Consider the following 72,089-nt stretch of genomic DNA (forward strand, 5'->3'; position numbering starts at 1 on the left):
TGGGGACTCATCTGACGAGGCCACGGTTTTCCAGTCGCCTATGGTCCAACCGACATGGTCACGAGCCCAGGAGAGGCGCTGCAGGCGATGACGTGCTGTTAGCAGAGGCACTCATGTCGGTTGTCTGCTGGCATAGCCCACTAACACCATATTTCGCCACGTTTGTCATGCGTCCTATGTTGATTTTTGCGCTTATTTCACGCAGTGTTGCTTGTCTGTCAGCACTGACACCGCAAACGCCGCTGTTTTATGTCGTTACGTGAAGGCCGCAGCCGCTGCATTATCTATGGTGAGAGATAATGCCCGAAATTTGGTATTCTCGGCATACTCTTGACACTGTATCGCTAAATATTAATCAGTGCGGACTTCTTTTCAAATTGTTTATAATAAGACAAATGCTTGTTTGATTGTCACACTGACTCAGGATATTTTGTAATTGGACTCAGTAGACGCTGAAAGACAGAGAGAGAGAGAGGGGGGGGGGGGGGGAGGAGATGCATGAAGAAAGGAAGCGCCTTCTAAGTTGCCAGACTTTATCAAAGCGTTGGTGAGAACGATAATGGATGAAGAGTATCGCCGCTGAAGGATGGCGACTTCACGGTTTTGAGGCGAAGTCGCGGTGCTGCGCTGCTCACTGAAGTGCGACCGGAGGCAGACGTACTCTGCTGGCTGCCCTGTGATTGGCGGCTCTGGGTGCGGTAGGCCAGCTAAAAATTAGGCCACTTTCTGACGTGACGTGCAGTATATCCTCATTCGTGCGAAACTTCGTGCAGCACGCCACACCCATTTGTCTTCTTTTACGGTGAGGGTGCTACGACGCTTTTCGCCATTTCTTGTCGTCTTCCAAGACTTTATAGCACACAATCACTGAGTTATTGTCCTCCTTCTTACGCTTCTAGTTTTACTTTCAACGAACTACCGCGTTGTATAATTTACTTCTGTTCTTATAGAGCGCAAGATACGTTAGAAGATGTAATAGAGAGTACATGGTGTACATTAACCAATCTCTGTCCCATCCACTGATGTTGTGCAGGTTGAACAAGAGGCGGTAAGATTCTGTAATGATTCACATTCAATTCAAGATTGAAATCAAGTGAACAGCTTACATAGTTTTCGTAATCAAATACTTGCAAAACAACAAGTCTCATAACGTTTTAGTCCCTATAAAGTACACGTCTTTCAGCCAAAATGGCTGCATACTGAATATTTACCGTTGTGTAGGAAGATTTTTCGGCAAATACATCGGTGATATCCATGTTTCAACAATTTTGAAACTGTACTAGTAAATCTGTTATACGTAAATGCCCTGTTCGATTGTCATTGAGCAAACGTAGAACCGACGGATTTTTTATTTTATTTTCATGAACAGTCATCAAACCGAAACAGCATGTTCCTTACTTCATGCGCAAATGAATTTTCTTATTGCAATATTTCGCAGTGTTTATGTTACATGAGCTGCAATAATATATTTAAAAAAAATGTTTAAATATCATATATTCTATTTGAGAATTTTATGAGAACCACTCAGGGGACTGCGAGAACGTCCGACATTTTACAGAACCATTATACCGTGTACAATGCCTTGTTGCTGATGAGGATGCATGGACTGCGAAATGTACCACAACGGTAATGCGATCGTAATAAACTGCACTATGACAGATTCGTGGAAGCCACAGAGTCTGCTGAGCGAAGGCACGAGTTCAAGAGCAGTTATAACGCTGACGCTGAGGCGGAGCTTCATTTACTATGAAAGCTTACAGAAAGCACACTGCCACTGGATGTCCACCCGCTTGGATGGCCGCCCACTTTAGAACGCCGCTTCCGGGATGCGGGGACCCGCACCGGCCCTTGATAGAATCCGCTCAGCGTATTAACGACGAGAGGCGGCCTACCCGCCGGATGGATGTGCTTTGTTTTAGGCGGTTGTCCACATCTGGCTAAGTGAATACTGGGCTGGTAGTCACGACCCGCCTCACTTACAAAATTGGTTCAAATGACTCTGAGCACTATGGGACTTAACATTTCAGGTCATCAGTCCCCTAGTCTCAGAACTACTTAAACCTAACTAACCTAAGGACATCACACACATCCATGTCCGAGGCAGGATTCGAATCTGTGACCGTAGCAGCAGCGCGGTTCTGGACTGATGCGCCTAGAACTGTTCGGCGACAACAGCGGGCTCCTCAGTTACACGATTCGCAAACATTTCAAAACGTTCTCACACTTTCACAAGGATGTTAGACGCAAACAGATGGATTAGTAGGGGTGTTGGTTATCGCTGAAACAACCCTTTTTCTGTATACCAGTTTTTGTCTCCAGTTTAACCTGATTGTTAAAAATGCTCAAAATAACCGGTTTCTGAAGTAACCGATCTTCGGTTTTTTATAGCTACTGTTTCCAAGTAAACGTAGACTCCGAAAAAAGGATTGAAACATTCTAAAGTGAAGCAGTATGAAATCTCGATCTATTTGGGGTTGAGACTATGCCAGAAATCCATCTCATTGTCTCCAGAAAAGATGGCGAAGGTGGAGCTGACGGAAAAGTGCGAAAGATCCCAAGCTGTAGCCTTCCCTGCATCGTTACATTGGGATCTATCAATTTTTCGGCCTGAAGCAACCACAAAATTAAGGGTTTAGTTGTTATCGCAAGTTTACAACGTGTCAATAGAACTACAGTTGTGCCAATCAAATTTACCTTGTCTTTCAATAAACATTATAAATCTCTCCTCCTTATATGACGCTGCAAGTGTGTTGTGCCTCTACTCGATTTTAATTTTTTAAAGCAAATAGAGAATTGCACTTCAGTATTACTGCACTTCATAAAATCCTTCCTTGCTAGGTATGGTGCCATACTGCAGTATAATCGATGTCTGAGGCCGACAACGAGAAACTACTGTACAGACTAGATGGGGCCAAGTCTTGCACACTGCAAGTACACACCTACCGTCTAGTAGGCCACCCAGTATAACAACAGGTTCGGTATTCTCTCTGCAACGTTATACTGATTCTTAAGTCATGACTTTGTTGCTAGTTCCTAACTACCGGCATTGTTATTACAGTATCACTAGTCACTTTTGCAATGTTTCAAAGTAATGGAAATTTTACGAATAAATACTACTCGTTTTAGGAAACAATTGTTATTTTAAAGCCAAAAATGTTATCACTGGTGCTATGGAAAATTGACACGTCGGTTTTATTTACCCATTTATTACTTAAAAAATAAAAAAAAAGATCTGTTGTAACCGAGACCAAACAAATACCGAAAAGTACCGATAATTCAGAAATAAAATATCGCTACCTGTTTTAATCGGTGGATTTTTCCCATTCCTATGCATTACGCAGCTTCCGTCTCGATGTGGCGAGGCGATGGGGTGGTGAGGGTAGGTTAGTTCAAACGGCTCTGAGCACTATGGGACTTAACATCTGAGGCCATCAGTCCCCTGGAACTTACAACTATTTAAACCTAACTAACCTAAGGACATCACACACAGCCATGCCCGAGGCAGGTGAGGGCTGGGGGGAGGGGGGGCAGGTGGAGGGAGGTGGGGGGGGGGAATGGCAGGCGACAGGAAGGGCATCCGGCTACGTCTACAACATCGTCAAATCGATATATTAATATGCTAAGCCGATCCTTTGAAGATATGGCATTAGGTCAGGTAAGAAACTGCTATCAACTATTATCAACGAGAATTTTCGTGGCAGATTAAAACTGTATCTAGTTGTGTGACTACAAGCTGGAAATCTGATTTTCATGGGCAATTATCTAACTAGATACGGCTCACGTTCCTCCTTCACATACCCACATCTGCCATTAAATCTCTCCTACTTTACGCCTACTACTCGCTACAGATTGGGCCTAGACGGACGAGGACACATCAGCTGGAAGAGGAACTTCTTTGTGCAGTTGACGGCAACTCCAGAATCAGAGTAAGACAATTATCTGCGACATGTAATGTTGACCACAAGTCTGTCTGGAGAGTGCTACATGAGAATCTGCTGTGTCCATATAATGAACAACGTGTGTAGGCATTATCAGTTAACGGAAAGCATTTTGAACATATTTACTGTTGCCACATGAGTGCTATGGTCGCACTGCTAACAGGTGGTCGAGTGTGAGTGAGGGTTCAGTTTAAAACTGGAGGAGTCAGTGAGACAGCGACATTTGTAATAACATTTGTTTATCGAGTAAAGTGTACAGAATTGAAAGTGTCTTCAGAGATGCTTAAGTTCAAGTGCCATGAAGGAGTGTTGATACCTTGTCAGCGAGTCGTGAAATCGCCGGGACGGATCAGTGCCAGTGCAGCGTGCTGTGCTAGCGATGGCGGCGGTTTGAGGAAGGTGCTGCCCTGTCAGTCGCTCTGCGGTGACCCAGTACGGCTTCCACCTCAGGGCTCTCGAAGACAGACTGTCGTGAGCTCAGGTGGCGACTGCCGGTTGTGGTGCAGGATCTCGGTTGTCGTGAAGACTAGGTCCTCGTCACCCACCATGGATCGGCGAAGACAGCAGCAGATGCTCACGAGTCGGCAGAATGCTGCGTGGATGCACCACACCTGGTTGATGTGAAGCTGGCAGCTTGTAGATCAACTGACTTCGCATATGATACTGTAGGAGGGCTACCGAACACCAGTCCACCGATTCACGATGACCCACTAATCTGCAACGGCAGGTCACGGTTATGATATGCATCAGGTTGGCTGCATCTCTGTGTTGAAGGCAGCAAGCAGGTGGCAGTTTTCCAAGATCGATCAGCTTGTTGTGGTTTCACTGAAACGCAATAGACTATCGTTCTCTGTGGTTCTAGTGATACGGATGCAATGGCAGCATGACAGAACATGTTCTCGAGCTCTTAAGACCTCTGATTGTCTGAGCGCACTTGCCCTCATTTATCGGAACCGTCAGTGCTTCTTGCCTCATTGGGGCAGCTGAGATCAGTTCTCTCTGCCTTCATTTGATTTTGCAGTGGTACTTGGGTAGTGAAGGTACGTAGCATTACCTCACAGTATCTTGTGTAGCACAGCAATAATTACGTTTCCGCCTGATTCGCTCCGAGATCCGTACATAGTCGACACCATTCGGCACATCAGCTAGCGTTAGTCTAGTCTGTTCTGAGATCGCCTATTAGAACTTTTAAAAAAGTTAAAAATGCACACTGAAATTATTCTGCTGTTCATCAGTGCTGTGCTGATGCATTCTTTTCCTGTGTGTTTTCGATGGTTAATGAGTTGAATTGTTGTAGAAACTGAGACTGAACATGGAAATAAAGCGTTTCTTGACCTCTGTCCATGAATCAACAATTGACGGCAGAGTCGAATTCTCGCCCCAAGTAGCAGTCAGCTTCAGAGCATCTCTTGTGTTGCTGTGTCGCTGAGGGCGCTCATGCTTAGAGCGCTAACACCGAGGTGGAGTGCGGCCAAGTGCAACACCAGAGGGCAGTCTGTTGACCAAAACTGTTTCGAGAACAACTTGACCCGGTATTGGGGAGCCATGGGCAGCGGCGGGCAAGAGTTTGGTTTCGGTACTGTGCGTGGCATGGCGCGCCACATGAGCTTGTTTGTTACTGGCGTGGCTGACGCACGGGCTAGGAATTTGCGGTGACAGCACAGCTCCACGTAGTTGATGGACGGGCCAGCCGCTATCGTCATCAGTGAAGAGAGCCTCGGTGGGACTGAAGGAGTTTGGAAAGGTGTAAACGGTCTATCGATGTCGACCGTTCATACACCTTATTTCCTCTACCAAGTAATAAGGCTAGGGAGAAGCAAAGAAAAATGTAGCTGAAAAACATAATCAGGCTATAAGTGGCGGATTAACCCTGTGCTGGTTACTTCGGATCCTGTTGCACGAAGAAAAACATAGTGCCACACAATGGCCTGGAACGCTACGGAAAGAGGCACCTGTCCTCACCAGCATGTGCGACAATAGACTGGCCGCCAATGACCATCAGGACGACACTGCCGTTATTCAAGAAATGAAAAAAATGTTGTAACCGTCAGTTGTTGTATTGTCAAACTTGCTGACAGACGTAAAGCTCATATGCTGCACCAGGCCAGGCTATTTAAAGAAAACTGCAGTTAATATGAAATGAAGCATTTGAATGTGCGTAGGGAAATAATGATCCATTGTGTATTTCAAGTGCATTGTCCAGTATTTGGTGCTTCTTGTAGTATTTCATACACGAAATTGAATATAATTACTATTCCATAACACTGTAGTACTGATTACATAAGTTACTAATAATTTTTTTTCAAATACTACCATTAACATAACAGTGTAGGCTTCCGCGGCCAGTGTCAATATGATTAAAATTCTTCTGGATGTTGTAAAGCGTCACCATATAAAATATAAAATACTATTAAATCTATAAACTACAAGAAAACTAGCATTAATGGGTGTCACGGTGTGGTGGAAGTTACAGCTTGCGAAACAAATGTATGAACGACATATTCCACCACAGTGCGCCCACTATACGCACACTTCCTACTTTGTACCATACATCTACTCACATGAAAGTATAACTTATACGTGTACGTTACATATGCTTAAATATCTCACGAAAATGCTTATTTTAATTTCTACCAGAAACTGCTTCATTATTCGCTTCGCTACAGACAAACGAACAAACCGACAGCACAACAGCAACTATGTAATGGCTACTTCACTGCTGTAGACCTTATCTTGTATTCTTGTTCTTGTCCTTGTTTTTCTTCTTCTTCTTCTTCTTCTTCTTCTTATTATTATTATTATTGTCATTAGTGGCAGTGGTCAGGCACAAATCTATGACAGCCTGAAGTCTCCAAATTTCTGTCAGTTTAGAAGCAGGGGTTCCAGTAATCAAGCGAAGGAAAAACAATAACGGTATGTTGTACCTTGGGAACGCTCGATGCCGGTGAAGCAAACGTTGCTGGGGAGAGGAGTGGTGCACAGGAAATATGTTTCGTAACAAGACTCTAGAGTCAATGTAGATACACTACTGGCCATTAAAATTGCTACACCAAGAAGAAATGCAGATGATAAACGGGTATTCATTGGACAAATATATTACACTAGAACTGATATGTGATTACATTTTCACGCAGTTTCGGTGCTTAGATCCTGAGAAATCACTATCCAGAACAACCACTTCTGGCCGTAATAACGGCCTTCATACGCCTCGGCATTGAGTCAAACCGAGCTTGGATGGAGTGTAATGCCCATGTATCTTCAACACGATGCCAAAGTTCTTCAAGAGTAGTGACTGGCGTATTGTGACGAGCCAGTTGCTCGGCCACCATTGACCAGACGTTTTCAATTGGTGAGAGATCTGGAGAATGTGCTGGCCAGGGCAGCAGTCGAAAATTTTCTGTATCCAGAAAGACCCGTACAGGACCTGCAACATGCGGTTGTGCATTACCCTGCTGAAATGTAGGGTTTGCGCAGGGATCGAATGAAGGGTAGAGCCACGGGTCTCACATATCTGAAATGTAATGTCCACTGTTCAAAGTGCCGTCAGTGCGAACAATGGCACCCCATACCATCACGTCGGGTGATAAGCCAGTATGGAGATGACAAATACACGCTTCCAATGTGCATTCACCGCCATGTTGCCAAACACGGATGTCACCATCATGATGTTGTAAACAGAACCTGGATTCATCCGAAAAAATGACGTTTAGCCATTCGTGCACTCAGGTGCATCGTTGAGTACATCATCGCAGGCGCTCCTCTCAGTGTTGCACCGTCAAGGGTAACTGGAGCCATGGTCTCCGAGTTGACAGTCCATGCTGCTGCAAACTTCGTCGAACTGTTCGTGCAGATGGTTGCTGTCTTGCAAATGTCCCCATCTGTTGACTCAGGGATCGAGACGTGGCTGCACGATCCGTTACAGCCATGCGGATAAGGTGCCTGTCATTTCGACAGCTAGTGATACGAGGCCGTTGGGAGCCAGCGCGGCGTTCCGTGTTACCCTCCTGAACCCACCGATCCCATATTCTGCTAACAGTCATTGGATTTCGACCAACGCGAGCAGAAATGTCGCGATACGATAAACCACAATCGCGATAGGCTACAATCCGACCTCTATCAAAGTCGGAAACTTGATGGTACGCATTTCTCCTCCTTACAAGAGGCATCACAACAACGTTTCACCAGGCAGCGTCGGTCAACTGCTGTTTGTGTATGAGAAATCGGATGGAAACTTTCCTCATGTCAGCACGTTGTAGGTGTCGCCACCGGCGCCAACCTTGTGTGAATGCTCTGAAAAGCTAATAATTTGCATTTCACAGCATCTTCTTCCTGTCGGTTAAATTTCGCGTCTGTAGCACGTCATCTTCGTGGTGTAGCAATTTTAATGGGCAGAAGTGTAGTTACCTTTCTTTTCTGAGAAAGTCTCGTAGGTAGCACTCACAATCCACTTAGAATTGCTTCGTCTTCCATAAGAAAATGTTGCTAGAAATAAGCAGTGCCAGTTATTTCATTGACTCACTAGTTCTTGTTCTAATAAAACACATACAAAAGCTAAATAATTATTTATCTTTCATCTTTTTGGAAGAGAAGAGTTTAAGAAACAGTTATTTTTCATTCAGAAGTTTAGCAAGGAGCTTATTTTGATGTTGATGAGGCGAAGGAGGTGATGGGGAGCGGAGGGTACCAGCCAATATGTGATTACACTTTGGGGTAATCGTCTCAGAAGTGTTGGGAACCGCTGGTTTAATGTGACCTGTGTTACCCTGTAGTGCAGACGGCTGTGTCAGGACCCGCCTATTTCAGCCAGTAAGTTTGTGAAATACAGTGAAACCGCTGCTGGGTCTGACGTATTCAGTCGGAAAGGTTACGTTTCGTTCAACCGTGTTTAGTGAGAACTTTTATCTGCTACTGCTTCGCTTTCACTGTTTTACTGCCTTTATGCACTGTTTCCAACAGAGTGTACTTATGTTGGTGCTTGTCTAGTGTAAGGAAATTGATGGCTTTGTTTGTGTACATTTTAGGACTGGATTCTGGGGTACGATCCTTTGTTGAGCATGTTCGATTCCTCTTTTTGTGTGTAGTCCTGTTTATGTGTTTTAATTCATGCTCATAAGACGAAGGAAATGAATTTTTCTGTATGAGTCTGCGATTATTGTGATTATTTTATGATTGAGGCTGCCTAAATTGCTTAATAAATTTCTGTATTTGTTACTCCGTTTCGGCTACTGCCACCATCAAATGTCAAAACACGTAGAAATTGCAAAACAACTTTCAGCGTCACTATTAATACCTATTACCCAAATGAAAACAGCTGGAACGCTAGAGAGGCCCAGCTGCACGTCCAAAAACCACAAGCCCATAACTTAAGAGAATTCCTCTGCCAGGCTAGGTGGCCGAGCGGTTCTAGGTGCTACAGTCTGGAACTGAGCGACTGCTGCAGTCGCAGGTTCGAATCCTGTCTCGGGCATGGATGTGTGTGATGTCCTTAGGTTAGTTAGGTTTAAGTAGTTCTAAGTTCTAGGGGACTGATGACCACAGATGTTAAGTCCCATAGTTCTCAGAGCCATTTGAACCAAGCCATTAGAATTTCTCAGCCCGTATGTAAACATCTGGCGTCACATACCTCCATAGACTTAGCGACGACATGTCGAATCCATGCTGTACTGAGTTCCAAAGGCGGACCAACGAGATCTGAGCAGACGGTCATACTGTTTATACACGTCGGCGTATGTCCTTCCTTCAGGCAAAAAACGAGAAATCTAGGGGTTATTCGTTGAATGCTGGACAAACAAATGTAAAAAACAATTCGTCTTCAGTGTCTGAAATGATTTAAAAGTAATTCATATGACTTTATGCAGCAATTTTTTACTGTGAATGAACCCCACACCATGAAGGAGAAATCAAATTAATGTGTGGAAATCGACAGTCCTGCATCAAAGAAGACAAAGTCTGAAAGGTTACGGCATGTGTTTCCTACAGTTAAAAAAAAGCGAGTAGTGTACTTACTGATGCCCTTGAGAAGGGTAAGCTGGCCGGGGAGGCCGAGCGCTTGTGAGAGCAGTCGCAGGTTCGAATCCTCCCTCGGCCATGGAATGTGTGTGATGTCCTGAGGTTAGTTAGGTTTACGTAGGTCTAATTTCTAGGGGACTGATGACCTCAGAAGTTAAGTACCATAGGGCTCAGAGCCATTTGAACATTTTTTTTTAAATTTCTTTTTTTTTATAGAAGGGTTAACAAAGAGTTCTTGACTACCACCCAAGAGTCCACCTCCGTAGCTGATTGATCAGGGCGGTTGACTGCCGTGCCGACGACCCGGGTTCGAGTCCCCCGATACTGCCAGAGAGTTTTCCTTGGTGGCAGGACTGGTGCGGCGTGCACTCAGCCTCGTGAGGCGAATTCAGGCGCTACTCGATCGATTACTAGCGGTTCCAAGGTCACTAAACCCGACAGTGAGCGAGAGAGCTGCGTGCAGACCACGTGCCCCCTCCGTACCACATCAAATAATGCCATTGGCAGAGGATGACACGGCTGTTGTGATCGATGCGCTCGTCTAGGGCAGAACGGGGAGTTTTACCTTTTTTTTACTACGAAAGAACTTGCCTAAAAAAACGTGTGAAAGTAGGATGCATTTGGCAAATAAATGTCTACTCTCCAATGCACTTGGTCACAAAAACATTTTAGCATTCCTTAAGTATTTGAAGCGCGTACTTAAAAAATGGTTCAAATGGCTCTAAGCACAATGGGATGAGGTCATCAGTCCCCTAGAACTTAGAACTACTTACCTAAATAACATAAGGACATCACACACATCCATGCCCGAGGCAGAATTCGAAACTGCGACGTAGCGGTCGCGCGGTTCCAGACTGTAGCGCGTAGAATCGCTCGTCCACCCCGGCCGGCTGAAGCGCGTGCTCTAGGAACATCTACTCTATTCATCTTAATTGACACCCTTTGCTTTTCACGTTCTTCTGCGGCTAAAGAAACTGGTGAGTGGAAAACACATTGTAAATCTGTACTGTGTTTGAATTCCAGAATCGAACTCCCGGGATGAGATGTAATCAACGAAAAAAATGTTGACCGAAACTCTGTTGAACCATTTCTAGAGAAATGAGTAGCGAAGTATAGATACTCTCTACTTATCCTCGTAACTCACTGATATCTCGGTGGAGAAGCGTAAATCGTCCGATTAACAGGATTCTTTTTTTCTCTAATTACTGTCAGGACCTCAGAGCTCTACAACCAACTGAGTGGAATGTAGTTCAAAAATGGTTCAAATGGCTCTGAGCACTATGGGACTAAACTTCTAGGATCATCAGTCCCCTAGAACTTAGAGCTACTTAAACCTAACCAATCTAAGTACATCACACACATCCATGCCCGAGGCAGGATTCGAACGTGCGACCGTAGTAGTCGCGCGGTTCCAGACTGTAGCGCCTAGAACCGCTAGGGCACCCCGGCCGGCAATGGAATGTAGTGGTTTACAGATGCAGACTTAGAAACGCTCAAGAATATCATGCCTACTAGTCGAAGGACAAATGTCGAAACAACGCAAGATTTCGTACAGTGCCGCTTAATTAAATACGCTTAAGTGCAGCCACTTGAAATCTTGATTACGGAGACTTTGCATACGTACGTGACATTAAGATTTTCCGATGTACTTGAGGAGTATGAGAATAACAAATTGCTACGATAACGGCTGCCGTGGAAGATAAGAGAGATTTGCTATAAAGGACACTAGCGGCTGCCAAAGGGTAGGTTGAGATCATGTGGAGCCGGGGTCGTGACATCCAGCTGTGTGCCCTTGTGGTGGTGGCGCTGGCCACCCTCCAGCGAACAGAGGCGGCCGCATTACCGCCGACAGCAGGTACTATTTTCTAAGGTTTTAATCTTCAATTTGATCGTTAAACCAGAAGATTATCTCATCATCTTTGAGGTGTTTAAGATCCTGTACTTATTCATCGCGCTATGGTGTTATGTTTTCTGGTTTCAGTATTTTCCATTCTTACAATTTTGATCATGGCCGATAATGCAGCACCGTAGACGAAATTTATAATATTACTTGAAAATACAGCTCTTCTGTTGCACAGGTAAAAAATTTTTTAACTTTACCTAGGTTTCAACTGCTCTAAGGCAGCTTCATCAGAGGTAAAAAATTTTTACATTACATAGAGTAAGAGTAAATAGTTATGAAATGGTTTAGAGCAACAGTGCTCACGTTAAAGATGTTGCTCTAAACCATTTCATAACTATTTACTCCATGTAATGTAAATTTTTTATACTTCTGATGAAGGCTGCCTTAGAGCAGTTGAAACCTAGGTAAAGTTGAAAATTTTTTACCTGTGCAACCGAAGAGCTGTATTTTCAAGTAATATTATAAATTTTCCGTAGTTATTCATTTAAATATATCAGCCACACGTCGTCACTGTATTCACTGTGAGGTTCAAAAATGGTTCAAATGGCTCTGAGCACTATGGGACCCAACTCACTGTGAGGTGTTGTTCTTATTACCTATCCCGTATTCCGGTCGCATGAATTTTATCACCGTCATAAAGGCCTTCAAAAGTTTATTTTTTTTTTCTTAATGTACTTCCCGTTGACCTAAGTGTATGGAATTTCCCTTTCCACGAGGAACGGGTAGACGTACCAAGCTGAAATTCATGTCACTTACTTACATGAATGGCCCCTTGGCGGTGCAATGAATGTAAGCTAACTTCAAATGGTTCAAATGGCTCTGAGCACTATGGTACTTAACTTCTAAGGTCATCAGTCCCCTAGAACTTAGAACTACCTAAACCTAACTAACCTAAGGACATCACACACATCCATGCTCGAGGCAGGATTCGAACCTGCGACCGTAGCGGTCTCGCTGTTCCAGACTGTAGCGCGTAGAACCGCTCGGCCAACCCCGGCCGGCTGTTGTAAGCTAAGTCAATGCAATCAAAAGGTACGGCCATTTATGTGACGTATTTCGATCCTTGCAAATTCACTCATGAAAAACTGTAGGGTACTTTCCGTTGGCCTAGAGCCACGAAACTTAGCAAGAACCAAGGTTTCCCAGTACCAGTAAAGGAGACAAAATTCGAGAACAGTTAATCTGTAATTATATCGCAAGAAAAAAATATTTCTTTATCATTTGTTGTCCGACTCTCTGTCTGTCCATGTCTTGAGACCCCTTTTACCCAGGAACGGGTAAGCGTATCAAGTTTAAATTAATGCCCCTTGGCGGTATAAAAATTTAAGCTTCTGTGTCAACGCGATCGAAAAACAAAGCCATTTATGTGATATATTTTAATACTCGCATACTCACTCATCAAAACCTAGAGGGTAATTCTCGTTGACCTAAAGCCATGAAATTTAGCAAGAAGCTGGGTTTCACAGTGCAATAAAAAGAAAAAAAATGTTTCTTTTGTTGTTATTTATCCCACGTAAAACTTAAAACATTCTGGGAAGTCTAGGCATTCCCAGGACCGATACCCTGCCAGTATTAATGTCGATAACAACAAAAATTGTCGAGATTGTCGACTTCTGTGATGGACGTACTGTGTATATACATAACCCTCACAGTACACCGTCCTACTCTCTCCTCACCATTTTTTTTTTTTTTTTGGTTCAAAACATAAGAGGTGTAAAATAAACTTTCATGCCATTCGAAACTAATTTCCATCATCATCAGTGCGAGATGTGAACCGTCTCTACCCATCCTTTCTAGGCATGGATACACTCTTATGCACTGTGTTGTAGAAAGGTACGGCCAAACTTTCAGGAAACATTCCTCACACACAAATAAAGAAAAGATGTTATGTGGACATGTGTCCGGAAACGCTTAATTTCCATATTAGAGCTCATTTTAGTTTCGTCAGTATGTACTGCACTTCCTCGATTCACCTCCATGATTTCATACGGGATACTCTACCTGTGGTGCTAGAACATGTGCCTTTACAAGTACGACACAATATGTGGTTCATGCACAATGGAGCTCCTGCACATTTCAGTCGAAGTGTTCGTACGCTTCTCAACAACAGATTCGGTGACCGATGGATTGGTAGAAGCGGACCAATTCCATGGCCTCCACGCTCTCCTGACCTCAACCCTCTTGACTCTCATTTATGGGGGCATTTGAAAGCTCTTGTCTACGCAACTCCGGTACCAAATGTAGAGACTCTTCGTGCTCGTATTGTGGACGGCTGTGATACAATGCGCCATTCTCCAGAGCTGCATCAGCGCATCAGGGATTCCATGCGACGGAGGGTGGATGCATGTATCCTCGCTAACGGAGGACATTTTGAACATTTCCTGTAAGAAAGTGAAGTGACGCTGGTACGTTCTGTTACTGTGTGTTTCTATTCCATGATTAATGTGATTTTAAGAGAAATAATAAAATGAGCTCTAACATGAAAAGTAATCGTTTCCGGACACATATCCACATAACATATTTTATTTCTTTGCGTGTGGTGAATGTTTCCTGAAAGTTTGGCAGTACCTTTTTGTAACACCCTGTACACACTCAGTCTCCGAATGTGATCTTGACAAATTCCTTGCCATGCCTGATACATCTGTTATGTCAGTTAATCAAGACTGAGTAACATTCTGTGTTGTCAAGCAATCTTCCATCTGACTCTGGCTGTACACCACGAGGTGTCTGTTGTGTGCTGTATGGAATCAGCCATACACGACAGATGGTAACTGGAGATTTCAGACCAGCTCCCAGCAATCTGTTCCTGACGGTTAGTGGTGGGCACAGTGCCTGTAACCTCTGCCCTGATTCCAGCTGTTGTCATCCATCTATTCACCCAAACGAGTCGAACAGTTCTACGATCTCCTCGTGGTGTAGCTGTTCTGGAGGAACACATACGCTACCTACTCTCATCGCCTCAAAGTTCTCCTGAGGCCACCTCGTCACCAGTCGTTGTGCATTCGCTGCACTGAAGCAGACTCCCTGTGCGGTCTATCGGTATGGTGCACCCGTGTTCTTCACGCCAATGATTCGACGTTTCTGGAAGTCTGAACTGTGGCGATAAACTGCACGATCGCGTCCTATGAGCATGCTGTGTTGCGACGTCCACCTGCGCAGTTCCAGGGACGTTAAGTCACACCTGTCAGCCATCACGTACACTCACCATTCTTCATCTGTAACCATGGACTTTTTTCTATGCTGAAAATAAGCTAAGGACGAAAAAGTAATTAACATATTTCACAGAAATGGAAATTCTGGTGTAACAGTTTGGTAGTGTTAAGCGAGTGTATCCGTGGCGTAAGACTTTCCAGTTCCTTCAGTGTATTTCTGAATTGCTAGCAAATTTGGTTCTCTGATATTAATTCGATGCGGCCATTTCCTTTATCGTTATATTCGCTGAAACGTTTCATTTATAGATACAGTTTTACAATTTTTTTTTTTTTTTTTTTTTCTTACAAATCGCTCTACAAATCTCTTTATTGGAAAGTCCGTCTGCACTTGCATCCTCCCTTGCTTTCTTGCTTTCTTTTCCAGCTTTCAGAGTAGAATTCTATAAATATTTTTTAATTTATTGGCTACGTCACTGGCGTGCTTAAACGGTTTCGCCCTTGGACTTAAGCACAGTCTCTTACACAGGCGACATCCTGTAATGACACATTAAAGGTACATATCTACGCTTGAGTTCTGTGTTAAATGCTCATTCGCGAATAATCAACTTTTTTCAAAAAAAAGCTTATATTTATGCTTGCGTGACTTTCTTTCTTTATTTCTCGCAATCTTGCCTAATATGTACATTTATATTCTGGAAATATAGGAATCGCTATACAGTGTTTAACTTAACCAGCTCTAATCTCCACACACTGACCACTTCTCTGCCTCGTGTTGGCTGGGTGTTGTGTGATGTCCTTACGCTAGTTAGGTTTAAGTAGTTCTAAGTTCTAGGGGACTGATGACCATAGCTGTTTAGTCCCATAGTGCTCAGAGCCATTTGAACCATTTGACCACTTCTTTTCGACGATGCGGAAGAGCGACTAGCGATGCATCTTCATGTAAGTCCGACTCCTCTTTCTGCAGAAGTGGTCACCGAGAAAGAAGATTGTGGGAGGAGGTAACGCATTTCTTGGCTCATCTTGCTCTCGGAATTTTAATGCACAAAACATTTATAGCAACAGTTACCCATACAGCTGGCTGTTCATTCCTGTGAAGCTCTGGTGCTGACTGAAAAAATACCTGACGAAAACTCTGTTCCATCTATTCAACTTCTTAAGTAAAGCACTCGAAATGCGAGGTGGAATAAGTAAGTAATAGTAATGACTCTGGGCGATTTGTTCTACTTTTCATTTAATTTGTGAAGCTATAGGCTTAACCTAAAACTTGGTGATTGTAATTAAAACATCTTCACCTTCACAGTCTTGTGATCTATCCAGTATTGTCCGCCCCTAGTAGCTGAGTGGTGTGCGTGACAGAATGTCAATCCTAAGGGCCCGGGTTGGATTGCCGAGGGTCGGAGATTTTCTCCGCTCAGGGACAGGGTGTTGTGCTGTCCTAATCATCATCATTTCGTCCCCATCGACGTGCAAGAGTCGCCGCAGTGGCGGCACATCGAAAGACCTGCACCCGGCGAACGGTCTGTCCGACGGGAGGCCCTAGTCACACGACATTTATTTATGTATTTATCAAGTATTATGTGATATTCTTACAGAGCTTTCGGCCTCAAGACTATTACTCGGCGATAGATATACTTGCTCCGCGCCTTTATATGTGCATGTAGATAGGCTTCATTATCTCTGCTATGGCAGGGCATTACAGTGAGACACAAAAGTCATTAATATCGAAAGATAAGATTGTTCACTACGTGGCTGACTTTGTAAGTTTCTATAATTTACTGTTACTGGCGACTTCGGCCAGTAAATCTTCTTGAAACACCTAAAATAAAAATAATTATTTACAAACTTTAAAAATCTACGAAGTTTGTAAACAATAGTGTGGGAGTTGATATTACGTGAATTGTTACAAACAAGTTCCATCTTGGCAAGGCGTTGTGGAAAGCACACAAGGTCATATATAGAACCCTAAAATGGGCGAAAGTTTCATAATAATGGCAGTGGATGAAGTACTGTGTTGCTTCCAAGGCTATTTGGTATATTTTATATATACCGATTGCATTATTGATTATTGCTTATTATTCTTCAAAATGTTATCAAAAGTTAAGCATATCATGCTCATGTGCACTACCATCCACTCACTTGATTATATAACTTTTATCCGTTTTGCCGGCCGGGGTAGCAGTTTCGAATCGTGCCTAGGGGCTTGAGTGTGTGTGATGTCTTTATGTTAGTTAGGTTTATGTAGTTCTAAGTTCAATGAGACTGATGACCTCAGATGTTAAGTATCATAGTGCTCAGAGCCATTTGAACCATTTTTTATCCGTTTTAGGGTTGTTACCTTTCCAAACTCTCTGTCCTGTAAACCTCTACCTTACAGTCTACAAACGTCGAATTTACCTAATTAAAACAATGAAATAGCTTGAATTAATACTCCACCCAAAGGTTACTGAGAATCCCCACCTTCCAAAAGAAAACCGACTGTAGACTAAAACTACTATCCAGCCAGATGTAGGAACTATCGCACCTACAATGAGCTCATCCATCGTGTCTGCGCTATGCAGGTGTTGCATTTGTGTATATCACTCTTAAGCTTTTCCCATCTGCTCCAAACCCTTGAGCGCCCTGCAATGTCCCCTGCTTTCCGCTCCCCACCTCTATCCTGTGTCAGGCAAGTGGAATACCTTCATCAGTAGTCCTATTTTTTTTTACGAAAAATCGAAACCCAACGTACTACTGTATGCTACCTCCTTGAGAACCATGTCTTGCTGGTACGCCTGTGTCACCACGTCCTTCCTTACTCCAGGGTAATTTCAACATAAATTCCCACTGAGATCATTCTTGACATCTACGCCAGCTGTTATTTAATAATCTACCCTACTTCTTTCTTTCTCCGTATCAAGAATCCTATCCACCCTTTCCCTGAATTATACACCTCTTACCACCTCCGTTGCTTCTCTTCAATCGCATCTTTATACAGGTCTGCAGTCCATTTCTTGATCCGTCCTAAGAATTATCCCACAATATTTCTCATATCATCATCAAATTTAAGATACGTTTCAAGTATTTTAACTCTAACTCATACGCTTATTCAACAATAATAGGAAAATGTTGTTAAAAAGAAAATTATTTATATGTTTTATCTTTAGTTATTTACATAAGGGCAGTTTTTCCATTGTTATTGTTATCGTGGTGTGCAGTCCGAAGACTGGTTTGATGCTACTCTATCCTGTGCAAGCCTCTTTATCCCCGAACAGCTACTGCAACCTACATCTTTTTGAACTTCATTATTCATCTCTTGGTCTCCCTCTATAATTTTTACCTTCCACACTCCGCCCCCCCCTCCCCCAACTACAAAAGTGGTGATTCATTGATGTATCAGAGAGTGTCTTATCAACTGATCCATTCTGTACTCCAGTTGTGCCATAAATTTCTTTTCTCCATAATTCTGTTCAATACTCCTCACTATTTACATGCTCTACCCATCTCATCTTCACCGTGTTTCTGTAGCACAACATTTCAAAAGCTCCCGGTCCCTTCTTGTTTAAAATGTTTATCAATCACGTTTCACTTCCATATAACTGCAGACAATTATCTTCAGAAAATACTTCCTAACACTTAAATCTGCACTCGATGTTAACAAATTTCTCTTCTTAAGAAATGACTTTGTTGTCATTGCAAGTATATATTTTATATCCTCTCTGCTTCGGCCATCATCAGTTATTTTGCTACTCAAATAACAAAACTCATCTACTACTTTTAGCATTTCGTTTCCTAGGCTGATTCCCTGTGTATCCCCTGAGTTAATTCAACTATATTCCAAAACCTTTATTCTGATTTTTTTGATTTTCGTGTTATGTCCTCCTTTCAAGACAGTGTCCATTCTGTTCACGTGCTCTTCAAGTCCTGAATTTTAATTCCCTTCTCCAAATTTTCCTTGTTTTCCTTTGCTCCTTAATCAATATACAGATTAAATAACGTCGGAGATGCGCTGCAATCCTGTCTCATTCACTGCTTTCCTTTCAAGCCTCTCGACCCTTATAACTACCAACTGGTTTCTGTACAAGTTGTAAATATCCTTTGCTATCTGTATCTTACCTCTAGTATCTTCAGAATTTCAAAGAGATTATTCAAGTCAACACTGTAAGGTAAGGCTTTTCCAAGTCTACAAATGCTAAAACGCTAACCTATCTTCTAAAATAAGTCGTAGGATCAGTACTGCATCGCGTGTTCTTAGATGCTTCTGGAATCCAAACTGATCTTCCCCGAGATCAGCGTGTACCGGTTTCTGCATTCTTCTGTATAGAATTCGTGTTGTTATTTTGCAACCATGAATTTTTAAACTGATAGTTCGATAATATTCACATCTATCAGCACTTGCTTTGTTTGGCATTGGCATTCTTACTTTCTCCTTGAAGTATGAGAGTATTTCGCTTGTCTCATTCATTTTGCACCGCACATATTGCACCGCATTCGTAATTTAAATATAAATTTCATAAACCAGTCTGTGGAAAAAATCGACCTATGCACACAGTTCAAAGAAATATTGTAGCTGCAATAAAGTCTTCACAGCTTCGCTGCCGCACAAAACCTTGGTGTGAGCGCTCACACTGCGATGTTAGGCGGCAACAAACCCATGAAGATTTTATTGCATTGCCACGCTTCAAAAACTGCTATAGACACGAAACATGTAGCTGTTGGGCAGATGTCTTCTGCTACTAAAGTGACTATACCGCTGATGACCAGAGCATGCATCCACTACGTGCAAATGCTTCTGAAGACCGCAGCGCCATATTCCTTACAAGTCTCAAGACCAATCACATCACCATGTCCTTGCGACATTTTTGTGTATTTGATTATTTTAATAGAAGGCTAAAGACGCTAATTGTGTTAATATCGAAGTGTTATTGTATAGGCCGGCCGGAGTGGTCAACCGGTTCTAGGCGCTACAGTCTTGAACCGAGCGACCGCTACGGTCGCAGGTTCGAATCCTGCCTCGGGCATGGATGTGTGTGATGCCCTTAGGTAGGTTTAATTAGTTCTAAGTTCTGGGCGACTGATGACCTCAGAAGTTAAGTAGCATAGTGTTCAGAGCCATTAGAACCATTTGTTATTGTATAGATCTTATATGACAACATTGGGCTTAGAACTTGCAATAGACGGTGCCTGCTTCAGTGTGGAGAATAAAGATAAGTAATCTTCCTGATTGCTGGCGCCTTACTTTGAGACTAATCTTTTCTCGGCCATCAGATCTTGCGTCACAACCCGGTCACGTCCTGCTAGGAATTCCAACTTATGTTTGCCACTCCAGGCAGACATAAAAGAAATAACATACAAAATTTAGGTTATACATAGGTTTTTACCTGTTTTGACAAAGTTTTGTCATAATGCAACTTGTTTACTCGTAACTTACGTATGTGATAAAAATTTCCACACTATGCTATTGTTTTCTAACTCTGAATATTCTTTAAAAAAGATTTAAAGTTTATATTTGTTTCCTGGTATGTGTTTTGGGTGTTCGATGATGACTTAAACGACGAAAATGTCAGCAAATAAAATGGCTTTATAAAATTAGAAATGTGCAACAATGTATTGGTTGAGTGAGAGTGAAGATTCTCAACTCCTCCAAAAAAAAAATATATATATATATATATATATACACAAATATATATATATATATATATATATATATATATATATATATATATATATATATATAATAAAAATAAAGAAAGAAATTTGTGTGTACCTACAACTTAACACGTAGTCCGAACCGCCTGTTGTTTCCGGTGACTCCTCACAACGTTTAGAGGTGAAGGCTAGATTAAAGCGAATACGAAAAGTCTGTGGTACGATCGAGATTCTATCACGAGACTTCTCGGTATAATCACACACCGGGCCGCACATACATATAGATAGTATAAGTGACAAATATGTCTATATCCTGTTATTCTCTTGACAAAATGGTTCAAAATGCTCTGAGCACTACGACACTTCACTGTTACAGTCGCAGGTTCGAATCCTGCCTCAGGCATGGATGTGTGTGCTGTCCTTAGATTAGTTAGGTTTAAGTAGTTCTAAGTCTAGGGGATTGATGACCACAGATGTTAAGTCCCATAGTGCTCAGAGCCATTTTTTTTTTGTATCCTTTTCTGGGAAAGAGGGAACAGCTGCACAGATAGACAGACAGCAGACAAATGGACAAACAACAAATTAATCTTACTAGGGTGCCGTTTTACCGACTGGAGTACAGAAACCTAAAAAGTAGGATCAATTTCTTTTTGATTTTTGATTTTTTGCCTTTTCCTTTCAATGACGCGCCCCGCCGATGCCCCAGGACGAGCTGGAGGCTGCTCGGTGGACATCAACGACGAGTCGGCGTTCCCGGATCCGCAGCCGTTGTTCCTGTTGCCGGGCGGCAGTGCCGACGCGAAGGGTTTCTGGGAGCCGGAAGTGTCCAGCGAGCTGCTGACGTTGCAGGAGGGCGACCAGCTGAACCTCGCCTGCACGGGCTCCGGCAACGTCCTCACTGTGCTGGGGGTCGCAGAGGTGAGGCGGCGAGCGCGTAGCGACCCAGTTACACCGCGTGCACACCCGCTACATCACGTGCCCGGTTTAAGCATCGAGGGTTCCGGCAACTAACTGTAGAGTCCACACAGGATACGGTGATCGAGGCGCAGTGAACAATTTTCATCCGAAGCGCTGGTCGTGTTCATTCGTTTGTTCAGAAGGGGAAGCCGACATTGTTTGTCCGCTTTCGGCCGATCGACGACGGCAGAATCGAGGCACCCACCCTGCAATCTTCCTCTGTCGATTTTACGGAAATTACTCAGTAAGAAAGTTACATTTTTGGGTCACTTACAGTTTTACATGTCAGCCTCACGAAGCCGTGCCCGTTAGTTCGTTAACTGCCATAGTTATTGTAATATTTCAACGTAAGTAAGACACTGCCCGAAATTCGAAAAGTTTGCAATGAAAAATAGGGGTCTCTGTGGTCTTGCGTTTGATGTGTATTACACAATACTCTACTGGCCATTAATATTGCTACACCAAGAAGAAATGCAGATGATAAACGGGTATTCATTGGACAAATATTTTATACTGGAACTGACATGTGATTACTTTTTCACGCAGTTTGGGTGCATAGATCCTGAGAAATCAGTACCTAGAACAACCACCTTTGGCCGTAATAACGGCTTTGATACGCCTGGGCATTGAGTCAAACAGAGCTTGGCTGGCGTGTACAGGCACAGCTGCCCACGAAGCTTCAACACGATACCACAGTTCATCAAGAGTAGTGACTGGCGTATTGTGACGAGCCAGTTGCTCGGCAACCATTGACCAGACGTTTTTAATTGGTGAGAGATCTGGAGAATGTGCTGGCTAGGGCAGCATTCGAACCTTTTCTGTATCCAGAAAGGCCGCCCGTACAAGACCTGCAACATGCGGTCGCGCATTATCCTGCTGAAACGTAGGGTTTCGCAGAGATCGAATGAAGCGTAGAGCCACGGGTTGTAACACATCTGAAATGCAACGTCCACTGTTCTAAGTGCTGTCAGTGCGAACAAGAGGTTACTGTGACGTGGAACCAATGGCACCCCATACCATCACGCCGGTTGATACGCCAGTACGGTGATGACGAATACACCCTTCCAATGTGCATTCACCGCGATGTCGCCAAACAGTCACGCGACCATCATGATGCTGTAAAGAGAACCTGGATTCATCCGAAAAAATGACGTTTTGCCATTCGTGCACCCAGGTTCGCCGTTGAGTACACCATCGCGGGCGCTCCTGTCTTTGATGCAGCGTCAAGGAGAACCGCAGCCATGGTCTCCTAGCTGATAGTGCATGCTGCAGCAAACGTCTTCTAAGTGTTCGTGCAGATAGTTCTGGTCTTGCAAACGTCCCCATCTGTTGACTCAGGTATCGAGACGTGGTTGCACGATCCGTTACAGCCATGCGGATAAAATGCCTGTCATCTCGACTGCTAGTGATACGAGTCTGTTGGGATGCAGCACGGCGTTCCGTATTACCCCCCTGAACCCACCGATTCCATATTTTGCTAACAGTCATTGGATCTTGACCAACGCGAGCAGCAATGTAGCGATACGATAAACCGCAATCGCGATAGGCTACAATCCGACCTTTATCAATGTCGGAGACGTGATGGTAAGCATTTCTCCCCCTTACACGAGGCATCACAACAACGTTTCACCAGGCAACGCCGGTCAACTACTGTTTGTGTATGAGAAATCGGTTGGAAACTTACCTCATGCCAGCATGTTGTAGGTCCGGCGCCAACTTTGTGTGAATGCCCTGAAAAACTAATAATTTGCATATCACAGCATCTTCTTCCTGTCGGTGAAATTTCGCGTCTGTTGCACGTTATCTTCGTGGTGTGGCAATTTTAATGGCCAGTAGTGTACGTTGCTGCACATGGAATTTAGCTGACGTATTGAGTTTTATTATACAGAACTTCATTAACTACTGTGTCATTCCACCAACGACAGACTTTTTCTATGAAAGAATGTAATTTATAAAGACCATTAATAAGTGGTGAAATGAGAAATGCTGTGGATTTTGGAACAAAGTAAGTGATGATATTACACATTTAGTTTGGTGACGAGGATGTACTTAATCATATGCTATTGATGTTACTTCTCCTCAGTTCCTCACTTAATAAACCACGGTTTCAGAATTCTCTGCGTCTGCACAACACGCAGTGGGGTGACATTCTGTAAACTCCGCTTTGTTTTGGCAAAAGAAGCAGACTTAAACATGGCAACAAGAGAAACGTAGGTTACAATTCGCCACTCATGACGCTTCTCTGAAAGTTAAAAATGGTTAACAAGCTGGGCCACAATAAATCCTTGCTTTTGTTGCATTTCCGGCGAAATTCTTCTTAGATTCCAACCAAAGCAGAGGTGGTAGTAGATCTTTTTTATGCGGTCAGTACACGATTAAGGGCATGCAGGGGCTCCACTTAATATTTACAAAGTATGTCAGTGTAGGCTTCAGTTTAGAGCGGCACCTTCCCCCTAGTGCTCGGCATTTCGCCTCCTGCGCCTGTCCACAAGCCCCACAACCACCATTCACCCAACGTGTGACGTGCTGACTGTATATCTACTGGCTACGTTATTCTGTGTGCAGTGTACGACACGAAGCGAGTGTTTTTCAGCATCATTAATACTCTACAACAACAAGCGATAGTTTTTCAGCGTCATTAATAGTCTGGCAAGAGTTTGAAACACCTATTGTTGTATTATGGAATAATTCCTTTTATTAACGACAATATAGGGTCTTGAAAAGAGAAGCAGAGTACTCTAATATTTACAAACATTTGGGATACATTTCAGCACAAGTGATTACCTTTATTTTTTCTGTCCTAAGTGTACAAGACAAGTTTCGCTTTTATTAGAAAATCATGCTGAAAGGTTCTGAGCATTTGTTGTTTCTTTTTACTTTCTGCGGTAAAGATTTTTATTTTCGTTGTCACTGGAGGTAGGAGTAAAATATGCTCTGTGCTTTCACTGATGATTTATTCTCAGCTTTTAGATGTCCACCTTTCTTACGTTATTGATATCCCTTACTTGCTTTGAAAAATTGTCCTAGATGTACGCTATAAAATTCTACTGTCGAAAAACACGAATAGCCACAGTGAAATATCTTAGTTTTGTTTAGAGCTAGTCTTCGACGACGATTTCAGTATCTTCTATAGAATCCGCTAGGCATTCCAGTGCTCTTACGTCAAGATCATCACAGAGGCGTCACGTCTCATGTAGGAGATACCCTTGCAAATTACTTGCATATGTTGTTTCTTCTGGTCAGTGAATTTTCACGATATTGCAAACCAGATCAGACGCAGTCCCATCAGATCAGATATCTCTACACTAGGGAACAGGTCTGATGATCACTCTGGATGTGGAAGCTTATAATTATCTTAGAAACGCGTTGGATAAGGGGAAAAGTGTACATTTGGAAATTACATTGTGGAAAGGACATTTCTTTGGCATTTCAATCAAGTGAATGAAATGAGCCGAATGATTTTCTGAATGTAACCTCCATTGTTGAGTGTTATATCAACAATGAGTTAGCACTATGGCTCCCCTACCCCATTGTGTCCTTTCCGCAAACGTTTCAGCGATTGCCATTTTTCTCGTTTATGCTGCATACTCATATGCGCGTTGTTGTCACTATAAGAATATCTGCTCTCGTTAATAAACACAATTTCACGCCATTCACACCTCAATTAGCATCTTTCACGAGGCACGCTTCTTGGGGTTGAGTTGTGAGAGGAAACCCGACGGTTGATACTCTCGCTGTCCGCCCGGCTTCCTGGGTGATGACCTTAAATGAGGCAGTGCAAACATCAGTATTAATATGGCTCGTGGCCAGTAGAGTTAAACTGATTCACTGCATCCACCTGAGTAGCTGAGTAGTATTCGCGGTTGACTACCATGCAGGGGGTCCGGGTGCGACTGCCGGACAGGTAGGATATTCTACCAGTTTTGGGATGGATATCGTATTGTCCTAAACATCAATTTATCATCGTCAGCGCACAAGTCGCCGAAGTGTTTTAATAGTTTACATGCAGCTAATAAACATCACACATTATGTGATGGATTAGCTAACCTATCATTGACATCATTATCGTGTAGAAGATTTATTCAAAAAGAAGTGGATCTTGGAACTATATATAATGTTAAGATCTACGCATGATAAGAAATACCACGATAAATAAGGAGTACAGTGATAGAACAAAGGCATCTGCAGCGTAGTACGGCAGACAATGGTTTGAGATTGTACCCTCGAAATTCGGGATAAAATACGTGTTTTAAGTACCCTGGTTACTTCTTCATATATTTTCTCGTGTTTTGTCAGATATATGCACTTTGATAACAACTGAGCCGATAATAACATTTCGTACAACGTAGGTGTAGCGGCGTGTAAGCATGCCAAATATGCACTACCAACAGAATCACAAGCGCAGTTGAAACATATGCAGCGCAACATAGAACACAATATCCCCATTAGCATGGCAAAGAGTTTGCAAAATCGTCTTATGTGGAACCTATGTTTCAGGTGCCGACTCAATACCATTTCGATGGAATTTGAAACTGAATCGGAGCAATGTAGTTTTTAGCATCTGGTACACTCGCCGCACGTAAACCCATTACCTTCGCCTTTCTTCGATTTACCCTCAATCCATACTCTGTACTCATTAGGCTGTTTATTCCATTCAGCAGATCATGTAATTCTTCTTCACTTTCACTCAAGATAGCAATGTCATCAGCGAATCGTATCATTTGTACCCTTTCACCTAGGCCGGCCGCGGTGGTCTCGCGGTTCTAGGCGCTGCAGTCTGGAACCGCGAGACCGCTACGGTCGCAGGTTCGAATCCTGCCTCGGGCATGGATGTGTGTGATGTCCTTAGGTTAGTTAGGTTTAAGTAGTTCTAAGTTCTAGGGGACTAATGACCACAGCAGTTGAGTCCCATAGTGCTCAGAGCCAGCCTTTCACCTTGAATTTTAATTTCACTCCTGAACCTCTCTTTTATTTCCATTATTTATTCCTCGATGTACAGACTGAACAGCAAGGGCGAAAGGCTACATCCTTGTCTTATACCGTTTTTAATACGAGCACTTTTTACTTTGTCGTCCACTCTTATTATTCCCTATTGGCTGTTGTACATATTGCATATGACCCGTCTCTCCCTATAGCTTACCCCTACTTTTCTCAGAATTTCGAACATCTTGCACCATTTTACATTGTCGAAGGCTTTTTCCAGGTCGACAAATCCTATGAACGTGTCTTGATTTTTCTTTAGTCTTGCTTCCATTATTAGCCGTAACGTCAGAATTGCCTCCCTCCTGCCTTTACTTTTCCTAAAGCAAAACTGGTCGTCATCTTGTGCATCCTCAATTTTCTTTTCCATTCTTCTGTATATTGATCTTAACAGCAACTTGGATGCATGAGCTGTTAAGTTGATTGTGCGATAATTCTCGCACTTGTCAGCTCTTGCCGTCTTCGGAATTATGTGGATGATGCTTTTTCGAAAGTCAGATGGTATGTCGTTAGAGTCATACGTTCTACACACCAACTTGAATAGTTGTTTTGTTGCCACTTCCCCCAATGATTTTAGGAATTCTGATGGAATGTTATCTATCCCCACTGCTTTATTTGATCTTAAGTCTTCCAAAGCTCTGTTTCATTCTAGTACTGGATCCTCTATCTCTTCTAAATGGAATACTGTTCATTCTTCTATCACATTCAGACAAATCTTCCTCCTCATAGTGGCTTTCAATGTATTCCTTCCACCTATCTGCTCTCTCCTCTGCATTTAACAGTGGAATTCCCGTTCCACTCTTAATGTTATCACCCTTTCTTTCAATATCACCGAAGGTTGTTTTGGATTTCCTATATGCTGCGTCCGTCCTTCCGACAATCATTTCTTTTTCAATTTCTTCACATTTTTCCTGCAGCCACTTCATCTTAGCTTCTCTGCACTTCCTATTTATTTCATTCCTCAGCGACTTGTATTTCTTTATTCCTGAGTTCCCCGGAACATTTTTGTACTTCCTCCTTTCAGCGACCAACTGAAGTATTTGTTGTTACCGATGGTTCTTTGCAGTTCCTTTTTTGTACCTATTTTTGCCTTCCCAACTTCTGTGATGGCCGTTTTTAGAGATGTCCATTCCTCTTCAACTGTTCTGGCTACTGAGTTATTCCTTATTGCTGTATCTATAGCGTTAGAGGACTTCAACCGTATGTCGTCATTGCGTAGTACTTCCGTATCCCACTTCTTTGGGTATTGATTCTTCCTGACGAACGTCTTAAACTTCAGCCTACTCTTTATCACTATTATATTGTGATATGAGTTTGTCTGCTCCTGAGTATGCCTTACAATCCAGTATCTGATTTCGGAGTCTCTGTCTGACCATGATGCAATATAACTGAAATCTTCCCACTATGAAGCCATCACCGTCAAGTGAAACAGGCCTATCAGACAATGAGATAATGTGTCTATATGACTGATCATGTAATCTGCACCAAGATGTCGGCAGTTCATTTCAGTGAAGTAAAGACAGCATTGATCTTAACAGAATTTGACACATATTTCATACCGTAAACTACTTTTTTAAATGAATCTTCGTTTCATCTTGGTTCCACGTAATATATTGATGGAATTAGTGATCTTGAAATATGTATTCATGCGAAAGACTGTCAAACAATTTTATCGCTTCCCTGAAACCAGCATAGACACACTGGACAAAAAGTTAGTCACACCAGGAGACAACAAACTGATACCGTGTAACATCGCCTCTAGCCTTAATAATGAACCCTGTTCAGTGAAGAAGAAATTCCACAAGCTTCTTCAGGTATTACATACTCAGCTGAAGCCGTTCATTGGTAAGCTGCTAAATTTTGGGTATGCTAACTGCTGATTTTTAACCACAGTTGCACATACCCCTAGACAATTTAACGGGATAAAGACTGGCTGATTTGGTGCATCAAGTGAGGTGCGGTAGGATGTCTGTGTACCTGTAAAATCAGGAACACTTTCGTACTTCCTTACGAATGTGGCTGTTGGAGTCTTGGATGACGGCAGTGTCATCATTGTGAATGTCGAAACTATCTTGGTTCAAGCTAATAGTAACCCAAATGAGTAGGTCTGAGTCACTGAGAGAAAAGCCCTCCCAAAACCTCGCAGAATTACTTCCAGGCCGACCTACACTACCATACATCGCCAGTTAAATTCCTCATTTGGTTGGCGGTGTACTCCATGCCTTGCATCATTTGAAAAGACGCAAAATTGCGACGAATGACATTCCACTAACCTATTGTCTAGTTTTTGCATTATTTGCCCTTTTGGCCAATTAAGACTTGCGGCTTTACTTGCGTCGCTGTGGACAATCGCCTTTTTCGTGATAACTATGTCCAGATGGCAAATGTATGTAGTGTGCTTCCCAAAATCTGCTTCAAAATTTGTTGAGAAAGACTTACATTCACTGACAGCACCAATTCCTGCTGTATTTGAAACCAGTTTCATGGGCAAAGCATATCACTCATAACCAGACTGTATCAGTTAGGTTTTGTTTTCCAGCCACTGTAATTACACCATTTTACTTAGCTGTGAATGGTACACCATGCCTCGTAGGCACATTGGACTGTCAGTGTTGGTACACCAATAAACCTGAACACTTCACTCACAGTGTGGTCATGGGTATTTTCAAATATATATCTTCTCCCTGATACTCTATATCAATCTATTTAACCCCGCTGATTCCATACAACTGACTGACGCATACCACTTCACTGTCATGGCTTGCATCAGTGGAGGGACATGTGACTGACAGCACCAGTTACACACCACCTACAGCGCTCCAGAGCAGCCAATGTTGTCTTTTAAGGGGAATAATTAATATTCTGACCAGTTAGCTTAATTATACACAATAGGGGTATAGGGGCATGAATCATTAATGTAACATAAATACCATTAAGCCAGATCTTAACTGGAATCAGTTAACGTTTTTTAAAATTCTTTTTTTGGGGAGAGCGGAAATGGAGAAGTGTCTGGCGGTGGCAGCAGGGTAAAGGAATAGGGGAGGGGGTACGTAACGTGGAGGGTATAGCGTGGAGCAAACGGTTAGAGAAGAGAACCGTAGAGTGATATGACTTCTATTTAAGGTAACACATCAATGCCACAAAAGATAAAGCGTCATAACTGTGCTAGAATCCTCTTAGCTCTCCCACTTGTTTTGGTCTAAGTATCTTTTTATTTTTTAACTATTGCTCCAGTAACAGTTGTATTTGTCTTCTCATCTATTGTGTAACGATGTTCAAACTGAATAATTTCTACAAAAAGTGTGAATCGACTTCAGTGAAAAAGGCTTCTTTCAGTGAGTAAACGAATATTAATACAGCAATGTAGTTGGTACAATAGCGCTGTTAGTCATAGAGAAATGGGTATTTTCAGTAAAATATATTAGGGTTGACTGAAAAGCAACTCTTCAACAGTTGGCAGCATTGGTATGTGGCAGGTACTGGCTTGTTCTGTAGCCTCTTCTCTACAGCTCCATTTGGACAATTGTGTTGTTACAGTGTAAAGTATGGAACCTTGCGTAGACGATCAGTCAATGCGATTTGATGAATCTCCTTTCTGGTGACGCTTTCTGCTGGCAAGAATTCAATGACTGCACGTTGCTTAAATCGCATTGACCGACCGTCTGCGCAAGGTTCCTTACTTTACACTGTTACAACACAACCGTTCAACGCTAGGGCTTCCCGCCAACTGGAGCTGCAGAGAAGAGGTTACAGAGCAAGCCAGTACCTGCCGCATACCAATGCTGCCAACTGTTGAAGAGTTACGAAGGTGGAGGCGTTGCTTTCCAGTCAACCCTCGTATATGTTGATGGATGTAATATGTAAGTAAGCTAACAAAGTTGAACTCAAACAGCAATTGTAGGTTTTTCAATTACATCAGGCTATACCACTTCGTCCTAACAAGCAAAAAATTCGTTTATCTTAGTTTTAGTTGATGAATGGAGAGCGTCATTTTTAGTCTTTTTTTTTCTCTTATTTTGGGTTTTTAGTCTTCTGACTGATCAGATGAGGCCAGTCACGAATTTCTCTGCTGTGCCAACCTAATTTCCTCAGAGCACAACTTTCATCCAACATATCATTTATTTGTTGGATATATCCTGACCTTTGTCTTCTGCTATAGTTTTTACCTCATGCAGCTCCCTCACGAACCACAGAAGTTATTCCCTGTTATCTGAACACTCGTAGTACCATCCTGTCCCTTTTCCTTGTTATTGTTCTCCAGACACTCCTTTCTTGCCGACTCTGCAGAAAACCACAACTTACTTTATCAGTACCTTATTCTTTAAGTTCTTCTATAGTATCACATCTCAGTCGCATTGATTCTCGTCTTTGCTGATGTTTTCATATTCCATGGTTCAGGTCCAAACAATGCTAAATTTCGCGAAAGAGTTCCAGAAGTGCTTTCTACTGCTTAGTTACATGCAAGAGGTCAAGGACAGAGAACCTGCAGCAGGGGCTAGAGAAGCTGGAAACAAGATTCAAAAATGGTTCAAATGGCTCTGAGCACTATGGGACTTAACTGCTGTGGTCATCAGTCCCCTAGAACTTAGAACTACTTAAACCTAACTAACCTAAGAACATCACACACATCCATGCCTGAGGCAGGATTCGAACCTGCGACCGCGACGCGTGGCCGTGTGGCTCCAGACTGTAGCGCCTAGAACCGCTCGGTCACTCCGGCCGGCTGGAAACAAGGTATCAGCAGTCAGATTCAAATATAATTCGAAGAGTGTGCGTAATGTTCCATTATGGGCGATCCCTTCATCAGACCTGGTTTTTGACCTCAAGGAAATGCGTTGACTGACACATCGAATTTCCTTGCTTGTGTTGGGGAAAATTAATCCCTGATCATGCAGGTCGTCAATGATTAATGAGAAACTCACACATTTCTAATTTGTCAGATCTAGTTATTTCTGCTGTCGGGCATCTACATCTACATCAATGTGATTATTCTGCAAAATTCAGAATTAAGTGTCTGAGAGGGTTCATCGAACCACCTTCAAGCTATTACTCTACCATTCCACTCTTTAAGAGGACGGGGAAAACGAACACTTAAATCTTTCCGTGCGATCTCTGAATTCTCTTATTTTATTATGATGACCCCTAAGTAGGTGGGAATCAAACAGATATTTTCACACTCTTAGGAGGAATCTGGTGTTTTAAAGTTCATCAGAAAATGCTGTCACAACAAAAGGATTGCCACCGCAATTCGCGTATCATATCCGTGGCACTCTGTCCTCTATTTAATAATAATACAAAACGAGTTGTCCTTCTTTGAACTTTTTCTGTGTCCACCGATCAATCCTATCTGATGTGGAACCCACACCGCGTAGCAGTATTCCAGAAGCGAGCGGTCAGGTGTCAGTGCAAGAAGTATCTTTAGTAGACCTGTTGCATTTATTAAGCGTTCAGGCAATAATTGGCAGTCTTTCGTTTGCTTTACCAACAAGATTATCCATGTGTAAGTCCCAAATTAAGTTATTTGTAATTATAATGCCTCAGTATTTAGTTGGATTTACAGCCATTAGATCGTTATGATTTATCGTGTAATCGAATTTAGCTGATTCCTTTTAGCACCGAAGTGGATGACTTCACACTTTTCATTTTCACAGTCAGTTACCACTTTCAAGCCATACATATATCTCATCTGGATCATTTTGCAATTTATTTTGGTCTTCTGACGACTTTACAAGACTGTGAATGTCAGAATAAACTGCAAACTATCTAAGAGGGCTGCTCAGGTTGTGTCTTAAGTCGTTTGCGTAGATTAGCAATCAGCAGATTTCCTTGGTGAACATTAGATATTACTTTTGTTTTACGTGATTAATTTGCATCAATTACTACGAACTGAGCTTTACTAAATACTGAAAAAGGCAAATACTCTGCAGAAAGGCTATCGACTGTTACGGCATAAAGTCAAGTACTGGCACCTCAGTCGCGAACTACAGAGAAGAGATGGCTACGAGAAGACGTCAGCCAATCGCACGCTGACCTGCCCCTCTCCAGGACGAAAACGTGGCAGCAGCGGACCCTATATGAAGAGGGCCTCGATCGACTGGTAACGCCCGGTTGAATAAGCAGCTTCAGTATTAGCGACTTGGATAGAAGTGTCAACTCTAGTTGCTCCGCTTGTACTTACTATGAAGTTCAGACTTGGAGTTGTTGATACTGAAAAAGATTCATTATTTCGTATGCCGCCCTTTGCTTGAGACTCATATGTGTAGTTGACTCATATGTGTAGTTAAAAAAGTTAAGTATTGTAATTTACTGACGGCCGGTGTGGCCGTGCGATTCTAGGCGCTTCAGTCTGGAACCGCGTGACCACTACGGTTGCAGGTTTGATCCCTGCCTCGGGCATGGATGTGTGTGATGTCGTTAAGTTAGTTACGTTTCAGTAGGACCGAGCGAGGTGGCGCAGTGGTTAGCACACTGGACTCGCATTCGGGAGGACGACGGTTCAATCCCGTCTCCGGCCATCCTGGTTTAGGTTTTCCGTGATTTCCCTAAATCGCTTCAGGCAAATGCCGGGATGGTTCCTTTGAAAGGGCACGGCCGATTTCCTTTCCCATCCTTCTCTCACCCGAGCTTGCGCTCCGTCTCTAATGACCTCGTTGTCGACGGGACGTTAAACACTAATCTCCTCCTCCTCCTCCTCCTCCGTTTCAGTAGTTCTAAGTTCTAGGGGACTAATGATTACAGATGTTAAGTTCCATAGTGCTCAGAGCCATTTGAACCATTTTTTTTGTAATTTACTGTTTGTAATAAAACTCATTAATACGATTTGTTTGAATGTTTGTCTAGCAAACCGAGTACACAAGATTCCTGGACTCCACATACTTGACAACGAGGCTGGACGTAATATCGACCATGATGTTGGATGAATTTAGGGCACTGAATCCGACATGTGCGGATCTGTAATTTGTCACACGTTCCATTTTAATATGTAGTATACATACTGACCACCAGTGTCTCGCAAATGAAACCTGTTAATAGTTTGTTCATGCTTCTCGTTGTCACCTGAAGTAATTACTGGTTTTATGCACATAATTTCGAATTATGACGGCAATTCACCCCTATCCCTTCCATCTCCTAGCCTGTCAAATGTTTCCGTCCGTTTCGGTTTTTGAACTGACAAGAAAACGCAGAAAAAAGGAATCTGATACTTGTTTTCACAAAAGATGGTAACCATTCGAGATTTATTCTCAAGAGACCACTGTATTGCGTGTGTGCAGGCGACAGCGACTTGCGTGTCCGGCACGACGTTCTCGGTGGACGGGCGCAGCTACGCGCTGAGCGACCTCAAGTGCAGCTCCCTCCCCGACAGCTCGCAACGTGACACGCAGCAGACCTGTGGCGCCTCTGCCGGCGTCTACCCGCTACTGCAGATCGGCTTCGAGCTCTCCACCGGTTTTGTCAAGCTCATCGACATCTGCTTCGATGACACGCGACTGACGGCGCTCTACGCGCAAGAGACCATAGTGGCTGGCATCGGTGGCTACCAAAGCGGCTTCCCTAGACCCAACTGGATGGTGAGCTACACGACAATACTGTTTACACAATTTGATTCTGTGGCTGTGATGTCCGAATAATAGAAATGGTACACAGATCCTTATTTTCAATACATAAGTTATGAAAAAGATTCATATCTTGCAACATGGTATTTAATATATATTAATTGAATCAATGCAGTAATTTATTTGTTTTAGCACTTAAACACTTGCTCTCAGCTTACAATTATGTGTTTTTACATATCTACATCTACATCTACATCCATACTCCGCAAGCCACCTGACGGTGTGTGGCGGAGGGTACCCTGAGTACCTCTATCGGTTCTCCCTTCTATTCCAGTCTCGTATTGTATGTGGAAAGAAGAATTGTCGGTATGCTTCTGTGTGGGCTCTAGTCTCTCTGATTTTATCCTCATGGTCTCTTCCCGAGATATACATAGGAGGGAGCAATATACTGCTTGGCTCTTCGGTGAAGGTATGTTCTCGAAACTTTAACAAAAGCCCGTACCGAGCTACTGAGAGTCTCTCCTGCAGAGTCTTCCACTGGAGTTTATCTGTCATCTCCGTAACGCTTTCGCGATTACTATGTGTTGTGGTCTTCAGTCCTGAGATTGGTTTGATGCAGCTCTCCATGCTACTCTATCTTGTGCAAGCTTCTTCATATCCCAGTACCTACTGCTACCTACATCCTTCTGAATCTGCTTAGCGTATTCATCTCTTGGTCTCCCTCTACGATTTTTACCCTCCACGCTGCCCTCTAATACTAAATTGGTGATCCCTTGATGCCTCAGAACATGTCCTACCAACCGATCCCTTCTTCTGGTCAAGTTGTGCCACAAATTTCTCTTCTCTCCAATCCTATTCAATACTTCCTCATTAGTTATGTGATCTACCCATCTAATCTTCAGCATTCTTCTGTAGCACCACATTTCGAAAGCTTCTATTCTCTTCTTGTCCAAACTAGTTATCGTCCACGTTTCACTTCCATACATTGCTACACTCCATACAAATACTTTCAGAAATGACTTCCTGACACTTAAATCTATACTCGATGTTAACAAATTTCTCTTCTTCAGAAACGCTTTCCTTGCCATTGCCAGTCTACATTTTATATCCTCTCTACTTCGACCATCATCAGTTATTTTGCTCCCCAAATAGCAAAACTCCTTTACTACTTTAATTGTCTCATTTCCTAATCTAATTCCCTCAGCATCATCCGACTTTATTCGACTACATTCCATTATCCTCGTTTTGCTTTTGTTGATGTTCATCTTATATTCTCCTTTCAATTACTAAATGATCCTGTAACGAAGCGCGCTGCTCTCCGTTGGATCTTCTCTATCTCTTCTATCAACCCTATCTGCTACAGATCCCACACTGCTGAGCAGTAGTCAAGCAGTGGGCGAACAAGCGTACTGTAATCTACTTCCTTTGTTTTCGGATTGCATTTCCTTAGGATTCTTCCAATGAATCTCAGTCTGGTATCTGCTTTACCGACGATCAACTTTATATGATCATTCCATTTTAAATCACTTCTAATGCGTACTCCCAGATAATTTATGGAATTAACTGCTTCCAGTTGCTGACCTGCTATTTTCTAGCTAAATGATAAGGGACCTATCTTTCTATGTATTCGCATCGCATTACACTTGTCTACATTGAGATTCAATTGCCATTCCGTGCACCATGCGTCAATTCGCTGCAGATCCTCCTGCATTTCAGTACAATTTTTCATTGTTGCAACCTCTCGATACACCACAGCATCATCTGCAAAAAGCCTCAGTGAACTTCCAATGTCATCCACCAGGTCATTTATGTATATTGTGAACAGCAACGGTCCTATGACACTCCCCTGCGGCACACCTGAAATCACTCTTACTTCGGAAGACTTCTCTCCATTGAGAATGACATGCTGATTTCTGTTATCTCGGAACTCATCAATCAAATCACACAATTGATCTGATAGTCCGTATGCTCTTACTTTGTTCATTAAACGACTGTGGGGAACTGTGTCAAACGCCTTGCGGAAGTCAAGAAACACGGCATCTACCTGGGATCTATGGCCCTCTGAGTCTCGTGGACGAATAGCGCAAGCTGAGTTTCACACGACTGTCTTTTTCGAAACCCATGCTGATTCCTACAGAGTAGATTTCTAGTCTCCAGAAAGAACATAATCTGCACAGTGCTGTAGGCACACAGGCTTGTTACACTTGGAGCACAAAATTTTTGTTTTTCTGTCCTTTGCTCTTGAGAACTAGTGACAGCAGCACTTCTATTAATCTTTTTAGACACTTCAGCTGTCCTTTTCGAACGTTTGAGCGAAGCTCAGTAGGCATGTTTCTCGTCACCCTTCTCCTCATACGTTCCTGCTACATCTGAAGCCCAAGTTGATAGAAATATTGTCTTCTTGTGATCTTTTCTGTCATTGCTTCTTTCCATGAACAGTACCACTGCATTTATTCCCGCCTGATCCAACATAACGTAAGAAAACATCAGAGACCAACTCCTGATTTTGCGTGGCACTGTGTAGCAATACGCCATTTGGTCCAAAGTATCTAACCCACCAATTTACTGTTATAAAACTTCGATATATTCGGTTTCTTGGTCTCTTGACTTATTGAGCTGCCTGATTGTGTTTTTGAAACTAAAATAACAGCTTCTGATATTTACTGTCGTGAATGATACAAGAATCAGCCTCTCGCGATAGCAAAACTGCGATTGCAGCAATTCCTCCTTTCTGTTCGCAAAGAGGAATGAGGTATCTCTTTCTTGATGTGTCTGACTGTTCCCATAACTGCGTTTTTATGATTTTTCAGCATATCCTCTGCTAACTGCATAGATATGAACTAATTGCTCATCGTTATATTAAGGTTGGTACCGTGAAATGAACTAGTCGATGACTTTACTAAATGAACGGTTATAGGCTCTTGAGGTTCTCTTGCTTCTTTCCCACTGTATGGAACTCACTAATCATATAAAAGTTTCTGCTGTTACGCATACTTTTTTCAGCCCGCACTTACCTGGTTTAGAAGCTATATACACCCGAAAAGGGCAGTGACTTCAAAAGTCTAGTAATTATTCTTCATCTGTACAGTGGGGATAGAGTGTATAGCATGTAGTACAATTCTGTATAGAAGTTTGCCAGAGCCACGGAATTGGACAAAACTTGCTTCTTGTCATCGAACATTGTACAGTTGGGTAGAAACCTAAATCTTGACTCACTCATGATACACTTGTACATTCTGGGTCCTTATTTCGAAAACATATCATTCATGTACAAATAGGAGTCCTTTCGTACTCATGAGATTTACAGAGTTAAAATAAGGGAACATACTCCCTCCTTATCAGTTGCTTCAACATATCCAGCGTGTTTGTACTTCAACTTATGTCTCTCAATTTCTTGGTTGGTGTGGGCTATAATTTGATGGAAGATACCGTCATCGAACAGTACATTCTAAGAATTTCTCTGTATAGAAAGAGTCTTTGGCGTTCCTTGACACTCGGAATTCTGACTATTATGTTTCTGGTGATTGTTCTAGTTTTGGAAGGTTCCTTCGTACGACACATAAACATACTTCTTACATATATACTGAAGGGCCAAAGAAGCTGGTGTAGGCATGCGTATTCACATACAGAGATATGTAAACAGACGGAACACGGCACTGCGGTCGGGAACTCCTATATAAGACAACAAGTGTCTGGCGCAGTTCTTAGATCGGTTACTGCTGCTACAATGACAGGTTATCAAGATTTAAGTGAGTTTGAACACTCACGAGCGATGGGACATGGTATCTCCGAGGTAGCGATAAAGTGTGGATTTTCCCGTACGACCATTTCAGGAGTGTACCGTGAATATCAGGAAACCGCTAAAACATTAAATCTCCGACATCGCTGCGTCCGGAAAAAGATCCTGCAAGAACGGGACCAACGACGACTGAAGAGAATCGTTCAACGTGACAGATGTGCAGCCCCTCCGCAAATTGCTGCAGATTTCTATGCTGGACCATCAACAAGTGTCAGCGTGCGAGCCATTCAATGAAACATCATCGATATGTGCTTTCGGAGCCGAAGTCCTACTTGCTTTACGCCTAGCCTGGACGGTAAACACATAATTTGAACTGATGATTACTGGAAACACATTGCCTGGCCGCACGAGTCTTGTTTCAAATAGTATCGGCCGGCTGGACGTGTACGGGTATGGAGACACCCACATGAATCCATGGGCCCTGCATGTTAGCAGGGGACTGTTCAAGCTGGTGTTGGCTCTGTAATGATGTTGCGCGTCTGAAGTTAGAGTGATATGGGCTCCTGTTGCATCTAGATACGACTCTGATAGTTGACACGTACGTGAGCATCCTGGCTCATCATATTCATGTCCATTGTGCATTCCGACGGACTTGGGCAATTCCAGCAGGACAATGCGACACCCCACACGTCCATAGTGGCTTTAGGAACACTCTTCTGAATTTAAACGCTTCCACTGGACACCAAACTCCCCAGACACGAACATTATTGAGCATATCTGGGATGGCTTGCGACGTGCTGTTCAGAGGAGATCTTCACACCCTCGTACAATTACGGATTTATGGACAGTCCCGCAGGATTCATGGTGTCAGTTCCCTCCAGCACTACTTCACGCATTAGTCGAGTCCATACCACGCCGTGGCACTTCTGCGTGCTTCCGGTGGCCATACACAATATTAGACAGGTGTACAGTTTCTTTGGCTCTTCTATGTATATTGCTGATCCACAGCATCATTAATATTGTTTATGTCAAACAATTGACGCTAGGAAATAACACTTCCGTGGTCTGAGAGAACTTCAACATCATCTTCAAATTGAGTGTTGTCATATTGGCTATCTGCTTCCAACTCATTCTTTCACATATTTAGAACACTCTCTTGGTCTGCACCTATTAATTTCACGCTAATGCTAGCCGCTATAATCGTAAATTGAAAGTTATAACAGAAATGTACTTATGTAGTTGGATACAGGAATAACTCCTTACCCCAACATATATGGTTCGCCTCTTTGATGGGAGTAATTTGTTGAACGCAGCCAGCAAAAAGTGCACTTGGGGCATAGCTGATAAAACATTAAGCATCAGGTGCACCAATATCAAAAATAAACTCCCCAAAACGTAAGTAATCAAGTGAGGTAACGAGTTACACCTGTATCCTTTCTAAGTATGCATGTAGATGGCTTCGTCTGATGATAGCTGGTAGTTTGGATAGAGAGGTTTAGCTGCGTAGCCCCTTGGCTACTGTGTTGTTGGAGTCTGAATGGAAGGAAAGCGGAATGCTTAATGTTCAAAGTCCAGCGATTTTTTGGTCGTAAAAGGCTTGCACCTAGCTCGGAATGGACATCTGGGACAGAGAATCGGAACTCGATTTGACGAAAAAGCTCACTTAGATCGAACGTAATGTGATGTAAAGTAACTGTGAAATACCTAAATTAGAAAGTCAGGACTGAAATTAAACTCCTATTCCTCCAGCAGGTGGCAATGTCGAGAACCTGGCCACGTGTTCTTCCGGTAGAATTCACGAACTTATTCACCTGTTTTAGACGCCGTTCATCTCCGTGTCATCTTCTGTAGACATTTGCCATGAGTGGGAAGATACACTCCATGACAAAAGCAGTACTCACCACAAAGGAATTACCCGAATGGGACGGAAATCGGTCGACGCGATGTACATGTACAAACAAACAAAGGGTTACAGTTTGAGAAAAATTGAATATTTATTCAAGAAAGAGAGCTTTACAAACTGAGCGAGTCCATAACGCGTTGGTCTATCTCTAAATTGCCACGATGTCCCTCAGGAGGACGTCTAGTAACTCTGTCAATGAATGCAAAGACTAATAACTGTTTGCATGAGGGCCAGAGGTGGACCAACGCGTTATGGACTCGCTCAGTTTATAAAGCTCTTTCTCTTGAATAAACGATCCAGTTTTTCTGAAACTGTTTGTCTGCACACTTATATCACATCTACCGATTTCCGTCCTATTTGAATAATTCCTTAGAGGTGCGGCGTATTCAGTCATTTCTGAAGTGAAACCTGTATGTGTGAGAGAAACAAATATTTCCGCACTTGAAATTAGAAAAATAGATAGAAGTCTGAATCCTCTCCACTGCCGTCGTTAGGGAGACACTTGACGTATCCCACTTGTTTTCCTTCTCGAGACACCAGACCCAATGATCGATAGGGCATTGTCGAAGGGAATGGAGGAAAAACTCGTTATTGCAGTGTTTACCATATACCTGGAATTAAAGAACACAGCACCTTAGTAGAAGGTGCGAGACTCCGATGCGGCTGATCTGGTAGAACATATCAAAAAGTTGCAGCTCGTGGTCGTGAGGTAGCGGTCTTGCTTCCCGCACATGGGTTCCCGGATTCGATTCCCGGTGGGGTCAGGGATTCTCTCAGCCTTGTAATGACTGGGAGTTGTGTGATGTCCTTAGGTTAGTAAGGTTTAAGTAGTTCTAAGTTCAAGTGGACTGATGACCATAGATGTTAAGTCCCATAGTGCTCAGAGCCATTTTGTCTAGTCAAACGAGTTCAACATAGAAAACTTTTCAACTATTAGGAAACGAAACTTCCTGGCGGATTAAAGCTGTGTGCCGGACCGAGACTCGAACTCGGGACCTTTGCCTTTCGCGGGCAAGTGCTCTACCATCTGAGCTACCCAAGCACGACTCACGCCCTGTCCTCACAACTTTACTTCCGCCAGTATCTCGTCTTCTACCTTCCAAACTTTACAGAAGCTGGCTAAGCCATGTCATCGCAATGTCCTTTCTTTCAGGAGTGCTAGCTCTGCAAGGATCGCAGGAGAGCTTCTGTAAAGTTTGAAAGGTAGGAGACGAGATACTGGCAGACGCAAAGCTGTGAGGACGGGGCTTGAGTCGTGCTTGGGTATCTGAGATGATAGAGCACTTGTCCGCCAAAGGCAAAGGTCCCAAGTTCGAGTCTCGGTCTGGCACACAGTTTTAATCTGCCAGGCTGTTTCATATCAGCGCACACTCCGCTGCAGAGTGAAAAATCTCATTCTATTAGGAAACGGATTCGTATATCGTGAATCCGATCGAACTGACGTCAGCTATTTGTGAGACATAAAAATTTGTATCGGACCGGGACTCGAATCATGAATTTTTGCTACGTGAGATTTGGACGATTGGATCGGTCCTGGAGGCGTGTTCGGATAGCCGCAATGGTTAAGGCGACCGCTAGCGACAAGCGGCAAATCTGGGTTCGAGTCTCGATATGACACAAATTTTCTTGTGTCGCAAACAGCTGACATCAATTCGGATTCACGGAATGCGAATTCATTTCACAACATTTATCACCGTTCTGATCAGAACACTGTCTCTTCCTTGAGACATGCATGTGTGAAGGACATTGTGGTGTGAAATGCAAACACTGTAAAAGCACAGGCATTGTAACCAGCCATTTTAAAATTCTTTTGTTCACAGCAAGGCGACTTCTTCGGCGACATAGACGTAAACACGGCGTACACACAGAACAAACAGCGCGAGACTATTTCGGAGATCCTCGGTTCGAGCGAGCTGGGGGACCAGTACGTCACGTCTGGCGACTACTACTTGTCTAGGGGCCACCTGTCTGCCAAGGCCGACTGGGTGTTCGGCTCGCAGCAGACCGCCACCTTCTGGTTCCTCAACGCGGCACCTCAGTGGCAGACCTTCAATGGTGCCAACTGGGAAACGGTGGAGAGCAACGTACGCTACTACGCGAGCAAGAAAGGTGCCGACCTCACGGTATACACTGGAACCTACGGCGTCGCCACGCTGCCCAATGTGGACGGCGTGGAGACAGAGCTGTACCTGGTGGCTGACACCAAGCAGATCCCCGTGCCGAAGCTGTACTGGAAGGTGGTGCACGACGCAGCCAACGACGCGGGCGTGGCTCTGATCGGCATCAACAATCCGTATGTGTCCGACCCAGGAGACGACTACTACCTGTGTCCCGACGTGTGCAGCAAGCTCAGCTGGGTCACTTGGGAATCCAACGACCAGAAGAAAGGCTTCAGCTATTGCTGTGAAGTCAGTGAGTTCCAGAAGGTCGTCTCCGTACTGCCAGAAATCAGCGTCAGCTCACTGCCTACTCTCTAGTCACAAACCTGATAACGCGTGAGCTAACAGTTCAGCAACTACACTGGAGAATTAACAGTCTCAGCGGGGATAATCTGCACTCCTCATCTGTGTAGCTACGACAAACTGCCAAATTCTTCACTTTCTGCGATTACTTTTGATTCTTTTTCTACCACCGATACTGTACATTAAATACAATAAAAGTCATCTGCTACGTCTCAACACAAATGCTGTCCACTTGTTTCAATATATTAGAATAACTTATGGACATTGCTACAATTTATAGCATTTACCTAAAAAAGAATTCAGATTTAAGAATTGTATTATTATGTAGTACATAATATTGCGAGGTGCCGGGGTGGAGAAGAGTTTGTATCTCTTTAATTCAGACTAATTTTGCATGAAAACGAGACATGCACTCGACTCCCTCCTTATCTACCACCTAATTGATTATGCGCACAACGGTAACGGAAGAAAATGATGGTGGACCTTGATAGTTGGTAAAATAAGGAGTGCACACTCACAATAATTTAATCAAAATCGTAATCTACTCAGAAAAAAGAGAACTTTTTCATAATAAACAACAGGAAATGGGATTCTGCATATATCTACGAAATGATATGCGGATTAAATAGCACAATGAGATTTATTTCACATCAGAACATAAATGCACATAATTGTCGACACACACAGTAGGTTAAAGGATAGGTATTCTGAAATGTTATAAGAGTTGGCTCGAGAACAAGGGGCACCTACTCTCTATGATGCAATAGATTTACAATAATGACTGGAGGTCCTAATGAATCAAATGTTAATCTCCCATCTATATAGCAGTATTGCAATTAGTAGTGAGAGCTCAAATGGGATCAAGCAAGCAAGGTGGACTTGTAGCAAAGCAAGCTCGCATGCTGCTGAGGGATTCAGTATAAAATTGATAAAGTCTTACAATGCCGGAGCCGCAAAATATTGTACCAGACCTGAAATCTGCAGCACGTCGTCAGTAGGCAGCGTTCTGATTATGTAGGCGCTGACTTCTGCTGTGCGGTAACTGTTTCAACCCCTGGCTTCGAAGGCTGTCCGAGAATTCTAAGTTCTGCCAAAAAAGTTCGACTAAGTCGAAAGACTGCCCGACTCAGATGAAGATCAGATCCCAAATTCGTGCGCTCGCACAACGCAAGAGCGAAGCCAACATTCCTGAACTCCCTACTATTCTCGAAAACCGCGAATCAGCATTCAGTGCTGATTCCAGAATTCCCCCACACTGTCTCAGGACATCTTTCACGCCAATAGCGACTGTTCCTCCCCAATTTCGAGAAGTGCTTTATGAGATCAGCTAGCCTCAGTTTGAGTTGACCAATCATGCCTCTGCTATTCAGCTGAGGTCACTGAACTTGCCGTTTGACTGGCTACGAAAACAACATGCCTAGACCACCAGCCATCCGGCGCCAGACAGTCGCACCCAGCAGGGCACAGTCCACAAATATTCTCTGAATCATGAGGACAATGCAGTCAGTCGGTACCAGGAATCTTCGTTCCTGACGCGCCGGAACAGTAAACACACAAACTGCGGCGACACTCAGCCTCGCAGGTCGTTTCGCCCTTCTTCTTCTTGCGTTACGGCCTCTGTAGGACCACGGGTAGCCCCTTCATGGACTGCATTTTCCTCTTCTTCTCCCAGAACCTCTTTATTCTTTCTCTTCTCCTCTCCCGCTCTTCTTCCGATATCTTCAGTTTCTGTTTCTCCTGACTGCTCCATTGGTGACAATCTAATCTGTTCCTGTGTTCTTCTCTGTCATTGATCTCCGGCATATTTGTCAGTGTTTATTTGTTCCTCCAATTTTCCTTTCCTTCGACCTTGATCCCCAATTCCAACTAGTCCTTCCGAAGTTCAACAATCCACCTGGTTCCTTTCTTTCCCGTTGTCCTCCCTGTTGTTTCCCACACTCTCTTCGTCATTCTGTCCATACTCATCCTAACTCCATGCCCAGAAAACCTTGCCCTTTTGACTCTGATTTCCCCGGATATTTTTCTCATGTCCCGGTAAAATTCTTCCCTAGGTCTTCGCATCCACCTCACTCCACCTCTTTTGGGACCTAGTATTTTTCTCAGTATTTTTCTCTCTTCTTTCTCTAGTTGTTCTGCCCCATTTCTTCCTAGCGTCATCGTCTCAGCAGCATATAATACTGCATTCCTAACTGTTGCCTTGTAGTGGCTTATCTTTGCCTCTGTGGACATATTCTTTTTATTGTATATATCTCTCTCTTCATGCAGAAGGCTGACATCATCTTCTTTATCCTCTCTGTTATTCCCTCCTTGCTCCTGTTCCTTCCTGTTATAAATTCTCCCAGGTATTTAAATTTCTCCACCATTTGCACAGTGTCTTCCGGTGTTTCCCAGTTTGCAGTGATGTTTAATGTCTTTTTCTTGTTATAGGCGATCCTCTGTCCCACCTTTCTGGATACCTTAATTAAGTTGTCGAGTTGTGTCTTTGCGTCTTCTTCCGTCTCACTTACTGTTGATACGTCATCTGCACAGGCTAGGCAGTCCACTTGAGCCCTGTTGTCCTTTTTCTCCCCCACATGGGTCTTTGGTATTCCCATTTCCTCGTTTATTGCTCTCCACTGCCTGATCACTTCGTCCAGTGCTATATTGAACAACAATGGTGCCAATCCATCTCCCTGTTTAACACCAGTCTTGACCTCAAATTCTTCTGACAGTGCTCCTCTGAATCTCACCCTTGCTTTTGTGTCTGTCAGAATTTCTTTTATGAGTTCTTGTGTAGTTACATCAAGTTCCCTGTTCTTCAGGATCCTAACAATGTCTGTCGTGGAGTCATAGGAGGCCTTTGTGAAGTCCACGAAGGTTAATATGGTCTTTTTGTTCTATCAGTTGCTTCAGGATAAATATCTGTTCTACACAACCTCTTCCCTTCATGAATCCCGCTTGATAGTCGCCAACTGTACTTTCTACCTGTTCTTCTATTGTCTTGAGCAATAGTTTTTACAGCACCTTGTATCCGACCTCTAGTAGCGATATTCCTCTGTAGTTGTTTGCATCTCTCTTGTCCCCCTTCTTGTGTATTGGTACTACAATTGCAAGTTGGTCTCAATCTCGTCCAGTTCCTGCTTCATCTTCTGCCTTCTGGTCCATCTTATTGTTTAGGCTACTTCCTTTCTTGCTCCTAAGAAAACTTACCATTTTTCTGGGTCCTTCTTGCTGTTCCAGTCTCTCCAGGCTTTCCTGCGACTCTCTACCGCTTCCTCACATTCCTTGTTCCACCATCAGTGCTTCTGTTTCTTTTCTTCCTTTCCCCATAGTTCAGTCTGTTTCGCCATATTTCGCTCCATGTCGTCCCATTCACTGAATGATTCAATTCCTTCCTCATATCTGGATCGATTGTGTCTTAATTTGATTCTTTCTACCTCTATGTTTTCTGTTCTTCTGTTCGTCTGTGGCAGTCTGTCCCTGTTTGGAATCCAAAGGCATTTAATTTCTGTAAGATAGTGATCCGAGTATATTCTTGTGTTCTTCCTGACCTTTGTGTTCATGATCTCTTTAGCATTTGTCCAGCTGATTGCTATGTGGTCAATTTGGAATTCCCCAAGGCGGCTGCATGGGTTTGCCCATGTCTTTTTCTTACACGGTTTGGCCCTGAAGTGTGTTGTAATCAATCTCATTTGGTGTTCTCGACACAGTTCAATTAGCCTTTCTCCATTTTTGTTTGTCCGCTGGTGCGCAGGGTACTCGCCCACTACTCCTTTATGTTGCTTCTCTCTTCCAATCTGTGCATTATAATCTCCTACGAGTATCTTTACATGTCTAGATGGTATGTTTTTCAGTGTATCATCTAGCCCTTCCCAGAAACTATCAGCAACATTCTTGTCTTTCCTGTTCTTGTCATTTGTAGGTGCATGTCCATTTATTATTGTATACTTTTTGTTCCCTGCTTGGAAAGTCAGTGTTGATATCCTTTCTGATATGCTCTTCATTTCAGTTATGCCATCCTCGTATATCTTGTCTACTATGAACCCTGTATCAAAGCATCTAGGTGCATGTCTTTCCTTTCCCACTTTAACCCTGGTTTCCCCTTCAGTATTATGAAGCCTTCTGACTCCACTCTGTCTTCGTCAGTGTATCTTGTTTCTTGCATTGCTAATATTCCAATGCTTCTCTCTTTCATCTCATGTTTTACCTGTTTAAGTTTACCAGTCTTAATCATTGTCTGTATATTTATGGTTCCAATTTTGAAAGTCTTTTTAGTTTTAATCTTCTTTGAGGTTCTTGGGAGCTCCGACTCTTCCCTCATGCACTTTTTGGCAGGTCCCCCAGAATCCGAATGCCTGCTTACGTCGACCTTGGTCAACGGGGGATTGTCCCCCTAGGGGTAATCTCGATTCCATAGTGAGGTCCATGAGTTAAAATTTTTTTTGATGGGACTGCTTATGTCCGTCCAGTGGATGTGTTCAGGCCGCCCCTGACGTGGGGACACAGACGCTTTTGGTAGCCGCCCCTAAAATGGAGTACTGCCGCTACCTGATATGTTTCAGTGGCTCTTCCGCTCTCTCTGCCGTTGGGAAGCGATGTTCCTTCGAGACCGTCGGCCGGGCTTCGCCTGTAACCCTAGGTAGGAGCTCTTACTGGGTGCTACCATCCGGAGACAAATGGACCCAGTTTTTTTACGAGGTTGTTACTCCTCCCCCTTCTCCTTCCCCATGACTTGCGAGATGGGGCCCTGGGCTTGGGACCAGCAATGGCGGAGTTGTCGTTTCGCCCTGCATACAACGGACGAAACTCGACCAACGTCAGTCGTCCTGCCAGGCGCTTAAGCCTATTGTACAAACTCCTCAGAATTCAGGGAAGAGCAGCCCCCAACCGGAAACCCGCAGCGTGCCGCGTCCTCCGATGCTTGCATAGCACAGACCACCCAGGGAACTAACCCAGCATGTTTAGGAATCAAGTGAAAAGTATTTTTTGAGCTCTCAGTACAAATACTGTGATTACGATAACCTTATTCGGTCTGTTACCACCGTTCAATGACATAGAACATTAATAAAATTGATGAAAATGAGAGGAGACGTGCAAAAGAGGGCATGGAACCTCTCAATATTCCATAGGTGATGAGAAACCTTGGGGCCAAAGCTAGTGGTGAGCTGCTTTTGGCAGTGGCTGCATCCTATTGTCTTTCTGTGGACTATGAATGAGTACACCTGTGGTTCAAATGGCTCTGAGCACTATAGGACTTAACATCTATGGTCATCAGTCCCCTAGAACTTAGAACTACTTAAACCTAACGAACCTAAGGACAGCACACAACACCCAGTAATCAAGAGGCAGAGAAAATCCCTGACCCCGCCGGGAATCGAACCCGGGTACCCGGGCGCGGGAAGCGAGAACGCTACCGCACGACCACGAGCTGCGGACCAGAGTACACCTGTCGTACTGACTGTGACAAGTGTATAGGAAGTGTATTCTTCTACCGTATATTATGTCTTAATATTAGAAAATGAGAGGGATGGACGAGACGTGTGACTAATACGCATTGTACTCCTTTTGAAAAATATAAAAACTGCACCAAGAAACTGGTTTGCAACAAGTGCAGCATCAGAAATCTCTTTTCGCATTTTATCTTACAATCGAGACGGATGGCGTGTTTGTAATACAGTGAACTCTCACAGAGGATGCGCAAAAATACGGAAATACAAAACATACAGGATATTACCATTTCTAATACGGAGTAGAAAACTCGTTGCCACTCAAAACGCTTCCAGTCGTCTCGGAACGGATAAACACAAGTACTGTGTGGTTTTCAAGGTATCCTTGTACCACACTTTCTGCAAATTAGTGGTAAGTTCAGGTAACAATGATGCAGGTGGGTAGCGATCACACACTCTTCTCTCCAAAGCAGACAAAAAAAGGCTGAATAATATTGAGGTCGGTGACAGCAGTGGCCACGAGAGGTGGCCAATTCGTCCTCGTGCCATTCGTCCTGGACTATGTGAGCTGTGTGAAGAGGGGCACTATTGTCTTGGAATATAGCATCATAAATAGGGAATAAACATTGTACCGTAGGATGGATCTGATCAGCCCAAATGGTCGAATATTCCTAGCAGTAATGCGACTTCGCTGAGTAACCATGGGGTCATGGAATACCACGATACGGTTACCAAAATCATAGCCGAATCTCATCCATGTTTCACTCCTGGGATGGACTTCGGCACCACGTCTTCCCGTTACGGACATTTGCGTCGCTGATGTCTGTGTTTTGATTTGCAGATCGCCCTGAAATACCCAGCTTATAGAGCTCCCTTCGTATTGGTTTCCTGCGTTGTGACGTTCAGTTCTGCAGTCACATTTGCAGCTACCACCATCTTATTTTTCGTCACAACCCTCTTCAATGTCCTAGCGTTAGGGTCACTCAATAGACACTTTCGTCTGTGTTGTGGCTTTGCAGATTATGTTTTCTCTCTTTCCTTGTGTGTGGTATAAGTTTTCGATACAGTACCTCATGAAACACGAAATATTTTGGTTACCTTTATTGGAAGTACCTACCATATGGGCACCAGCAATTTGCTCACTTTCGAACTGACTTAGCTCCAACATAAGGCATTAACAACTACACAGAACACCGTTCTCACCACGACTGACACGTACTGAGGACATCGCACGGGTGCTGTTCGTGGCGAAATACAACAGCGCAACCTGCACTCTTGGCTAGCATCTGCATCTGTTTTGAAGCGTACATTTCTCACAGTGTTTCCGTTTTGGTCCAAACCGTGCATGTCTTCCAAGAAAGGACCTGATCGTAGCCAATGAAAGCGAGGTAGTCTGTGGTTTTTCTGCTTTTAAAAGACCAATACCGGCGTTGAACGAAGTCACTGTCTATTGCGTTCCCCTAACGCCATACAACTAAGATAGTGCTCTCGACAAGGGTGAAATGCTGAACACTAACATTCATCCATTTGAATCCTGCCACATTAGGAAGAATTTTGCGATGGCGTTCGATATTGTGTTAGCCAGACTCAGATTCCTGTTATGAAGAGCGTTTAAGGGACATTCCCGTGTATCCATTGCCTTTACATGAAAGACGAGTTGTAGACGAAACGAAGGTCAACATTGACACTGTTGAAGGAAGAGGTCGTGGAAGCACAAAATTACTTGGAATCTCTACTTGACGTATAAGATGCAGTCAAACGAAAACGATACAGATAGGCACAAGTAAGTAAATTGTTTATTACTTCAAACGCAATCGCCGTAACTGTTAATATATTTATCCCACTGTGAGATAGGACGGCCAATGCCTTCGTGGAAAAATGTTTGCCGTTGCCTTAGTATGCACACACCTCTTCGAAGCAAGTCGATGGCCACAAATATCTTTCTTGAGAACTCCAAAAGTATGGAAATCGCATGGACAGAGATCGGGACTGTATGGAGGATGTGACCTCTGCAGCATACTCGCAACAACTTTGGAGACATGTGGAAGGTTTCGCTAGGAAACCTCGCACATTCTCCATACCGCACCCAACTCTTCCCATGCGATTTCCATATTTTTGGAACCCTGAAGAAAGACATTCGTGAGCGTCGATTTCCTTCGGACGAAGAGGTGGTGCACGCCTCGATGCAATCACTCTTCTGTAGGCAAGCATAACCACTTTTCCGTGAAGGCATGTCTCACACTAAGGTAAATTTATTAACATTTATGGCGAGCACTTCTGAAATAACAAACAGTTTTCTTGCTTTTCTTTAGACCTGTCTCGTTTTCGACTATTCCTTATACCACCTCATATTACGCTGCATACCATTCAGCAGTCGCGCTATGTAGGTGCATACGAACGTTGCACCCACTGCAAAGAAATAAGCAAAATTGTTGCCTAGGTAGCAGGAATTTTACAAATCACAGAAAAAGACCAAACTGTGGCTAAAAATGTAAAAAATAAAAGATAAAACAAGCTAAGAAATAAAAATACAGTTAATCGCTTTACAAATAGGTTTTTAAAATATAACATTTACAACAGCAGAGACGTAAAGTAAAAAAAAAATTGTAGAACTAAAATAGAAATACATTGTGAACTCTTCTACAATCCAGTTGTCGAACGACGACGCTTTTTGGCTGAAAGTAAGGAAGACCGTAAAGGCAAGAAAAAGCCGGAAGTGCTTAGCAGTATTATGCAGGGCAGTAATCACTCTGTGAACGTAAAAATAGGGAAAACACTATACGAAACAAAAGAATAAGATTTGTTGGAAAGAAAATTAACATAGAATGTCAAAAGCAAGAATGATGGTCGTGAGAAGTACATTCTATTCCATGAAAGCATTCTTGAATAAAAGATATCCAATAAATTTCTAATATCCGTAAGGCCACACTATGTAAGCGAAATATGGACCATGGGAAAACCGAAGGAGTATAAATTGAAAGCATGTGATATGTGGTGCAGAAATATGATTTAAAAAGTTAAATGGACGGACACAGAACGAGCCGAACGCATGGGGACAGACTTTTCGTCTTCAGTAAGACGAAGAAGTACTCATGGTTCTTAAGGTATGCATTTCAGAGCTTGTCTTACTGAAGACGAAAAGTCTGTCCCCATGTGTCATGCCATATAAGCGTGATTATTGGTGATCACTGATTTATATCATGTCTTTGGACACGTTGGCAAAGGAGTCATTAGGGGGTATTGCTTGTAGGGTTTCTGTACTAAGTTGCTTTATCACGAGGCTACGATCAGAAATCACGGAAACACGAAATAAAACATTGATACAATAATAAGTTCATCGCAACCAAATAATCATACAAGTTCGAAGTACAATATAATAATACACGAAATCAGAAATTTTACATATTGTGGTTTGCATAGCCACTTATTGACTGTGTCCTTTTGGTACAGAATTCTGTACGGCAGTGGTTACATATCTGATGATACAGTTTAGATTCACACATTGCGTTTGGTTCATGATGTGACGTGCTGTTGCAAATAAAGTGGTGGAATCCGTGGACGGCCATTCTCGTGATGTTGTTGTTGTGGTCTTCAGTCCTGAGACTGGTTTGATGTAGCTCTCCATGCTACTCTATCCTGTGCAAGATTCTTCATCTCCCAGTAACTACTGCAACCTACATCCTTCTGAATCTGCTTAGTGTATTTATCTCTTGGTCTCCCTCTACGATTTTTACCCTACACGCTGCTCTCCAATACTAAATTGGTGATCCCTTGATGCCTCAGAACATGTCCTACCAACCGGTCCCTTCTTCTGGTCAAGTTGTGCCATAAACTTCTCTTCTCCCCAATCCTATTCAATACTTCCTCATTAGTTATGTGATATACCCATCTAATCCTCAGCATTCTTCTATAGCACCACATTTCGAAAGCTTCTATTCTCTTCTTGTCCAAACTATTTATCGTCCATGTTTCACTTCCATACATGGCTACACTCCATACAAATACTTTCAGAAACGACTTCCTGACACTTAAATCTATACTCGATGTTAACAAATTTCTCTTCTTCAGAAACGCTTTTCTTGCCATTGCCAGTCTACATTTTATATCCTCTCTACTTCGACCATCATCAGTTATTTCGCTCCCCAAATAGCGAAACTCCTATACTACTTTAAGTGTCTCATCTCCTAATCTAATTCCCTCAGCATCATCCGACTTAATTCGACTACATTCCATTATCCTCGTTTTGCTTTTGTTGATGTTCAACTCATATCCTCGTTTCAAGACACTGTCAATTCCATTCAACTGCTCTTCCAAGTCATTTGCTGTCTCTGACAGAATTACAATGTCATCGGCGAACCTCAATGTTTTTATTTCTTCTCCATGGATTTTAATACCTACTCCGAATTTTTCTTTTGTTTCCTTTACTGCTTGCTCAATATACAGATTGAATAACATCGGGGAGAGGTTACAACCCTGTCTCACCCCCTTTCCAACCACTGCTTCCCTTCCATGCCCCTCGACTGCTATAACTGCCATCTGGTTTCTGTACAAATTGTAAATAGCCTTTAGATCTCTGTATTTTACCACTGCTACCTTCAGAATTTGAAAGAGAGTATTCCAGTCAACATTATCAAAAGCTTTCTCTAAGTCTACAAATGCTAGAAATGTAGGTTAGCCTTTACTTAATCTATTTGCTAAGATAAGTCATAGAGTCAGTATTGCCTCACGTGTTCCTGTATTTCTACGGAATCCAAAGTGATCTTCCCCGAGGTCGGCTTCTACTAGTTTTTCCACTCATCTGTAAAGAATTCGTGTTAGTATTTTGCAGATGTGGCTTATTAAACTGATAGTTATGTAATTTTCACATCTGTCAACACCTACTTTCTTTGGGATTGGAATTATTATATTCTTCTAGAAGTCTGAGGGTATTTCGCCTGTCTCATACATCTTGCTCACCAGATGGTAAAGTTTTGTCAGGACTGGCTCTCCCAAGGCCGTCAGTAGTTCCAATGGAATGTTGTCTACTCCGAGGGGCTTGTTCCGACTCAGGTTTTTCAGTGCTCTGTCAAACTATTCACGCAGTATCGTATCTCCCATTTCATCTTCATCTACATCCTCTTCCATTTCCATAACATTTCCCTGAAGTACATTGTCCTTGTATAGAACCTCTATATACTCCTTCCACCTTTCTGCTTTCCCTTCTTTGCATAGAACTGGGTCTTGATGTTCATACAAGTAGTTCTCTTATCTCCAAAGGTCTCTTTAATTTTCCTGTAGGCAGTGTCTATCTTACCCCTAGTGAGATAAGCCTCTACATCCTTACATTTGTCCTCTAGCCATCCCCGCTTAGCCATTTTGCACCTCCTGTCGATCTCATTTTTGAAATGTTTGTATTCCTTTTTGCCTGCTTCATTTATTGCATTTTTATATTTTCTCCTTTCATCAAATAAATTCAATATTTCTTCTGTTACCCAAGGATTTCTACTAGCCCTCGTCATTTTACCTACTTGATCCTCTGCGGCCTTCACTACTTCATCCCTCAGAGCTACCCATTCTTCTTCTACTGTATTTCTTTCCCCCATTCCTGTCAGGTGTTCCCTTATGCTCTCCCTGAAACTCTGTACAACCTCTGGTTCTTTCAGTTTGTCCAGGTCCCATCTCCTCAAATTCCCACCTTTTTTGCAGTTTCTTCAGTTTTAATCTACAGGTCATAACCAATAGATTGTGGTCAGAATCCACATCTGTCCCTGGAAATGTCTTACAATTTAAAACCTGGTTCCTAAATCTCTGTCTTACCATTATATAATCTGTCTGATACATTTTATTGTCTCCAGGTTTCTTCCATGTATACAACCTTCTTTCATGATTCTTAAACCAAGTGTTAGCTATGATTAAGTTGTGCTCTGTGCAAAATTCTACCAGGCGGCTTCCTCTTTCATTTCTTAGCCCCAATCCATATCCACCTACTACGTTTCCTTCTCTCCCTTTTCCTACACTCGAATTCCAGTCACCCATGACTATTAAATTTTCGTCTCCCTTCACTATTTGAATAATTTCTTTTATTTCATCATACATTTCTTAAATTTCCTCTTCATCTGCAGAGCTAGTTGGCATATAAACTTGTACTACTGCAGTAGGTGTGGGCTTCGTATCTATCTTGGCCACAATAATGCGTTCACTATGCTGTTTATAGTAGCTTACCCGCATTCCTATCTTCCTATTCATTACTAAATCTACTCCTCCATTACCCCTATTTGGTTTTGTGTTTATAACCCTGTAGTCACCTGACCAGAAGTCTTGTCCCTCCAGCCACCGAACTTCACTTGTTCCCACTTATCTAACTTTAACCTATCTATTTCCCTTTTTAAATTTTCTAACCTACCTGCCCGATTATGGGATCTGACATTCCACGCTCCGATCCGTAGAACGCCAGTTTTCTTTCTCCTGGTAACGACATCCTCTTGAGTAGTTCCCGCCCGGGAATCCGAATGGGGGACTATTTTACCTCCGGAATATTTTACCCAAGAGGACGCCATCATCATTTAATCATACAGTAAAGCTGCATGCCCTCGGGAAAAATTACGGCCGTAGTTTCCCCTTGCTTTCAGCCGTTCGCAGTACCAGCACAGCAAGGCCGTTGTAGTCAACGTTACGAGGTCAGATCAGTCAATCATCCAGACTGTTGCCCCTGCAACTACTGAAAAGGCTGCTGCCCCTCTTCAGGAACCACACGTTTGTCTGGCCTCTCAACAGATACGCCTCCGTTGTGGTTGTACCTACGGTACGGCTATCTGTATCGCTGAGGCATGCAAGCCTCCCCACCAACGGCAAGATCCATGGTTCATGGGGAGGGGGGGGGGGGGGGGATTCTTGTGATCACATGTCTAATCTTAAAGTTTTCCTTTGTTCATGTTCAGTCAATCATCGCACTTGCACTGTAAAATTCTGGGGGCACTCTTCCCTTTTTTTTTCGTCACTGTTTTTAGTAGACTTTCCAGAGCGCTGATCATAGATACACAACCAGGTAAGTTTAAAATTACTAGTTCCGATTAGTTACTAGTGAGTGTCAACGCAGTGTTTCTTAAGGTGAAACAATAAAATTATAAGTGGGACATTTCAAGTTTATTTAATAACAATTACCGCATTGTTCGCATTGCATAGTGTCTCTTGCGAAGAAAAACAGACCAGCTTTATACGAATACATTGCCAGAAATAAAGAGATTGTGTGTCTCTCTACAGATATGTAGAACATATTTAAATGGAAATAGATCTGCTCCAGATGTGAAAGTGAAGGGGTTCACACCTCTTTGCATGAAGAGAACACTACCACATTATATTTTATCATCGTATGGACTTTGGTAGCATAAAGAAGCCAGCAAGTGATTATACACACACAAGGGATGGCGATACGGGATGTATTATCAATTAATGCACAGATTTAAGACTGAAGCTAAAAGTAATTATATAATTTTTAGTTGTTAAGTGCTGAAATCTGATATTAATTTTATGTATGTTTCTGACGTGACCGACAGACCACAACATATTGATGTTCCTAAGGTATAGCGATATTTTCTCGGTTTGATGCAGGTTAGTAAATAATGGCTTTGTTACGTACAAAGTATCGTCAGTATGTCAACTTACCTTGAGTGTAAGAGCTCATCTCCATGTGCAGATATGCACCAGTAAGATGAAACCAGCGCTAAACGGTTCCAGAGCCTGAAACATTATGTGAAGTTACGGATGCAAAGTTGGACAAACCGACGATCACAGGGTAATTATATTCACAGGAGTTGTGGATTTGAGAATGTATTGATAGACTCTCGGTTTTAATGTCAAAATAGCGAACAGAAGCAAATCTGGATGTCACTACATCCTTATGCGACTCCAGTACCTTAAACAACGTGCTTTGCTACTAACTCTTCTACTCTAATTAGTATGTGGCAGGTTCACTCGGTCAAATATTTATTTGTGCCTTTGTTGCAACCAGCAAGCTTAGGGCTTTAAGAACGGATGATACCTAACCCTCAGACTCAAATACCTAAACAGTAGGAAATATAAAAGAATAACTATAATAGCAATATGACTAATACCCTACAGTAAACTGAAGGGAGAACAGAGAAAGATGACCGTTGGTACAGGAAGAAAAGAAGGTGGACAGAAACGTGCGATAAAATTCTGAGGACGAGTCAAACATTCTGGTACGCTGTCGGGAAAAACCCCACTGAAGTAAGCCACACCGAAGGCAAAATCTCTACATTTTCTTCTCGAAAGCAGTATTGTAGTTTAATGTTAGCCCATTCTAGTGAGGAGTAGGTGCAGCAGAGACGAAAGGAAGGAAGGAGGAAAATAAGACTTTAACATTACGTCGACACCTTAGTCATTAGAGTTAGAGTATAGGTTCGAATTACGAAAGGAAGGGGAAGGAAATTAGCCAGTATTTTCAAAGGTACCATTTCGGAATTTGCTTGGAGTGATTTAGGGAAATCACGGAAAACCTAAATCTGGATGGCCATATTTTTTTATTATTTTTATTTATTTATTAGAGCCAGCACCTGGCGAACTCCCGACAGCGTTAAAGTTTCGCACGAAGATCTTTTCCCCAGCCTTAACCTGATGGGGCATCCTGCCCTGATTATAACGTTTCCTCAGCCAACAGTGGGCTGGTTCAATGTTTCTGCCTAATAACATCTGAGTCAATCATCTCAGGTAAAAGCTCATGGATATTCCAAAGGTTAGACAAGAGGGAATTAGGGTAATCGGAGCTGCTTCAGAGACTTCATGCTGCGCGGAATTAACAGCAAGGTTGATCGAGGGAATAGAACTGTCCCACATGGTTTGAGACCGTGCGTGGTAAATTGTAAGGGCGGCCTTCAGATTCCTATTTCCCCTTTCCGCAAAGGAGGACTGCGGATAATAGGGGTGGTAGTGATATGCTTGATGCCATTGCCAAAAGAGAAACGCCTAAATCCCCTGGGAACAAAGGCCGGCGCGTTATCACTTCCTAGCGCCCTAGGAGAACCAAACAGAGAAAATATTTTGATAAAGCGGTGAACAGTTACAGACTCCGCCCGAGTAGGAACAAGCCAACGGAAACAGGAGAAGGCGCCCACGACGGCCGGAATTGCAAAACTTATATCGGGGTGGGGGTCCCATGTAATCAATAAACAACTTATCCATCGAATGTTCTTTACGATCCGAACAAAGAAGGCTCTAGTGTCAGTTGGTATTAGGCTTAGCTATTTTACAGAGGTCACACTCCCTCACTGAGCGGCGAACATCCTTGGACGGTTTGGCCAGGTGCCATGTCGCCGAATCTTTGTCTTGTGGATGCCTAAGTGGACTCCTGGTAATGAGCTATGAAAATAGTGATAAAACGATGGAACGCCTCGATCAACAAACAAATTCTAAGTTGTAGAGGCCTACCAACTTCTCGGAAAAGAATGCAAGGTGTAACCTGGGGCCAAAATCTGCTTATTAATAGGCGCTAGATCAGGGTCTTGATAATGTTTACCCTTCAGATCGCAAAGAGCTGGGGAACCTCAGTAACACTACTACTACAGGAACTACTGTCGCCGGGGAACGTTGAGGAAGTGGCTCACTGTCCTCTCCGATCATCAGACTGAGTGCGTCAGCAACCAAGTTATCAGAATTTCTAATATGCAACACTTGAAAATGGAAAGCGGAGATACGGATGGCCCACCTCACGGTCCTTGTCTTTCTAGGCCGAGCGACGACCCAGCTAAGAGCTTGGTTGTCAGTCTCGCGATCGAACTTCCCGTTTTCCAAGTATAATTTAAATTGCTCGAGAGTGAACAACATACCCAACACCTTACACACATAAAACGAATATTTAAGTTCGGGTCTCTCTACTAGAGACTGGCAAGGGAGCGCCTCTCTCCTCTACCTTCCTGGAGCAATATCGCGGCAACGCCAACACTGGAGGCACCGGAGTGGACAATGAATTATTTATCAAAATTAGGAATGGATAAGACTGGGGGATTAGTTAAGGCGGTTTTAATTGCCTGGTGGCTTCTTCCCCACACAAAATCTTGCCCCTTCCTGCACAGATTCTTAAGGGTGGCAGCGATTTGGCAAAATTATGCATGAACTTAAGAAAGAAATTTTCATGCCAATAAACCTCAGAACGTTTTTCTTATTTACCGGAGGGAAAAGTTCCTTTTGCCAACTCTGTGTTCGTGATCAACTCTAATTCCGTTAGCGGACACCTGGTTGCCCAAAAAGAAAACTTGGCGTCTGGCCAAAATGACCTTCGATGGTTTAACAATCACACCAGCCTTACATAATGTAACCAAAACGTGACGAACATGTTCAAGTCGTTCGTTGAACGACTGATTGTAAATGACCATATCGTACAAAGGCGGTGGCCGGCATGGAATCTTCAGTAAGAGATATCTCATAATACCCCTGATATAAACTAGGTACCGTAAAATAATAGGCACCCGAAAACCACCTAGAGGCGACATGGAGATCAAGAAGTGGCACTGACTCTAAAATTACTTTCTTATTAATGGCCCGATAATCAATCACTGGCTTGTAATCATTGTCTCGCTCCTTAGAAACCAAAATGACCGGGGAGGCATAAGTGGAATGGGTGGCCTACTGACGCCCTGGCGAAGCCTTTGGTTTATCTTGTCCCGAAGGGTGGGGAGAGACGGTAAGGCGCTTGTCGTACCAGGGCATAGTCAGTAAGATGGACATTGTACTGGATGAGATTAGTAGATCCGAGTCTATCGGTCAAGAAATCGGAAAATTCACTCAAAACGCTTAACAATTCTCGCCCCCTCATTGACTCCCAAATGACTGACGTCAAATTCTGGGTCTTGCAACTCCACAGAATTGACATCACTGACAGAAGGGCACGAGCACAGCGCCATCTTTTCTAAAGAAGAAGTTTTAAAATACAAGATGTCAAGATCTAGGTCTACCACCAGTCCAGTCCGTTGTATTAAGTCACACCTCAAGATTATCGCGATAGACAAACTCCTCGGAAGAAAAAAGGCAATAAGACGAAAAGCCCACAAATAGTCAATTTCCCTTTTACTTCTCCAATAAGAGGTAACTGTTGGCTATTGGCTATACAACATCACTGAGAAGAAGAGTGTATGGGAGCAAATTTGCAAATGTTCTTGAGCTCTAATTACCAACTGTAATTGCGAAGGGAAAAGGCGCCACCGGAATCTAACAATGCACAAACACGTTCCTGATTCAGACTATCACAAATAAAGGGGACAGAGAACTCTTAGCAACAGTGACATAGGCACAGATACCTGAAGAGCGTCGGCATGACTTTCTAAAAGGACAATTCACCACAATACACGCTCCACCTGAAGTAACTGATCTATTGACAGCTTCGATACATCTTTCCGCTGATTCGTAATTGAGTTGGGCAATTTGGCGAAGGTGGAGGAAACATGAGCTTCTGTTCCCGCGGAATTACCAAGGCGAGTCCCCTTATCTAAACTGGATGGAGCCGAAACTGCCACCTGGTTATCAATGACTTACAAATCCAACCCTAAGATGCTAGTTGAAACTAATAAATTTCTGAACCTCAACCTGCTACTTAACAACTGCCTCCTGCTGCGACTGACAAGCTGGAGACCCCTCCCCCCTCCCAAATTAACCAAACAATTATTCCAATGGCAACGTCGAGCTTGTATTCATTATAATTAATTTGCGGGTGGGTTTACTGTCTATAAGGAAGCTAAAATTTTGGTCGAGTTACTGCTAGAGAGAAGTACAGGTAGAAACTGCAACACCTACCTCGCCAATGGTGCCCACGATAATGTCGACCGGACTGGACCAGAAGGAGCGTAATCGAGCCACAAGCCCAGGGAATCACCCGCTCTCGTCATCTGCTTGCTGCCTACTGCAGTTTCTCTCGCCGGAGGTAAGATAAACCAACAAAAGCCCTCTTCTCCATAACGCCGACCCAGATGACAAATAATTATAATCCGCTGAAGAGCCAGAGAAACTGGTACAACCACCTAATATCGTATAGGAACCCCCGCGAGCACGCAAAAGTGCCGTACCACGACATGGCATGGACACGACTAAAGCCTGAAGTAGAGCTGGAGGGAATTGACACCACGAATCCTGCAGGGCTGTGCATAAATCCGCAAGAGCTTCTGAACAGCACGTTGCAAGGCATCCCAGATATGCTCAATAATGTTCATATGTGTGTGTGAAATCTTATGGGATTTAACTGCTAATGTCATCAGTCCCTAAGCTTACACACTACTTAACCTGAACTCTAAGATCGAACACACGCACCTATTTCCGAGGGAGGACTCGAACCTCCGTCGGGACCAGCCACACAGTCCATGAGTGCAGCACCTTAGACCGCTCGGCAGTGTTCATGTCTTGGGAGTTTGGTGGCCATCGGAAGTACTTAAACTGAGAAGAATGTTCCTGGAGCCACTCTAGCAATTCTGGAAGCGTGGAGTGTCGCATTATCCTGCTGGAATTGCCCAAGTCTATCGGAATGCACAATGGACATGAATACCTGTCAATTTCAATACAGTTCCCAACAGCCCTGAAACTTACGATGTTATTTTATTTGATTTTGAAGGCTACCAGTTTCAGCATTTCACTATGCACATCTCCGAATAATCTAAAATGTCACATTGAGCCATAAATCTCTGGATAATGTTAATTCAGTCGTTACACTAGTACTTCATTCGTAGACTTGATGGAAACTAAGCACACATGGAGTCCAGAAACATGGTCAAACATGTCCTCTGTCCGTGATGGACCAACAGAGATTGAATGGATATGAATGGATACAGGCGATCATACAGGATGCTTACGTACGTGTCATCTGTCAGAGACGTATCTACACGTATCAGGAGTCCCATATCACTCCAATTTTAAACGCCCCACACCATTACGGTGCTTCCACTGGCTTGAACAGTTCCCTGTTGGCATGCAGGGTCCCTGGATGCATGAGTTTGTCTCCATACCCATATACATCCATCCGTTCGGTACAATTTGAAGCGAGACTCGTCCGACCAAGCAACATGTTTCTAGCCATCAACAGTCCAATGTCGGTGTTGACGGGCCCAGACGAGGCGTAAAGCTGTGTGTCGTGCGGTCATCAAGGGTACACGAATGGGCCTGCGGCTCCGAAAGCCTATATCGAAGATATTTAGTTGAATGATTCGCACGATGGCACTTGTTGATGGCCGGCCCAGCATTGAAATCTGCAGCAATTTGCGAAAGGGGCTACGCTTTTGTCACGTTGAACGATTTTCTTCAGTTGTCATTGGCACTGTTCTTGAAGGATCTTTTTCCGGCCCCAGTAATATCGCAGTTTTGATGTATTACCGGATTCCTGCTATTCACGGTACACTCGTGAAATGGTCGTACGGGAAAATCCGCACTTCATCCCTACCTCTGAGACCTTGTGTCCCATCGCTCTTGCGCCGACTATAATATCACGTTCAAACTCACTTAAATCTTGATAACCTGCCATTGTAGCAGCAGTAAGCGGTCCAACAACTGTGCCAGACACTTGTCTTGTAAAGGCGTTGCCAACCGCAGTGCCGTATTCTGCCTGTTCACATACCTTTGTATTTGAATACTCATGCCTATACCAGTTTTTATGGTGCTTCAGTGTATGTTAAACTCAATATACGAGATAAACAGCAAGAAATAACTTCTAAGAGGAGGACAAAGAGCATCAGCTACCGAGATATGACAACAACTTAACGGGCGGGAGAAAGCTGCAGGGTGAGTTTGCCGAAGGTCATTTATTGCTTCACAGTAGTTGGTAATCCTTTATTTAAAAAGATGTACTTAAAAGTATCAGTAACATATAAATTAATACACTACTGGCCATTAAAATTGCTTCACCACGAAGATGACATGCTACAGACGCGAAATTTAACCGACAGGAAGAAGATGCTGTGATATGCAACTGATAAGCTTTCCAGAGCATTCACACAAGGTTAGCGCCGGTGGCGACACCTACAACGTGCTGACATGAGGAAAGTTTACAACCGACTCCTCATACACAAACAACAGTTGACCGGCGTTGCCTGGTGAAACGTTGTTGTGATGCCTCGTGTAAGGAGGAGAAATGCGTACCATCACGTTTCCGACTTTGATAAATGTCGGATTGTAGCATATCGCGATTGCGGTTTATAGTATCGCGACACTGGTGCTCGCGTTGGTCGAGATCGAATGACTGTTAGCAGAATATGGAATCTGTGGGTTCAGGAGGGTAATACGGAACGCCATGCTGGATCCCAACGGCCTCGTATCACTAGCAGTCGAGATGACAGGCAGCTTATCCGCATGGCTGTAACGGATCGTGCAGCACGTCTCGATCCTTGAGTCAACAGATAGGGACGTTTGCAAGACAACAACCATCTGCACGACCTTGACGCTGCATCACAGACAGGAGCGCCTGCAGTGGTGTACTCAACGACGAACCTGGGTGCACGAATGGCAAAACGTCATTTTTTCGGATGAATCCAGGTTCTGTTTACAGCATCATAATGGTCGCAGCCGTGTTTGGCGACATAGCGGTGAACGCACATTGGAAGCGTGTATTCGTCATCACCATACTGGCGTATCACCCGGCGTGATGGTATGGGGTGCCGTTGGTTACACGTCTCTGTCACCTCTTGTTCGCATTGATTGCACTTTGATGAACAGTGGATGTTACATTTCAGATGTTTACGACCCGTGGCTCTACCCTTCATTCGATCCCTGCGAAACCTTACATTTCAGCAGGATAATGCACGACCGCATGTTGCAGGTCCTGTACGGTTCTTTCTGGATACAGAAAATTTTCGACTGCTGCCCTGGTCAGCACATTCTCTAGATCTCTCACCAATTGGAAACATCTGGTCAATGGTGGCCGAGCAACTGGCTCGTCACAATACGTCAGTCACTCGTCTTGATGAACTCTGGTATCGTGTTGAAGCTGCATGGGCAGCTATACCCGTACACGACATCCAAGCTCTGTTTGACTCAATGCCCAGGCTTATCAAGGCCGTTATTATGGCCAGAGGTGATTGTTCTGGGTACTGATTTCTCAGGATCTATGCATCCAAATTGCGTGAAAATTTAAGTCAGTTCTAGTATAATATATTTGTCGAATTAATACCCTTTTATCATCTGCATTTCTTCTTGGTGTAGCAAATGCCGAGATAGACCTCACAGTTGCGATAAACACTATGTCCGGGTGGAGCAGTGGTTAACGCAAACTGCCTAGTAAGCAGGAGATGCCGGGTTCGAGTCACTGTTTGATGCACTTTTTCAGCCGTCACCGCTGATACCGCATAAAGCTTAGACTCAGCTGACTTCCATAGTTTCTACTGAGCCGCGGTGATCAGTGCAAGCGACGCTTTCCTTCGGCAGGAAGATCTTTGCGAGAATATCGAGAGGTCGAGTAGAGAAACCAGCGGCGAGAGTTCGGCGATTGCGGAGACGCGTTGCTTGGGGGCTTAATTAAATAAAATGCATATAATTTTAATTTTTATCGCTGTTTGTCCGGTTACGTAGTCTCGTAAACGGTTAGCCCTGACTAGTATTAGTACGCAATCTGACTGCATAAAATAACAACAAAGAATGAAAGGAAATTTCAGTTAACACAATTAATTACGTCCCCAGCAACTATAAAAGCTACGAAACAACAAAGCACAAATGTAACTGTTCTGTGTGTGGAAGTGTGATTCAACGTACACATCTGGTGCGGTTCATCCTCAATGAGACAAGATATTTTAAACCCCATTTACACTGAAGTAATAAAAAAACAGAAATACTATAATTGCATATAGAAACCAGAATTACAGTCTAATACAAGAACACGAGCCAGATGCTTTGTTGACTGAACCTGTGACCCAGAGGCATTGTTATTTAGGGAATTTGAAATACAATTTTTTTTCTATTACCTCATATATATTGACGAAAAATGCACTCTGATCATTACAACATCCCCAATTGAACAGCATCGGCTGTCTAGCCCATCAGAACGACTGCACACGACATGCTCACAACTAGTACTGCAACTACGGCTACCTCAGAACTACCACTGCCCACAGCAACTTCTGAACTTCAACTGCCAGTGGAGGCGGCTGAATAATACTCTTTGGTGCAATCTCTGGCGCTGGGACTCAGTGTAGCCACCTTTCATATGCCTCTCCTCCACGGGCTAGAATTTGATGGTATTTTTGCCAGCATTGCTGGTGAAAATACCACCAAATTCGTCCAAAAAAAAAATACAGACAAAAATGTAAGATAATATTAAATAAGTAAATACCACATAACTAAAATTTTGGCTTTGCACTGACCCTTCAATAACCTAATATATAAGATACAGTAAGGAATACAAATGCTTTCATACATGTGATTTTATACGATAGTTTACACAAGTATAATTCAATCAATGGCACCAGCAATGACGAATAGGTGTAGGTAAGAGACTCATAACAATTCATACACAGTAAATACACAAAAATATCAGTTTATACAAATATTCACATAAAATCCTTTCAATAGTTCAATAAACAAGTAGGACTCATCAAAGTAGTTGACAGTTCCAGCAGCAGCACCCAGCAATGGTCAACAGGTGCAAATAGCAGTCTCATAACATTTCATCTGCAGTATTTAAACAGCTCCAACAGTGGCACCCAGAAATGGCGAGCAGGCGCAGACACCAACAAGTGACATTATCTCAGTAGAAGCACTTCCATCAGTGGCACCCAGCAATGTTGAACTGGTACAGACAGCAACAACTGACATCATTTCAGAAGAAGCAGTTCCATCAGTGGCACCCTGTAATGTTGAATAGGTGCAGACACCAACAAGTGACATTATCTCAGTAGAAGCACTTCCATCAGTGGCACCCAGCAATGTTAAACAGGTGCAGACAGCAACAAGTGACATCATCTCAGTAGAAGCAGTTCCATCAGTGGCACCCAGCAATGTTGAACAGGTGCAGACACCAACAAGTGGCATCATTTCAGTAGAAGCAGTTCCATCAGTAGCACCCAGCAATGTTGAACAGGTGCAGGTAACAGTCCACAATATTCACTATCACTAATCAGACAGTTCATCAGAGTTTATCAGCAGAAATTAAACATTTCCAAGTGGCACTCATCATGCTGAACACGTGCAGGTAACAGTCCATTATACTCACTATCACTAATTAGACAGTTCATCAGAGTTCATCAGCAGAAATTAAACATTTCCAAGAGGCACCCATCAATGTTCAACAAGTGCAGGTAACAGTCCATAATACTCACTATCACTAATTAGACAGTTCATCAGAGTTCATCAGCAGAAATTAAACATTTCCAAGTGGCACCCACCAATTTTGAACAGGTGCAAGCACGAACAACAGTTTGAATGCACACACAATTGCTTTTACAAAATTATTATCAATGCTCTTACACTAAACATACAAATTATAGCACACACACAAATGATATCAGATAATTGTCATATTAACTATTACAATACACAAATGTCAGTAAACCTTTAATATTTATGGGTGTCAGTGCAAGCCACAAAAAACAAGGAAAATAATATTTAGGAGATAGGTCGGTACCAATTATTTGGGATTAGGAAAGGAAAACACACAAAACACACTCGCTCATCTATGATCCACATTTAAGTACTACTGTGTAATTGAATGGTGTTAACTGTGTAAATGCAATTCTGTCAAAATTTGATGCTCAATATGGTTATCAAGTAGTAGCGGTACAGTGTATAACATTCAATAATACTTTGTGTGTGTGTGTGTGTGTGTGTGTGTGTGTGTGTGTAGACAGTCTTCTAGTGTTCTAGTCTGCCATCTTCATCCTCCTTGTTCCATATAAACCAACAAAAAAAAATGCTCCTCACTGACTTTACCTCTTATCCACCAAAACGCCAATAATCATCAACATTACACAATCTCAATACTTCAATAATACCTCTTCAATACGTTGATACATATAAACCTTATCAACATCATTTCACTTCCATAACAACTCTTTCCTCTAGTCAGTCTCCTCTAACAAGTACAGATAAAACCCAAGTGCAAACTTCAATTCATCATCCATACAATCCGAAGACACAATGTCCACGCAAAACCTCGGTGTAATCCATCTGACCCAAATCTTCTACTCACTATGAATTATCAAATACATTTTGGTTACCTTGTCCATCATTAAATAAAAGAAATGCATACATGACCTCCAACAGCCTTTAGTTTGAATAACTTTCTGTAAGTAGGTACGAGTACGGAGTGTGAATGATCGTAATATTTCACAGTGTGTACAACACTTTAAGAATCATGGCAAAACAGAAGCAAACATGTTGTGTATTTCTTGTGTCAAGTGTCACTTGCTATTTCAATTGCTCACGAAGAATGCAGTATAATAACTGTCAATGGTCTAAACCAAATGTTGGTATGTCATGTCGTTAGCTTCCTTCCTATTAGCATAGATTTATGCAGCTTCCATAAAACCTCGAGCTCATGTGACTTCAGTGAAGTTTTTTGTACTAATGTCGTTCGTAGAATTGTAGCAGTTCATTTTCTTATCTTAAAATATAAGGCACTGAGCGTAAGCAAAACATGCAATTGCGAGTAAATATACCAGTAGAGAACAGAATGTTAACAAGTGGATGTAGCTCAATCTCTATAACGAGGCTCTGCCAAGCGAACAATCTATAAGTAATACCATAGTGTGACCTAAACTCCACGTTCGTACATCATATATCAGCGCTTCTATATACCAAATTAAAGAGTAGTTATGACAACAAAACAGAAATGTGTAAATATGCAATCCATACTCAAAGGATCAAATATATATCTTAGATAATAAACAGGTCATTAACAACATATCAGCACAAGAAAATAAATGTTCATATGTAATCTTAATAAGTAAACATGAAGGCGCAAGCCGATAAATCACAAACTTAAATAAATAAGCACTGCAGGAACATAATAAAAAAAATGTGACATCAGTGAAAAAGCAGTGCAGCCAAGCGATGCATAATATACATAAGTAACAACCCTGTTCATTAATCAATCATTGTCAAAATCAGTTAACACAAAGTATAAATCACGTGATTGCAAGCAGCACATTACGTCTAAAGTACATACCTAAGTAGAAATATGTTACCTGAAAAATAAACTCAATTAATAATTACCTTTTTAGTTTATTACTTTCTTCTTCGAAATGACATTCTTTCTGAAATTTTCTCAATGGCAAGTCCTCTTAACGTCAGACACACACAGAATTTACCTGAAGTTGTTAAATATTTTATACAACAGTATCCTGAAAAATACTGAACGTTAATAACATAATTTATCAAGTCACTATAGCTTTATACTGAATTTATTCGGAGAAATTAGACTGTGTATTTGTTTACGGCTAACAGTGCATTCGCACTGAGCGCTCGATCAGCTGTAGGTACGCGTGACGTAAGAAGTAATTGTTTGCGGTCAACGACTGCCTTGTGCGGCGCGCAGACTTGACTGTTGCTTTGAGTATGTGCCGCCGCCAGAACACGGCGCGGTATCCTTGTACTCTCCGTGTGTTTACGTATAACTGTTAGTTTCTCAAAAGTATATCATTCCACAAAAATTTTAACGTTCGATATATGATGTATTCCCTTAGAGCGCCGTGATTTAAGAGTTTCTACTTCGACAGTGTTATTATGAATAATTTTGCGAATTCTATATGGACCGTTATAAAGCAGAAAAAAATTGCGACACAAGCCTTTTCCTTTGTGAGACAAACGATGAGACTTAATTAACACCTTTTGACTAACTGACAAGGTTTTTAAACGACCAGGACGTTTAGCTGATTTCTCTCTTCTAGCAGCCGCAGATCCAATATTTTGTAGAGCCAGATTGACAACTTCAGAATGCCGCAGTTTCCGTGAAGGCGGAAAAGGAACGATTTTAGAAATGCGATTTGTCGGTGCTTTATTTTTTAATATCAATATAGGCGGTAAAGAAGTTGAATCATTAGGGAGTTCATTCAGAATGTTTTGAAAAATATGAAGATACTGATCCCACGTTCTGTGATTCTGATGACAACGAAGTCGACACAATTTATTGATTTACCTGATCCATCTCTCTGAAGCGTTAGATTGAGGGTGAAAAAGTGAAATGAAAATTTGTTTAATCTTACGACGCCGTAGAGTACGAAGCCAAATTTTAGAGCGAAACTGTGATCCATTATCTGATATAACCTTATCTACATGTCCCACTTCTTTAAGAAAATGTTTGATGAAAGCATTAGATACTGAACGAGCTGTTGCTTTGCGAAAAGGTGTAAAACACACATATTTTGATGTCCATTCCACTGCTACCAAGATGTACGCAAAACCATTAGTAGAACGAACCACTGGACCGAACAAATCGACTGCAGCCATGTCCTTTAATTTCGCTGGAATGATAGGAAACAACGGTGCTCTCTGAGAAATAGTTGGTGGCTTAGCCTTTTGACATAATTTGCATTTGGCAAGAACAGATCGAATACGTTTTTCCATATTACTGAAGTAGCAATTTTCTCGTAATTTATGAAATCATTTTCTGGGACCAAAGTGCGCATAACTGAAATGTGTATACCAAATCAATTTATTAACCCACTCATCAGGAATGCAAACTAACCAAACAGAGATGTCGACCGATTTTCGTTTAAAAAGAATATCATTGCGAACTAAATAATACTGTCTAATCGCTACGCTTTCCTTTCTTCTCCACTTCTCCTTAATGTCCTTCCAGATTGGATCCTGACGGATTTTCGTTTAAAAAGAATATCATTGTGAACTAAACAATACTGTCTAATCGCTAGGCTTTCCTTTCTCCTCCACTTCTCCTTAATGCCCTTCCAGATTGGATCCTTGTTTTGCTCCTTAGCGATGTCCTGGAGCGAAGACGAAATAAAATTTTCAACCGCAACACCTTGAATATACATCAAACAATAATTGTTTTCTTTGCAGTCCTCCTCAGCACTTTGTTTCAAACCCACCGGTGCACGTGATAAAGCATCAGAAATAATATTTGAAGAACCCTGTATGTAAACAATACTAAAATCAAATTCCTGTAGATACAGCGCCCATCGTGACAATCTTCCATGTGTTAATTTTGTTGACATAAGAAATTCCAGAGTTCGATGATCGGTGTAAACCTTAGTATGTCTGCCATACAAAAATATGCGAAATTTCGTAAAAGCCCAAACAACAGCCAAGGCTTCAAGTTCCGTAATCGAATAATTCTTTTCTGATTTAGAGAGAACACGACTTCCAAATGCAATAGTTTTCTGTACTACAACGCCGTTTTCTTCTATCTCTTGAAATAAGTGTGCACCCAGGCCTCTAGGCCTTTGTATGATGAGTCCGTCGCCAAACAAAAATCTTTGGATAAATCCGGATGTGAAAGAAGTGGAGCAGCAACTGAAGCATCACGAAGTTGTTCAACTTCTGATTGAGCTTCCTCATCCCAACACCAATTAGAATTCTTTCCAGATAGTTCACACAAACGAGGTGTGGCCAAATTATCCAATCTAACAAAGCGTCTAAGAAAATTACAGACACCAAGGAAACTACGAAATCACGTTTTGTAGTAGGAACAGCGTAATTACGAACAGCGTCTAGTTTCTCTGGATCAGGAAGAATACCTTCTGTAGAAATAATATGACCAAGAAATTTCACCTGAGAATGACCAAATTCAGATTTTTACAAATTCACTGTAATGCCAACTCTTGCAAAAATACGTAATAATGAATCCAAAATGTTGTTATGCTCGCTCCAAGAACGTTTAGCAATAAGAATATCGTCAACATATGAAGTAATATTGTCACGAAAATCAACAGGTAAAATTTCGTTTAAACTACGAATGAATGCTGCAGAAGATATAGTAAGTCCAAACGATAATTTACGAAATTACTTTTGAGTAAAATAGTCATATCCGGTTATTCTTTACCGACTCCCTAGATAGATTGATAGTTGAAGAGTTGTTTTGATAGATACAAAGAATAGTAAAAGAGTAGGCAGCGCTGCACAAAACTAAAAGGGAAACAGCAACACTACAGCTCGGGGCCCTGTGCACGCTACGGCACATATTCACTTAGTGTAGCGAATCCCCTGAGGACATAAATAGCCGCACATAAATGCCAGTTTGTGACTTAGTGGCCAATTTGGTGGAAGTGCGTACATAAATTGATCTAACCATGAACATGGATGTATGTCATTCTTAGAATTGCGAAAGATCTTAAATTTCTGAACAGTTAAAAAGTGTTTACAGTCAAAGTTTTCGCCTCGTGGCGACAAAGACTTACCGCGTCTGTCCCAGTCCGAATGGCGATTATTGTCAAGTTCGCGCGCCTGGCGCTCTCTTGTTGCATCTCGTAAATGAAATGGTTCAAATGGCTCTGGGACTCAACTGCTGTGGTCATCAGTCCCCTAGAACTTAGAACTACTTAAACCTAACTAACCTAAGGACATCACACACATCCATGCCCGAGGCAGTATTCGAACCTGCGACCGTAGCAGTCGCACGGTTCCGGACTGCACGCCTAGAACCGCGAGACCACCGCGGCCGGCTCGTAAATGAAATAAATTATTTTCTTCAAAGCTCTCTGCTATCTGTGATTCTAAATTTCTTCTGCTGTCTTTTCCTACGATTTCGCCTTCTATTTGTTTGACTTGCTTTCGTAATGCCTCAAATTCCCTTTTAACGCGTTCATTAAATTTTCCCTGATTTTCAACATGTTTATTATGTTCTGGTACTATTCGGTTTCTACAAATGACAATGGAGCCGTATCATCTGAATCTCTGTCCCCATTTAATCTATGATTTGTCAATTTATCTGAAATCTCAACTCTTTCCGATAAATCACCTATTTTTTTCTTTCTGTTTATTTACGTCTTCCGTAAGTGTCGCCACTCGGGTTTCAGTATTGACACATTTAGTAGTTAACTGTTCATACTGTTGTGTTAGGTTATTTATTCTGTCATTTGGTACAGATTCCTCGATTCTTTCAGATATTTCTTCCTTATCGTGTGCGCATTGTAAATTTTAACTCTGAAAATTTTTGTACTATCACGCGATCTCTTTCTTCCTGTTCTCTATCTTGTTCCTTTTGTCTGATTTCTATTGAAATTAATCTATTATTGTGAGCATTCAAAATCGGTTGTACTTCTCCAATTTCTTTCTTTAATTCATCTTTCATGTTTTTGAAACATATCCCTATTCGTGAGTCTAACCGTGTTTCCATTGTTCCCATATCAGTTTTAATTGTTCCTATTTGTGAGTCTAACCGTGATCCCAAATTTAATATTGCACTCATCAACTGCTCCATATTAACTTCTTCGAAATTCTTTTCGCCCCTAACATTTCCCGTAAAACTATCTTCCTTCGTCATAGCAGTAAAGCTATCTGTGTTCGAAACTATTCCAGAATCTTCTGTTGTTAATCTCGAATTCTGAAAATTTTTTGATCGTGAAAAATTTTGAATTGTTTCCGGACTATTTTCCCGACTTATTAAATTGTTTCCTACTTCATTATTCATCATACTGTACTCATGTGTTGGCGAGTTCGCCATGTTAACAATTTCGTCATTCTCACTATCCATCATTTTTGCCTTTTTCATCGATCGCGTAATCATATACAAAACATACAAAACTCGTCACAATACGAAAATTACACAGAATATAACACTTTATCACCAACAATACCATTCACACGAAATGCTTCCCGACAAACACGCCTAACTAACTATTAAAATGTTCATAATTGCACAAAATTGTCAAACCCGTATACAAGACATCAAAAATTAAATTCTGCAAAAATACCATTAGAAGAAAGACAACTACAAATGTTAATTACCAAATCTACGCATGCAATATAGACTACAATTACCAAACTTCAAATTACCACAACAATACTACTGTTTGCTATTTTTTCTGTCAAAAGAATTCCAAGGGACGATCCGAAGCAGCGGTGGCCACGTTCATGGGGGCTTAATTAAATAAAATGCAAATAATTTTAATTTTTGTCGCTGTTTGTCCGGTTACGCAGTCTTGTAAACGGTTGGCCCTGAATAGTATTAGTACGCAATGTGACTGCATAGAATAACAACAAAGAATGAAAGGAAATTTCAGTTAACACAATTAATTACGTCCCCAGCAACTATAAAAGCTACGAAACAACAAAGCACAAATGTAACTGTTCTGTGTGTGGAAGTGTGATTCAACGTACACATCTGGCGCGGTTCATCCTCAATGAGACAAGATATTTTAAACCCCATTTACACTGAAGTAATAAAAAAAACAGAAATACTATAATTGCATATAGAAACCAGAATTACAGTCTAATACAAGAACACGAGCCAGATGCTTTGTTGACTGAACCTGTGACCAAGAGGCATTGTTATTTAGGGAATTTGAAATACAATTTTTTTTCTATTACCTCA

The 72,089-nt window shown here is 42.5% G+C and overlaps 1 protein-coding gene across 1 annotated transcript; it reads left to right on the top strand.

The window, feature by feature from the left end:
• The first annotated feature begins 21,308 nt into the window (after window positions 1-21,308).
• LOC126362956 (uncharacterized) lies at window positions 21,309-42,424 on the top strand. The gene is made up of 3 exons (XM_050007930.1): window positions 21,309-21,545; window positions 33,836-34,132; window positions 41,580-42,424. Exons 1-3 carry the CDS (start codon window positions 21,309-21,311, stop codon window positions 42,234-42,236), a joined length of 1,191 nt encoding a protein of 396 aa, XP_049863887.1. The 3' UTR covers window positions 42,237-42,424.
• Window positions 42,425-72,089: the final 29,665 nt, after the last annotated feature.

The sequence above is a fragment of the Schistocerca gregaria genome, chromosome 1 (assembly GCF_023897955.1).
Source record: "Schistocerca gregaria isolate iqSchGreg1 chromosome 1, iqSchGreg1.2, whole genome shotgun sequence".
NCBI classification, from domain to species: Eukaryota; Metazoa; Arthropoda; class Insecta; order Orthoptera; family Acrididae; genus Schistocerca; species Schistocerca gregaria.

Excerpts from the sequence above, each read along its gene's own strand:
- LOC126362956 (XM_050007930.1), top strand. The coding sequence starts at position 21,309 with ATGACGCGCCCCGCCGATGCCCCAGGACGAGCTGGAGGCTGCTCGGTG. Across the intron at positions 21,546-33,835 it reads CTGTGCTGGGGGTCGCAGAG|GCGACAGCGACTTGCGTGTC; the intron begins GTGAGGCGGCGA and ends GCGTGTGTGCAG. Across the intron at positions 34,133-41,579 it reads TCCCTAGACCCAACTGGATG|CAAGGCGACTTCTTCGGCGA; the intron begins GTGAGCTACACG and ends TTTTGTTCACAG.